At 35.7% G+C, this 72,089-nt stretch overlaps 1 protein-coding gene across 2 annotated transcripts; it reads left to right on the top strand.

Annotated features, from left to right (window-relative positions):
- Nucleotides 1–19,408: 19,408 nt before the first annotated feature.
- Nucleotides 19,409–60,693, top strand: kcnk2a (potassium channel, subfamily K, member 2a). Of its 2 annotated transcripts, none has more exons than XM_068214612.2 (7): nt 19,409–19,761; nt 24,386–24,696; nt 34,669–34,786; nt 46,483–46,643; nt 51,445–51,631; nt 51,734–51,873; nt 55,569–60,693. In XM_068214612.2, coding segments are annotated over exons 1-7 (1,242 nt in total). In that variant the 5' UTR covers nt 19,409–19,760; the 3' UTR covers nt 55,893–60,693. The 2 variants fall into 2 exon arrangements, with proteins under 2 accessions (XP_068070713.1, XP_021323122.1); XM_021467447.3 differs by having other exon boundaries at nt 19,409–19,765.
- Nucleotides 60,694–72,089: the final 11,396 nt, after the last annotated feature.

Below are 72,089 nucleotides of genomic sequence, written 5' to 3'. Positions count from 1 at the left end.
GGTGGAAGCTAGATGGGCATCGGCTGCGTGAAACGTGCTGTAATAGTTGGTAATTCATTCTGTTGTGGTGACCTCTGATAAATCAGAGACTAAGCAGAAGGAAAATGAATAAAATAATGTTTCAATGTTATTCAGCATGACACATACTTATTTAAATTTAAATGCTTATTCAATATATTTAAAAAAGTGATCATACAAAGTTGTATTATATTTAAAATGATGAATAAATTCTAGTAGTTTGGAGGATGGTGTAATCATACAGTCAGTCAGAGCATTTAGGCTGCATTTACACTGCAGATCTTGATGGTCAATTCCGATTTTGTGCTTAATTCATCTTTTGAAAAAGGCGAAATGACCAGGAAAAAAAGAGCAGGCGCTGACTGACAGCTGATTAAGAAAGAGCGCTCTTTTCTCCATTCCTGTATTTCATCTCTTCGCAGGGTTTAATTTTTAAATTCATTTGGACAAGTTGTTCCTATAGTTTAAGACAGAAAAGTTCTGAATTTGGCCTTCTTTTAAACCAGTAGACATGTTAATGTAATGTCCATGATGTGAATTATGCACGTGATGTTTGCAACAGTTTTATATTAGTTTATAGTGTTTAGGTGGCAAATGTTGTGCAATCTTTCTCTCTCTCGTTAACATTGACAATGCAAAAGCTTTTTGTGTTAGTATATGAGATTTAAGGTTTGATACTACTGAAGTGTGTTCTGAAATGAAAGCAGAATGTGGGTCACTTGTAGCATGCAGTGTAAATGTAGACTCGAAAACAGTGAATAGTTGGAGAAGTGCTTACAGCTGAGCGTTTTTAGAGGAGCACTGGCATTTTCAGCTGCATAAAAAATGTTTCGGTGAACACGCGACCTTACAATTGAATCACTAATTTCAGATGGAATGGATTGACAGAGTTTTTGGTTTGAACAACTCAAGATCATTTCTGTCTATGAAAAATCAGAGAGCTCTGGGATTTCATCTAGACTATCTTCTTTTGTGTTCTGAAGATTGAAACAACACTAGGTGAGCAATTAATAACAGAATTTAACTTTTGGCTTGAGCTAAAACTTTAAACTATCTTTACAACAATTATGTCTTTTGTAAAATATGGTAAAAAAAAAATGTATATTAGTCATTATGTTTTGCCCGGAAAAAAAAAAATTTAACTTTTAAACTGAAAGCGCATGAAAATATTTATTTTTTTAAATCTAATGATAAAACAACAGGCTATTCTACTTATGAAAATCATTGTGCTATAAACCTGAAGAAAATTCCATTATATGACTGACTGCTGACTCTGCTGAGAGGACTTAAAAAACACTTTGAGTTAATCCGCTTACAATCTGTGATAACTATACATGTGCAGTCTATTAGGGAAAGAAAATGCAGTGAAAACACTGATGTGACGTCAATAAGGTCCCTAAACTTTAAGCTATTCAAAGACTTAGATCAGATGACTGCTGAGCTGCCAGTATATAAAATGGCTAGGTGACAAATCAATACAGTTTTCCAGGCTAATGAAAACGCACTACTTGATCTGACTGTACTATATTGATATTACCTGCATAAAACAGCAGTGTTTTGTGGAAAGCATCTTTAACCCTTTCTGACCCTGAGAGCATAAATTGTTTGTTTGTTTTTACTAAATTGAAAGCCTGCTGTTCGTTATATTGGACTTCTATCATCCATTTAAAACTCCATATTTAATGGTTTAAACGTAAATATATATCTGTCAATTAGTTTGGGGTCAGAAGGATTTTTAAATGTTTTAAAACAAGCTTCCCTTGCGTAACTAGGCTTTTTAAAATCAAAAATACAGTACAAATTGTAAAATTGTAAAATGTTATTGCAGTATAAATAACTTTACGAATGTAGTTCATAATTTAATTGACTCATTTATTTCAGTAATTTTAAGGATGGATTTTTAGGTTCTTTAATCCAGTCCTCAGAGTCACATGATTCTTCACAAATCACTTTAATATTAATTTTTATTATTATTATTATTATTATTAATAGTAATAATAATAATATTAATAAAAAGCAATAATGACTGGTGTAATAATTTTATTTGAAACTACATACAATAACAAAGCAGTTATTTAAATTTTGAATAAATATTTTACTTTTTTTACATTTAATAAATCCTGCCTTGATGAACAGAATAATTTTCTTTTACAAAGGAAATGAAAAAAAAACTGATCCTAAACTTTTGAGCGGTAGTGTATGTCTGACTGTTATAATAAACAGTGAGTTCTAATAATACATCTAACTATCTGTATTATTTTATTTTCAATTTCGCATTGTTATATTGTTTATGCAGTACAACTGTTCTGACCTGATTGAAAAGGACAAAAGAATCATATTATAAAATATTGACATGTGTAAAAAAAAAAATAATAATAATAAATAATTATTTGGCCTAATTTATGAAGGCCTTAAGAGCATAGAAAATGCACTTCTACATGTTTCTAATAGTTCAACAATAATTCAAGTCTAAGGAGAATAATTGCAATTTTAAATCTTTATGCACTCCGCTACTAACAAGAGAAAGCACTAAAGAAGCTCATTTTAATTGATAGCACATGAACGTGAAAGTTCCCTGATGTGTTCTTGATATTGAGAATACGTTGATGCAGACCAAAATTGCTCTAGAAGTCCCAGAAGTCATTGCAACTGGAGGTGGGAAGCACATCATTTTATATAGATTTATTATTAAAGTTCAAAGAGAGATAACTTATTGATCTCAGGAGTTTCCCTAAATGAGACAGTGATCGTAAACATCACCATGAAAGTCTTTGTGAAGGCATAAACACATTGAGGGTGTTTATTTACTGAAATATGCATCAAAATGAGTTTTATTTGTATTGTGCAATGTATATTTGTAAGGTCTTTAAGCATAGTGTATATATTAAAAAGGGGAAAACAATAACCCGTTGTATAAATGCTGTAATGTTTAAATAACTTTCGGTTAAACACGGGTGAAGGTCATGTGACCATCAGAAAGAACGCATCATCTAATTTTTCACAGGACGTGTTCTGTGTTCTCGCAGTCTCCCGAGTTCGTTTTTCCGAGGTGACCTGGCAATACCGGTCTTCACAAGAACAAAAGACCCTTCTCAGCGTTCTTGAAATTGAGAAACAGCCTTTGTGTCCTATGCATATTAGCTTGATTAAGTTAGTTGCGCACATTTGTGATATGTCAAGTGTCTTACATTGTTTTAATGTTCACATCATAATAGAAAGCATTATAATTGAATCATTGAATCATTCACTGCACTGCTTCATTAAAAACACTGATTCTTGCTGTTCACCTTGTAGATGTGGTTCTACTTTGTCTTTATTTGGAACAATTTCAATTGCTGGATCAAATGTAGACTGTTTTATACTGACTCCTGGATCTGCCAGGATACAATATTGTGAAATTTGCCAGACTAATGAAATCAAATGGTAGTTAGGCCAAAATGTTTGTTCACTGAATCAGATATTGTAAATATACTTTTTTTTTTTTTTTACAATAAGGGAAATTTATGGTAAATTGGCAGAGAAAATGATGAGAATGTGGATGTAATTCAAGAACACAGGTGTGTTTTTGTAATACTAAATAACTGCAACATAAATTAAAGTACAATGTAAAAAAAAAATCAGGTAATTAACTAATTAATTTTTGTTTATTTACAGTTATGAATTGCATTATGGGACCTTGATCACTGCTGAAATGTTTATTGACGTTTTACTAGTTTAAAACAATATATTCTATTGTAAGAAATAACATACATAGATTTACGTCAGTAAAATAGTACTATTCATATTATATTATAAGTTTATAACCAATTTGTAAAGTAATTTAAAACCGCAATACAGAAAATGTAATGGATTATATCAAACCATTAAAAATGTCAATAAAAGTCATCGTTTCAACATCAAAAGTTGCTGGAGGAAAGATCAAAGTTCCATAACGCAAAAATCATAAATAAACAACAACAAACAAACAAACAAAGCATGAATCACAAACTTATTTACAGATTTTTACAGATATTTATTAGTGATCTTTCATCCCTGACAATGAAACAGTATGGTAAGTAATGTAAGAGCCACAAAAAAAAACCAATAATAATAATAAAAATGTGTCCTTTCCTTTTCAGTGCTAATGGTTCACCTTGTGTGTCTTTAGTAATACCAGTCAGTTTCTAACAACAAAAGAGGGTTTTCTGTCATTATAATGATTTATTTTCAGGCAAACTGATAAGAAACGCTGCATGCGCATTTCCCCCAAATCCTGCAGAACTGGACCAATAAGATGGTGAACTTTAAAGCTGAAGTCTTTACAATTGTATCACATCCATCAAAACCACCAGCTTTCTTTCGGCTTAGTCCTTTTTTTCATCAGGGGTCACCTCAGCAAAATAAACTGCCAACTTATCCAGCATATATTTTACACAGCGGATGCCCTTCCAGGTGCAACCCAGTGCTGGGAAATACCTATACACTTTCACATGCACACTCATACATTATGGCCAATTTAATTTATCCAATTCACCTATACTGCATGTCTTTGGACTGTGGCGGAAGCCGGAACACCCGGGGGAAATTTACGCCAACACAGGGAGAACATGCAAACTCCACACAGAAACGCTAACTGATCCAGCTGGGACTCAAAACAATATCCTAAATCTCGGGACTCAAATATCTGAGGCTAAAACGCCTTTCTAAGACTTTACGTCTGTATGAATGAAATTATTCAAGTTACCCACAACCCAACCACTAATTCGCCAAAACTAAAATGTGAGATCTGGTTGCAACACCATGCTGTGTTATTCTCCAAACACACTCAGTATAAAATGTTATTTAAAAAAGTGCTAAAAGTTTTCATTTTTGAGGCAGAAATAAACTTTGATTTCTTGGAATAGATGCACAGTTTGAGCAGAAGCCCAGTAGATTTACTTGTTTGCATTCAGTTCACAGAAAGAGAGAAAATAAGCTCTTTTTTTCCCTGGCTGCAGCCTCTGTTTTGAGTTCTCATTGATATTTTATTTCTGCCTCTCATTATAATGCTCCCCTTCACCTCACTCTCAGTCAGCAAGAACTGGAGGAGAAAACCGATTGATGCTGAGCCAACACATCCATCCAAGCTAAAAATAGACCACATCTCACCCTGGTAATGGGTCAGTGAAATATTCAATTAATCTAAACACTTGCTTCCACCTGGGATTCCTGCCAGTCGTCTGAATGTGTTTTTTTTTTTTTTTTTTTTTTTTTTTTTATGTACATCTAATCAGAAAAAAATGTGAAAGAAATCTGTAAAAACTAAATAAAAGATTAAATTTGAATGTCCGGGAGAAAGTTGGTAAACAAAACGAAGTGAACCTGCTGTTCATTTGAGTTCCAAAATAAAGCAGAGAAGAGATGTTTTTTCAGCAATATCCTTAACTGTACTTGGGATTTACTGTAAAACAGCGCGTGCTGACTCCTCATTCCATCCAATCCCAGAGGAGACATCATGTCCATCCTCATCTTCACCATCCTTCTCTCAGTTTTCCCCAGTGGAGCTGTAGATAAGCAGAAAGTGACATGTAACTGGAGGTTCCTGAAAGGTTGCACCTCTCCAGGCTTGGACAGAAGCAGGTAAAGCTGACAGCAAATCAACATTTGTATCAACAGCAGTTTTTCATCACATCTGCTTATTTGCTAATAAATAAGAACCTTTTAGAGTTAAACCACTTGAAAAAAATACTATAGTCATTTTTAGTAAATACTATAGTGTTTGAACCACAGTTAAATATGCTATACTGAATACAGTTGAAGTCAAAATTATTATGAAATTTTATTTCTTTAAAAAAAACATATATATATTAGTATATTTCAGTGCTGTTTAATATTTAAATATAATAGCTTTAACTGATTTATTTAATGCTTTTCTAGTTATTTTGTTAGATATTAGTATTCAGCTTACACTGTAATTGAAAGGCTTAACTGTTATAATGTAAACAATAGGAAAGTTAAGTTCATTTGGCAAGTTACTGATTAATAATAATATTAATAATTACTAAATATTGTGCGTTCTCCCTAACCCGATTTCACCAAGTAGGACCAATGTTTCACCAATGTTTCTGGATAAACATGTGTGTTGATCCTGGAACAACATTCCAATTAGCCAATCAGAATTAAGAGAAATATTTACAGTTTAACGCTTAGGCTAACAGTTAGGTTAATGCACTTCTATATGATTGTTTTCCAACTACTATTCCCCTTTAATTTGGGCAGTAATTTACAGTTACGGTTCGGATTATGGCATGGATTACATTTTTCAACAAAAATTATGCTCCAGGCTTAACATAGATGTTAATCTAGGATCGCATCGCACTTGGCAAAATCATGACGTGCGGGTTGTTCTGAAGCCAATCAAGAGGAAAAAAAGGGTAAGACTTTATTTTGATGTTCCATTTGAGTATTAGACTGTCTGCTTAATGTCTGTTGATACTGCTCCTTCAACAGACATTTAACTGACTACAAGAAACTTTGCAAGTATGTCAACTTACACTAACCCTAATCCTAACCCCAACCTAACAGTCTGTTTATAATGTAATGAGAATTAGTAGACATGTGCATTTGAAACCAGAAGTTTATATACACTCTAAAAAAGGAACATAACCTTTTTTTTATGTCTGATGTTAAATCATACTAAAACGTACTATTTTAGGTCTGTTAGGATTACCCAAATTATTTACATTTGCTAAATGCCAGAATAATGAGAGAGAATTCTTTTTTGATCATTTTTTCATTAATTTCTAGACAGTCAAAAGTTTCCTTGGTATTTTTTTTTTTTAGCTTTGCTTTTAAACTGTTTAACTTTGGTCAAATGTTTAGGGTATCCTTCCACAAGCTTCTCACAATAGTTTGCTGGAATTTTGGCCCATTCCTCCTGACAGAACTGGTGTAACAGAGTCAGATTTGTAGACTGTCTTGCTTGCACAAGCTTTTTTAACTCTGCCCACAAATTTTCTATAGGATTGAGATCAGGGCTTTGTGATGGCCACTTCAAAACGTTCACTCTGTTGTCCTTAAAGCACTTTTCAACTAATTTGGCAATATGCTTGGGGTCATGGTCTGTTTGGAAGACTTATTTGTGGCCAAGTTTTAGTTTCCTGGCTGATGTCTTTTGATGTTGCTTTAGTATTTCTACATAATGTTCTTTCTTCATGATGCTTTCTATGCTGTGAAGTGGACCAGTCCCTCCTGCAGCAAAACAGCTCCACAACATGATAAACTGCCATAATTTACAGTTGGGATAGTGTTCATAAGCTTGTAAGCTTTTCCCTTTGCCCTCCAAATGTAACACTGGTCATTATGGCCAAACAGTTCAATCTTAGCTCCATCAGACCACAGGACATGTCTATAAAAAATTGTCTATTTCCCAGTGTAATTTAGCAAATTATAATCTGGCTTTTTTGTTGATTCTGGCTTGTTGATTTTCCCATGTTGTCACACAAGGAAGCAGTGTGGTTGAGGTTTTCCTTAAATACTATTCTACAGTTGTGCCTCCAATTTACTCAAATGTTGTTAATTTGCCAATCAGAAACTTCCAAAACCTTGACATCATCACCTGAGCTTTTTCAGACTAATCTTATTGAATGTAAACTTTTGACTTTTAAGAAAAGTTATAACAGTTTCTCAAAAAATATCTCTCTCATCATTCTGCTTTTAAGCAAAACAGAAACAAATTAGATAATCCTAACTTACCTAAAAGAGAAAAGTTTTAGTCACATTAACATCTGACTTTTTTAATGGTTATATGCCTTTTTACACAGTGTATGTAAACTTCTGGTTTCAACTGTAGATGCAATGTAGCTTAAATTCAACAAACCGACCATTAAAATAAAGTGTGCCTGTAAACGGATGCTGTAAATACTGCAATATAATTTTATATTACTACAGTGTATTATGCATAATAAATACAATTGTAAAAAGTTTAGTACAGCATTTTAGTAATTTGTTTACACTGCTGTAGCCATTGTATTACTATATCAACCACACAATGACCACAGCAGTTTAATTCAAGTACTACAGTATGGTTAAAAATACTAGTATTTTACTGTAAATTACTATAGTATATTGTAAGGCTATTATTGGTCAGAAAGCTTGTATTTACTAGAGGGCTCCTAATATTGGCCCCTTTACAGCCATTTTAATTTGTATTGGCAAAGTGAATGAGGCTCTTGCCTCTTAAAAACATCTCATCATTTACTGATCTTTTACCTCTCACAAACTTGTTTGAGGGGAGGCACGGTGGCTCAGTGGTTAGCACTGTAGCCTCACAGCAAGAAGGTGACTGGTTCGAGTCCTGGCTGGCTCAGTTGGCATTTCTGTGTGGAGTTTGCATGCTCTCCCCCAGTTGGCATGGGTTTCTTACGGGTTTCCCCCACAGTCTAAAGACATGCGCTATAGGTGAATTGGGTACTAAATTGGCTGTATTGTATAAGTGCATATGAATGTGAGATTGTATGGGTGTTTCCCAGCACTGGGTTGCAATTAGACAGGCATTCACTGCATATAACATATGCTGGAATAGTTGAGGGCCATCCGCGGTGGCGATCCCTGAAAAGTATAGGACTAGGCTGAAGGAAAATTATTTAATTAAACTTGTTTGAGTTTTTTTTTTTCTGTTGAACATAAAAGTAATTATATTGAAAAATGTGGGAAATTTATAAGCTCTAAAAAAAGAAACTCAGTGAGTACATGAAAAATGCAACTGTCCCTTTAACATTGGAAACGGTTTCTGTGAGTTTCATCTTATTTGATTTTTGACATTTAAAGGATACATTAGATGTTTTCATTAAAAAAATTGTATAAAGAAATCAGATCTGCGAGAGAACGTGAGACAATTTGTTTTTTCAGCCTTTGAAGCTTTTTCATTTCTCAAATTAAAATGTTACTTTTTATTATGCCTTCATTAAATATACCATCTGTTCGGATGCCTTTAGTAGAGATTTACTCTTGTAAATACTTTCTAAAAATAAATTCAAACCATGTTTGAATTATTACTCAATTATATTCAGTCAAGTTCAAATTTATTCATACCCTGGCAATTTCTTGCTTAGTTTTTGTTCAAATGTATATTGTATTGTATATACATATGTGTATATATATATATATATATATATATATATATATATATATATATATATATATATATATATATATATATATATATATATATATATATATATCACAAACAAAAAACTTGCTGGTTGAATAAAAGTACATTTAGTCAAAATATGCTAGGGGTATGAATAATTTCGCTCTTGACTGTATGTGAAATAAACTTCTTGAATATTTTAAGCCTCTTTAATCTGTGATTACATCAAACAATTTTGGTCCTAACAATCGTAATATATTTTCTCAGTGTTTACATCTTGCATTTGACAATTTCTCAGAATTCAATCGCTGATACAGAATCTCAATTTTGAGAAAAAAAGGGGTTTATATTTATTTAATTATTTATTTTCACCTGTGTCCCTTACGGCAGAAACCAACAAAATAATAGGTCTCATTCACAAAATATTAGCAAAAAATGTAATAAATAAACGTGAACTAGGTAAATCTGCACTTAAATATCCACCACAACAAAAAGTTAGTGTTCTTTGTTTGTGAGAAAGACAAACCATTGAGAACATTCTAGATATTACATTTGAGTCATTACATATGAATAATTAAATAGATTTATGAGCAGAAAAATGCTCAAAAGGCTTGAACAAACACTCAACAAAAACAAAAACATTGCTGTACGTTCAAACTACTCAACTAAAGTGAGCTGAATCAACACAACTGTTAAGTTTTTTTTGGGGGGGGTGGACAGGCGTAATTTAAGTGAATTAAACATTATTGTATGTTTAATTCACTTAAATTTGTATAATATTTACTTAAACTTAATGTTGACTTCATTAATTTGTGTTGGGACAACATTGAGGAATTGTGTGGAACCCAGGATTTTTTTACAGTAAACTATAACCTTTTCAAATTTAACATTAAATTTGAAAAAAGTATTCCATTGCAAGTAATTATTATGTCTATTAATTTTCCATATGCATAAAATTCTACAATATTAGCTATTGCAATAAAACGGGTCAACCATTCCATCACAGAATCTCAAATGATCTTGTGTTGGGAGTGACAAGATTCTTCTGTGATCTGTGATGTTTATGAACTGCTGCACTTTGTAAAAAAGGAGTTTTAATAGAGAGTAAGTCCTCAAGGCCAAGAGTGATGAAGAAACTTTAAATCAGTTACTAAATTAAAAAGTCTAACTTTGTCTGTAACATATGTTTGCATGGAAACAGGCCGAAAGTCAATGGTCAGTGTTTTTGCCCATGAGAACGTTCCCACTGAACACACTGTATGCTGACCCTTCATGCAGTGCCAGTGTTTTTCTATGGCATAGCGTAAGCTCATTCACGTGCACTGCAAACACAAACAAAATATTTTCACACTGGGTCAAGGGGTGGCTGCTCCAAATGTTATGTAACGCGGATTAGAGCGCTATCTTGCTCAGATCAGAAAACAGCCCTCTATTTATATACCGTGAGCCCCTAAAAAAGAATAGACGTGTTTAACTTTCAAATGCCGGAGGATGTTCTCTGTCAGTCAGGGAGGTACACGCACTGAATCAGCAGTTTGACATTTGACCCTTGTGTTTTTTCTCGTAAATCAAGCTAAAAGTGAAGCCAATAAATGGACAGATGCTAGTCATGAGCTTAAGCCTAATGTGCAGAGCAAAACATTGATTTTTTTTTTTTCTTCTGCATGGTGAGGCAGCAGGAAGTAAATGTGTCTCAGTTCTGATAGCTCAGACTCATTTAACATCCTGTAATTTTCACACAGATAAAAATATCACAAATAATTTATAGAGAGATGTTTGAGATAAATGAAAGTTCATTTGTCATAGAAGGAAATGGAAATGAATAGAGAGTGATCTAATTGCAGCCATGATTGAAACAAAAGAAGAAACAAAATAAAGACAAACTGAGGGAAATACACTCACCGGCCACTTTATTAGGTACACCCTACTAGAACCAGGTTGGACTCCCTTTTGTCTTCAGAACTGCCTTAATCCTTCATGACATAGATTCAACAGGGTACTGTAAATATTTTTCAGAGATTTTGGTTCATATTGACATATTAGCATTACGTAGTCGTGGCTGCAGATTTGTCGGCTGCACATCCATGATGTGAATCTCCCGTTCCACCACATCCCAAAGGTGCTCTATTGGTTTGAAACCTGGTGACTGTGGAAGCCATTTGAGTACCATAATTTTCATGGTCAAGAAACCAGTTTGAGATGATTCGCGCTTTATGACATGTTATTCTGCTGAGTGGCATGGGTACGCTATGGTCATAAAGGGATGGACGACGTCAGCAACAATACTCAGGTAGGCTGTGTTGTTGACACGATGCTCAATTGGTACTAATGGGCCAATAGTAAGAAAATATCCCCCACACCATTACACCACCATCACCAGCCTGAACGGTTGATACAAGGCAGGATGGATTCATGCTTTCATGATGTTGACGACAACTTCTGTCCCTACCATTCGAATGTCACAGCAGAAATCGAGACTCCTCAGACCGGGCAACGTTTTTCTAATCTTCTATTGTCCAATATTGGTGAGCCTGTGTGAACTGTAGCCTCGGCATCCTGTTCTTAGTTGACAGGAGTGGCACCTGGTGTGGTCTTCTGCTGCTGTAGCTCATCCACCTCAAGGTTGGATATGTTGTGTGTTCAGAGATGCTCTTCTGCATACCTTGGTTGTAACGAGTGGTTATTTGAGTTACTGTTGCCTTTTTATCAGCTTAAACCAGTCTGCTCTTCTCCTCTGACTTCTGGTATCAGCAAGGCATTTGCGCCAACATAATAGCCGCACACTGGATGTTTTCTCCGTCTCTGGATTTAAACCCTAGAGATGATTGAGCGTGAAAATCCCAGTAGATCGGCAGTTTCTGAAATACTCAGACCAGTCCGTCTGGCACCAACATTCATGCCATGTTCAAACGCAACTAAATCACCTTTCTTCCCCATTCTGATGCTCGACTTGAACTGCAGCAGATCGCCTTGACCATGTCTACATGCCTAAATCCATGCAGTTGCTGTCATATAATTGGCTGATTAGAAATTTGCTTTAACGAGCAGTTGGACAGGTGTATCTAATAAAGTGGCCGGTGAGTGTTCTTGTAGGTTTATTACTTACTTTCTAGTGTTTTTGCTTTTATAATAACAGTAGGGGAGAGTGGGGTAAGATGAGCCAGCAGGTAAACTGACTGACCCCCTGTATCTAGGCAACCGCTTGCTTTCTATTGTCATGTCACCATACATTTTGTGCCCACTCATCATTTCTGCCTGACCATGAAAAGAAGATGCACAGAGACGGGCTCACTAAAGTTTACTGAAAAAATGTTTTAGTTTTTTTCAAAGTATTATTGTTCTTTGCATATGAGAAGTATGGGTGTAAGAGTACTCATCTGTTGTTTATCCCAAACTGTCATGGTACAGGTGTCACGATTTGGTTTTAAGATGAATACACTCAGTTCAGATGTGCCAGTAACTGAAAAAAATGGATTACAGCAGTGTAACAACTTAGAAGTGATTTACACAGAACACACTAAAATGGCATGCAGTGCTCAGAAGTGAAGTTTCACAAACTATTTTCGAGGGGAGCACGTGATCTGATTGATCGCGGCTGGTCTCTAATCTGTAATCATTAGTAAACCAATCGGATTATTCCAAACACACTAGAACAGGGGTGCTCAATCCTGTTCCTGGAGATCTACCTTCCTGCAGATTTCAGTTTCTACCCATATCAAACATCAAACACACCTGAACCAATTAATTAGGACCTGAACATCACTTGATAATTACAGGCAGGTGTGTTTGATATGGGTAGCAACTGAAATCTGCAGGAAGGTAGATCTCCAGGAACAGGACTGAGCACCCCTGCGCTAGAAAGCTGCGGTCACACTCGAGATTTTGAGCTTGCGAAATTTTGTCGTAAGGCTCTGCGAAAAGGGGGTAGATTAAACAAGATGATTAGAAATTCAAAAAGCGAGCGATTGCTCAATATTTAAATTTTCTGTCCAGAGAGGTCATGTTTTGAACCTCGATTGGTCGCAAGCAGTCAAGTGATTCGATTTCGCAGGTCAGAGTTCACCAAGCTTGAACTTTGCACCACAGCAACCTCCGAAACTTGACGCATGACCCTGCGTTTTCCGGTCTGACGCATTCGCGTGCATATGAATGGAAGTCTATGGGAGGAAAAGCCCAGTGTGACCGCAACGTAAGTAGCCTGACATCAACATGCCATAAAAGCAATTCACAGCTGTTAATAAATAAAAAACAACAAACATGAAAACTGTAAATTAACTGATATTTGTTACATTGTAGTAAACAAGTTCTAAAAATTGGACAAGTAAATATATTGATTTTGCATTTGACGTCTTATTCCATTGTTTACGATTGAGTTTGTAGGTCAGTAATTGCTATTAGGGCAGTTGTTCTTTATTTAGTTTCAGACTTTGTTTATTTGTTCTGTTATACTTAATGTGAGCTTTCACAGAGTTTTACAGGAATCTCATTTTCAGCTGAAAGGAAGGATGTGCTATAAATAGAAACTACGCCCCTGTACACCTTCTGACCTGAAATATAGCTTAGTGAAATGTTTGAAGTTCTGGAGCAAAGGACAGTTCAGTTCCACTTATGTTTTTAAACAGCTAGCCTATACCACAAACACAGGCCCTTTTTTCTATCATAATCATACTCACAATAAAGCTTTGGGACTAAATATCTGGCAGAATCATGACATGCGTGGATGTGACCTACCACTAAATCACAGGCACATAAGACCTTACTTTTGAGGAAAATAATTGACCTGTACTACTGTAAATGCTACATAACATCTATGAATATACAATGGGTGTGTTAATTATTGTTTTCTGCCTATTATTCTTGTTAGTCTCGTTTAATCACATTTTTACTCTGTTTACAATCCATATAAAATGGTTTTATGTGTAAGGTCACAGGTCATATTCTTGTTGAGAAATGATGTCTAATTAAAAAACTGGTTCAGTGTAAACACAGTGTTTCTCTGCATGAGACTCTGCACTTACTTTAGTTTAATTAGAGACTGTGTGTGTGATGCACGATAAACTAACGTGACAGGAGTCAAATGTCACTGTTTTTACACTTCCTACAAAATATCACTACATTGTTATAACTTATAGGCACTTAAAGATGGTGACAAGCATTGCAGATTTGAGTAATAGCAGGAGACAGCGGTTTTAATCCCTCAGAATTTAGCAAATGTAATCCATGTTGTAGCAAGCTAAATTTGGTCATATTATGACCAAGAGAGATTAAATGTAAGCTACCTTTAATGGTTGTTAATTAAATGGATTTGACAAAATAAATGTAATACTAATTTAAATTGAAATGACAAATGTTTGCAGATTAAAAGCAACAAGATAAATATGCAAAAGTATTCAGTATTTTAAAACTGAAGTGCAATGATTTTCCCAACAATTGAGATGCAGAATGGCTTCAGAAGCATCTATATAAAACAAGAGAGTGTAAGTCTGGTGTGATATGAGAGCTACTATCCATAACAGTGCACATTATGAAGAATGAATTGACACTGAATTATGTGATTGCCCAATCAGAATCAAGTGTTCTAGAAAGCAACATCAGTCTAAAAAAATGTGGGTTATTTCTAAAGCTGTTGCAATAAAAACATTTAAGAAATCAATCCTGAGATGGAATCAACTAAATCCATAAATCAATTCTGAGCTTTTTATTACCAGCAGCTAACACTATATGCTTTACAAACAGCTATTTTACAATTCCTTACAAATACTTTGTTAAAATAATCACTAATAAAATTTTAAGGAAACGTTTAAGCCAATTATAACAGTTTTCATTTTGAGCTGTGTTTACATTAATCTCATGATATAAAAAGCCAAATTACGGCTCATTTCAACTGAGTGGTAAGATTCAGTATAATATAGCGTATTTCAGATTCCACTGTTAAAAGTACAAAGAAATAACGAACCGTACCATACCACTTTTTTGTGACCTTTTCATAAAGGTACCCAACGCAACAGTATCATACCAAAATTGTCACCAACATGTGCAACAAGATAAAGGAACAACAACACAGGAAGCGCCAATCTTAAATACAACGTCGAAACACAACATCATACTAATACAATGGCGGTAGGCAGCAACAAACCATCCTCAACCAAAGTGTGTCTTCTTATGGCAAACAACCACATGCTGAGAAGCAAGAGCAGAATCTGCTTTATGTCCTCTATTGTTGTTTATGGGGCCATTACAGCTTTCTTATTTGAGCGAGAATAACTTTGTTTTGATCTTTTTGGCGTACGCACCACTTACCAGGTAAGAGTACTGTAAGCAGTGGAAACACAAGCCTAATCTGGGTGACTTGTTCTGAACTGTACTGTACTGAACCACACCACTCAGTGGAAACAAGACATTACATAACTCAGCCTGATGTATGTTGATGTATACTTTTGCATCAAGCACATGCGTATGGTCCGAAACAGCCTTCGTGTGGTTGCATAGCCCTCACCGAGGCCGTCACTGACACTGACTCGCACCTCTCAAAAAATTTAACTACACGTCGCACATAGTGCAAGCTCTGTGATTGGTCGGCTTGGTAGCACTCACTAATGATGGCGGGGGATAGAGCCATGTGAGCCTGATGGAACAAGTGTTTACAAGCGTCGAATTCTGTGAAGTAGCTATAGATGGAAACTGCTGTTTTGTGTTTTATTTTCTGCCTCAGAATGACCAGGTTTTAGCTACTTGTACATTAAGGTAGCATTTAGAAAAAATAAAATACCAGCAAAGAAACTCGACAGAGGAACCTTAAAAACATACTGCCAGCTATTGTTTCAGAAGTGTTATTGCAGAGCAACACAAACAGCTCGCAGAAGTGTAAATGCACAGCAACGCACAAGGCATGCACCGTGGGTCACGGCGATCACTCAATACAGAAGTATAAACCAGCCTTCACACAGACCGCAGGTTGAGCACCCTCCTGCTGGTCTCACTAACACCACTTCCAACAGCAACCTAGTTTTCCCATGTGGTCTCCAATCCAGTTACTGTCCAGGCTCAGCCCTACTTGGCTTCAGTGAGTAACCAGTCTTGGGCTGCAGGGTGATACAGCTGTGGCATAAATGTCCTCCATGATTAAAAAAATCATGTCAGTATTCAGTGTAAATGAGGTATGGGTATTCCAGAATCAATAGCAGTCTGTAACGGCTACCAATGGAGGAAACTGATGAAGACTTTGAGCATGAAATGTACAGTAAGTGCACATGTGCCTTTGATGCCGCTCCGTCTTTGCCCAAAGGACCCACAATTTTAGCCACCTCGGTGAGAGAAAGTGTGATTGCCAAGGTGAAAAAAACAATGAAAGGGGAAAAGGAAGGGGAAACAGAAGTTAGTGTCTGTGGGAAATGAAATGAGCAGCTGTATTTTAAAAGCGTGATGCATCAATAGATTCTACGGAAACTCTGATAATTGTCAGTTTGTGAGTTTAACATGAGGTCATGCCAAGTCACGTCAACATTACACGCAATATAACTCACTGTGTGCAGTTTTTGTCATTCGCTATTGACAATCACTCTCTGTGCATGCTCTAACAAATATTCGAGGAACAATTTATCTTCACTTATGCAATGTATGTTCAGCCATTTTCATTTTCATCTCAATGGGAGCTGTATTAGGAATGCATGACTTTAATGCAGTCACAGCTGGAACACAGAACACACCAAAGCCATTATAGGAATTTTCTTGTACTGATGGATGATTTGAGCAAGAATGACACATCAGAAGAATATGGTTTAGTTGACGCATGCTGTAATAATATTTGAATAGTGCTCAACAGCAACCTTGAACAGTCTTTTTTATTTCTACTGGGGAAATGTAGCTAGTTACAAGCTGTACTTTAACAGAAAAACATTTCTCCACTGCTCATAAGAGAACAGAATGAAACTGAGCACAACCTTTGCATCATATTAGCATGCAACTATTCCTGTTTGTAGTCGATTTTGAATTGTGCAATTTTAGGGTGCCACTTTATGATTTATGAGTGAAAAAAGCTTTTGTTGTTTATTATTTTGAAATATGTAAAACTTTTCTCTGGCAATATAGCTATATATTGCAAGCATACCTGAAACTTTCAAGCAGAAATCTGTTTTTTAAAACGTAGCCTGTAAACAACTGGTAAACTACCAGAAAGATGAGACTTTTCTGCTGTATTTATGATGTCCATAAATATGTGTTCACTTATTTACAACAGCATTCCCTTTGTAGAAGAAGAAAGACAAAGCCGTGTTATGATCAGTGCAGTCTGATGATCCATGAACAAATGGTTGTTATTAATGAATCAACAAATGCAGTGAAACAAATCTGATGATTGAACAAGTGATTCTTTTGAGCTGGATCTGAATGACCAAATATAGAGTGACAAATGCTGTTTGATTCTTGAACAAATGATGGCTATGTTCATAATTAATCAAAAATTACATTTACAGTGTGATGATGGGAGTCGATTCTTGAACAGTTTTTTAATTAATTAAATATCTAAACCAATGCAGTCTGATTTTTTTTAATAATTGACTTTTATGAGATGGTTGTTTTTAATTAATCAAACATATGGAGTACAACCAGTGCAGAACAATTGAGTCTTATCCCATCAAACCATTTTTGGTTACTCAGAATGTTGTATTTTGGTTAGCAATGAAAATTTCCATTATGTAAACATAATGTTCTCTTTTGGTGAAAAGTTTAGTTTTGTGTGTTTTCTTTAGAGTTGTTACAGGAAAACTTCCCTGCAATTGCTCTGGAAAGGTACATTTTTGGTTACCAAAACAAATAGTCCCCTACAGCGGCCGAGAGAACTTAGCGTGCTGCAATTTAGGAATACACCTGCAATTACAAAAAATGCCAGCAAACTTTAAAAAGAACTTCATTAGTTTGACAGCACACATGCTGCAAATCGTCACAATGCAAACACATTTAATAAAAAAAAAACGCACTCTATTTTCTCACAACACAAACAATGTACGAAAACACTCTGCATTTTCTTACAATACACCGGGAAAACGGCACAGGACATCAACATGATGCCAGATTGAAGTTGTACTCCAACATCGTGGGACTTTGCATTTTGTTTGGAAATGAAAATCAGTTTAATGTCAGAACCCAATGTCAGTCCGACGTCAATGTCCATCATTGGACAGACATTGCAGTTTGGTCACTTTCCAACGCAACTTAAAAACAACAAAATATCAGCATCTAATGTTACAGCTTGACATTGTGTGGACGTTATTAATATGATGTCGATCAGAAGTTGGATTTTGTTTGCCATACCTGATGAATATCAATATGAACGTGATCAATATGACGTTGGTTTAAGATGTTGGCTCGACATTGGATTTTGGTCAGTTTCTAACACAACCTAAAATCAACAAAATAACAATGTTACTTTATGCCGTTATTAAATGTCAAAATAACACCGTCTTTAGGTGCTGGCGGCCTAAATTTAACCTAATATTAATGTCTTATCACATTATGTGTCAGCTGGGACGTTAAGCTCTCTCTGCCACCATAGACTCCAGAGCATTTTCTTATAACTAAATGGGTAATGGGAACCAAACAAGAACCATCCCAGCGGGCACCTTGACGCCAAAAAGACATTAAAAACACATCTAAAAATGCAAATCAATATGATGTCAATTGATAACATTAATGTCAATTAACACATCAAAAATAGCTTACAGGACTGTAATTCATTTTTGATATATGTTTTAATGCCAATTTTAACTTGATGGCGTAGGGATAAAACTAAATAAAACTTTTTTATTGTAATACTTTTTGTATCAATGTGTGGATATCAAATAAACGTCAAGGTTTTTACATCAAATCAATGACTTTTTTTTTTACATCAATGTTACTTTGATGTCGTTTTGACGTCAAGGTCCCCGCTGGGACACAGGAACATTAGAGGAACATTCTGTTTTCGTCAGTTGTTCGAAACACTTCTATTAGGAACCAAATTTCCCCATTAATCCCACTCAGTGGCTAGTTAAGTCATTTCCATCTCAAAAAGGATCCAACAACTTTTTCATGTGCCATGTCAGGATCTTGAGACTTCATTTGTTTTCGTTGAAACTAACATTTTACTCTTCTCTCATTTTCGATATTTATTTAACTCTTAGCCTTTCGAAGATTTACTCCAAAGCAGCTACTAAACTGAACTCATGTTTCTCTTCACTGTTTTATTGACCGACATGAGACGTGACCCTCAGCTCTGGAGTGACGCTCGCGCGCGTGGAGTCTGAAAGGAAAGCAGCTCACAGACCGTGAAGTGAACACACGGAGACGGACGCGCTCATGATGAGAACAGCCCGTCCAATTATCCGTGTGCCCCCTTTGGACACTCCCTTCTCACTTCACTGCTTACTCAACCACGAAATCCAGCGCTGGATTCCAAGATACTGTTCGCATGGAGCTTTAAAACTGGACAGAGGCATGAAAGCCCAGAAGAGGAGTCGGAGAGAGGCGAGCTCGTTCGTTTGGTGTCATGATTAACGTCCCGTTTTCGCTCGTTTGCTCCTGAGATCATCTAGAAAACAAGTCAAGTGGTCCTGACCTACCTGATGAGGAGCAGCGAGAACAGCAGATCCCACAAAGTAGTAAGTGCGTAGCCTAATGTACAATTAATTCGATTGTTTATCATGTGTTGCACAGTAAATTTGGCACGATATTTAACCCATTGAAAGCCAAAGTAAGGTTCAGGGGGGACACCACATATGATTGTTTATAAATCCAGTCAAAAGAATAAGTAAATTTTCAATAGTACTTTCCTCATTATTATGGTTTGTCAATGTTTTACAGTGCTGAAAAGAATTGGTGATCTTGTGACATGGTGATCAATTCAAAACAATCAATCAATAAATAAACTAATTGCTTAACTAGCTGGATGTGGTTAAAATGAATTACACATGTAGATTTCTTCAATACAAACTTGAGACAATTTTCAGTTTTAAATCAAGACATTTTCTAAAATCAGTCAAATTTTGGCATGACTGGTTACCTTAAAATTATTTATTGTTGAAGCATTCTCCAAATAAAAATGATTTGAAAAAATATGTAAAGAAATCATCTGGTGACAATAAATAATAATTAAAAATAATCTGTAAATTTTTAATAGCTAATTTTTGTGGTTTAGTTAGAGTAAACTCCACATAATTAAATTTGTTCAAGACAAATCTACAATAAATAATTAATTTGTAAAGAATAATATTTTCTAAAAGTTTATTTTTAAATGTTTAGAAAGTAAAATCTAGAATTCAGTGTTGTTTAAAAAGAAAAAGGTAAGTAACAGGTAAAATAGTGCAAGATCACACTTGTTACGATGGTGATGACTCTTAGATTGGCTTCTGCAGGCTCTGAACTGTAACCTTTCAATGACCAGTGCAGTTTCTGTTTCACAGCACTACACCACCCACAGCTTTGACAAGTTTCCAGATTTGTAGGAGGATTATAACTGAAGTCACATCTATCAGTAGTGCAATATATCATGCCTTACGTGCCTACTACAACATCAAAAATAATAAATAAACCCTTTAACAGGCCCTCTAAGAAGCAATAAAAACAATTTATTTGATTCAGTAGTGTTTCTGACAGTATTTTATGTCAGTATATATATATTTTTTTAGTTCTAATGATATGCACAAAATGTCAACCGGGTGATTACAATGCCTGTTAATGTTACAATCACTTGTCTCACTGATATAGTTTCAAGATATTTCTTTTGAAATCCAATTTTATGGCATCAAAAGAACATTAAAAAATTATTAAGAAGATTTATTCGATGGGGTCTGCATGGGTTAAAGCTTCTGATGTTCCCTGGAAACGAATGAAAAAAGTGCACCTGGAAGCCTCTGGGGATTCAGTAACTAACAGATCATTAATAAGCATTGAGGCCTGAATTATGCACAGAGGGAAAATCTGCAGCTCTAATTTAGTGCTGAAAGTTGCGTTGCCTTGCATAACGTAGGCTGGTCCACACGCTGCATACTGGACACTAGTGAGGAGAACATTACGTTCACTAGCACTAGTTTGTTAGAGAGGTTTTCACACTTGGCTTTAACACTGCAGAAGTCGGTGGAGAAGGACTCAAAATAATACACTCGCTGATAAAGCATCGGGTTTCACTGCTCTGCGGACAAAAAAAGAGCATTCCTAAAATAAATAGGCTTTGGAACAAATCATAAAAATGTTTCTTTATTAAATGTGAAAAATGTTTTAATAACCTAAAGAACCAGTTTCCACTACAAATTCACTATTTAATATTTCTAAGCAATGTTTAAGGTTCTAATGAAGCCATTAATGCTGATAAAGAACATTTATTTTAGGAGTGTATTTAAAAAAAAAGGTTTAATTTTGGATTGTTGAAGTAAGTTTTAAATAAACATACTTTTTTCCTTGCAAAAATTGCATTTTATTTACTATTACATTCCATTTAGGGCTGCACAATGTATCGTTTCAGCATCGATATCACAATGTGTGCATCCGCAATATAGTCACATCGCAGGATCTTCAATGTTGAGTTGGGATTATAGCTGATTATAATCAATGCAGAGTTGAATTATAGTGGAGTAAAAGTTTATCATCTGCATGCATTTTTAAAGAGATAGTTCACCCAAAAAGTAAACTTTACTCACTGTTTTCAGACATTTCTGAGTTTCTTTTTTATGTTAAAGAGAAAAAGAAGACATTTTAATAACTAATAAAGACTTGAGACAAGTGAAGGGTGAGTAAATAGTGTCAATTTTCATTTTTGGGTGAACTTTCACTTTAGAGCCTGTGACTGTATGAACATTTCAACATTTCAGAGTTTAAAGCAGAGATGCCAAAGTTGGCCAATGGTAACCTTTGATTTGGCCCACTATCTAATCTGAGAATAAAGGGAGAATGATGGGTTTGCTTTAGAGATCAGCATTGTTTATGTTTTTCATTTATTCATTTATTTTCTTGTCGGCTTAGTCCCTTTATTAATCCGGGGTCGCCACAGCGGAATGAACCGCCAATTTATCCAGCACATTTTTACGCAGCGGATGCCCTTCCAGCCGCAACCCATCTCTGGGAAACATCCACACACACATTTACACACACACTTATACACTACGGACAATTTAGCTTACCCAATTCACCTGTACCGCATGTCTTTGGACTGTGGGGGAAACCGGAGCACCCGGAGGAAACCCACGCAAACACAGGGAGAACATGCAAACTCCACACAGACACGCCAACTGAGCAGAGGATTGAACCAGCAACCTTCTTGCTGTGAGGCAACAGCACTACTTACTGCGCCACTGCGTTGCCTGTTTATGTTTTTATTGCAATAAATTATAATTTAAAAAGTTAGTTTAAATATTATATCATAAGTTAGTAATTTACACATGGCAACTTTGATGTAATTTATTTTGGCATATTTATTTTTGGCCCACAGCTCGCAAAGATATTTGGTTTTTGTCCCATCATGTGAAAAAGTTTGGGCACCCTAGGTTTAAAGCAATAGATTTTAGTGTTTGTAACTTTATTAAAGTTTGCATTATATACAATAAAGGCTATGCAGTGTTGATTGTTTAATATTTATATCTAAATACTGTTAGACTCTCCAGAAAACTTTCATTCACTTTTATTTTTGCTATATTTCATTTATCTACGCTTGTAAGTTATTTGTTGCATATTATTCGAGATCCAATCCCCTACAATATCACCCCAACCAATCTAAAATGAAGAATTCTTTACAAATAAAGCTATATTCACATTGCAATATATATCGCAGAAATACAAAATTTCACAATGTCAGATATTTCTAATGTGGGTCATTCCCACAATTCGTTGTCATTTGTGTCCCCTTGACATTATATGGTACAGAATATTTAAAAATGATACAGGGCACATCATGGTGCAAACCATAATAAAAATTCTAATTTAAAATAATTGTTTTATTTGCAATTTTCAGTATTTCACTATTTTATCTGTATAAAATATGTAATATTCCTTGTATTTCACTTGGGTATTTTGACGATTGAGACATATGACATTTTAATGTGACATTGAAAATGTTGCTGTTTTTTCATGATAAATCAAAAACTATAATTTTGTTATTAATAATCTAATGAGGGTGTGACAAACAAGTTGCCTTCATTCCTATTGTAAAGTCCATCCTGTTACTCCACTCTTCAACCTGTCAACTATGTAGTTTTTTCATATTAATTAAATATTACACACGCTTTTCTGGTTACTTGCATCCAAAGAACTGACAAAACTAAGTCACTTAAAAACGGGATTTAGTTGCATTGCAGTGTCTTTTTTATACTAAATGAAATACATTCAATTTAGAATAAATTATAACAAGTCTTTGTTATATAAATCTTGTTTAGTAATACCTTTTAAAAATTACTATTGCAGAGTAAAGTGATGGAAATTTTAGCTCTTAGAAAATATAAATATTACAGTAACTAATTATTTTAAACACCTTTATGAAAATGTTCTGTAAAAGGGGGAACATTTGGCCTGAGGTACATGTGAAAATTCTATAAATTTTATTAAAAAATGCTAAACTTTAATATCCTAAGCTGGACCATTATATTTTACTTATAGTTACTTATAGAATCAGTTGAAGTGATAAAATCTTGGAAAATGTAAAAAATTTTCAGGGAAAGTTACTACCCTGTAATGGCACCGAATAGTAGAAATGACCTATATCGTGCAGCCCTAATTTCATTTATTTGTATTCAATGTTAACATTTGCAAGTCATTTTTCAGTGTGAAATGATGAATCTTTAATAAGATTCCTCTCAAATAGCCTAAAACAATGCCTAAAAGAAATCCTATGAAAATATGATACACAATATTTCCTTTGAGCAAACTCTAAATGCTCAGTGACTTTGATTCCAGAAAACAAGAAATATTTTTGAACCATGAATCTATATCCAAGAACTAAACCAAATTCATCACTGTTTTAAAACCCAGCAGCTGTCAGTGCCTTTCACCACTGCTATTATTTATTAATGCTTCCATGTAAACACATGAATGTGTTTTAGGCCATGCACAAAGACATAGCAAAACACAACTATAAACATCTAGAAATAAAGCCAGTCTCTTTAAACGCCAATACTAGCATGTTTATAGAACTACTAAAGCCCCATTAACAATAATTTCTTTTAAATTTATTAACCACTATGTTTTACAGCCCGTATCTTTCTCTCTCTCTCTCTCCCTCTCCCCCTTTGTTCCCCCCAGTGGCTGCACCTGATCTTTTAGATCCTAAATCAGCCACGCACAACACCAAACCACGGCTGTCATTCTCCTCCAAGCCCATCGTGTACAACTCTGGAGATGATTGTGAGAGCATAACCACCGTAATGAAGTGGAAAACAGTGCTGGCCATCTTCCTGCTGGTGGTCCTGTACCTGATCATCGGTGCCACTGTGTTCAAAGCACTGGAACAGCCTGAGGAGGGCTTGCAGAAGTATCGCATCATCCAGGAGAAGATCGACTTTCTCTCAATGCACACCTGTGTCAACACCTCGGAGCTGGAGGATCTGGTCAAGGTACAGACAGACTCCAATCGCTTCAAATTTGTTTGTATGGTTAAAAATAGCCTGGATATTGATTTGAAGGGTATAGACTGCAGGACGTTGGATGAATAGAGTAATCTTTGGCGAAATCAATATAGGCTCTGAAGTTGGCAGAAACGGGGTGAATTCTGATTTATTGGAGACTGAAAAAATTACTGATTGGCTGAGGGAGATGTTGGTCTGTTTTTGAAATATGAGGCAATTCTTGAAATAAGAGGGAAATCATAAACATACTCAACAATCTGGTCTGTTTGGAATATACAGCAATGGAAACATGAAAAAATCACTTGAAAATGATCAGATTGTCTGGGTTTATATGGGTTTATTAAGTTGAGCAATGCGGTTATATTTGTTTTATTCTACGTGGTCTGGTAACAATTCTGAAGTTTAAAAAAAATTGATTATGTCTAAAATTAATTTAGTATGTCTGAAAACATGGCACTTTTGTGTTATATTAATTTTTACATTTGAAGAATGCCATCAAGTAACTGTTAATTGTAAATTTTCAAGTAACTGTGTTTCTCAGTGGGGTCTTGATGCAGACTAGGTGTAGTTGCAAGGCGAGCTGCATGCAGTGCTTTTAATGCGCACCCTTAACCCTACCCCTCACACTGATGCCACTAGCTCCATTAAGTGCATTGTGTCTGACATTGGAAGTGTGAGATTTTCAGTTTCATCTTGCAAATCCAAGTCTGCATCCAGATACTGTTGGTATTTCTAGCTAATTTAACAAAGGTGTGAATTCCGGGGGGATTCTTCTTTCTAATTATTGTTTTGAATCCCCCTAAAGCACATCATAAAAGCCAGATGTTTTGAAGGCTCAGCCATTTAAATAGAGAGTTTGCCCTGTTTTGTATATTTAATAACAATTTTAATAATTAAAGTATTATATAATATAAATACACATTTGTTCCATTGTGTGTGCATAATCATGCCCATCAGTCTATTAACTCAACAGTCTGTAATTGGCAGATCTAGAGCACCAATAAACCATTTCAGTGTGGTCATGTCATTGGCCCATAAACGTTTCCTACTTGTTATCAAGCTATTTTGTAACTGTATCAAGTAGCAACTCTCAGTAATGATTAAATCACACTGAACTGAGCTAAACTGAACTGAACTGAACTTAAACACTAAAAACTGAACTACACTGTTCCAGTTACTATGACCATTTATGTGAAGCTGCTTTGACACAATCTACATTGTAAAAGCGCTATACAAATGAAGCTGAATTGAATTGAATTGAATTGAATTGAATTGGCAAGTCAATCATAACTTAATGTTAAAACAGCTATCATAACATTATGCATCAATATGTAACTCCTTTTGGATTCTCTAAAGCTATAGAAATAAAAAATGTAAAACAGGAAATACGTTGGGATTTTGAGTTGGGATACGATGGGTTTTGTACCAACATATAGTTGTAAAAGTAGGTGCATATTCTATTTTAATAGACTGCTGCTTGCCCATGAAAGTTAAACAGTAAAATAATAAACGCAATCTTTCATGGTCGTCCATTTGTTGGTGCAGGAATGCAAGTGTGTCACCGTTTGTTTTAAAATTAAAGTCATCTTTGAGAATTTGAGATCTGCTGAAATAGCCAATCAAAGGTTACTGTTGGTCAGAATACACTCAATATCTCTCAAAACACTAAAGAATAAGTACGTTTGATTAATACAGTAAATGTAATTGAATTAAATACAGTTAGGTCCATAAATATTTGGACATCGACACAATCTACTTTTTTTGTTCTATACACCAACACGATTTGAAAATAAAGCGAACAAGATGCCTGAACTGAAGGTGCCTGAACTGCAGATTGTCATCTTTAATTAGAGGGTATTTCCAGGACACAAATGCAAACTGTTGTAATTTCTACAGCGTTCACCTGATTAGGATGTAAATACCCTTGAATGAAAGCTGACAGTCTGCAGTTAAACACATCTTGTTCATTTCATTCAAATCAATTATGTTGGTGTATAAGCCAAAAATGTTAGAATTGTGTAGATGTCTAAATATTAATGGACCTAACTGTATATAAATTTCATACCGCTGTTGGGACCCCTGATAAATAAGGGACTAAGGCAAAGGAAAATGAATGAATGAATGAATGAATGAATATAAATTTGGTTCACTGAAGCATGTTTTACACAAACTAACATTACTGAAAAAGTCGTCCCCCCGATTGTCAATGTAAATTTTGCACATTGAATCTAACCATATAAACTTAATCTGCTCTGCTAAACGTTGGGGTGCTGCCAGTCAGGTCTGTATTGATTTTCTTTTAAATGAGCTTTAGTGAGTCCATTTGACACTATTTCACCTTTGCGGAAATGAAAATGCCTCTTAACATTACATCAGTAATTAGCTGTGCCTTCTGAAGCCAGTGGTATTTACCTTTGTACAAAAGCAGACTAAATATGAAGTGACATTTTATAAGTACATACTTTAGCGTTCGCCACACACATCGTTCTTAATTGTTCTCACTGCCGTTTAAATGTCTTTGTGTTTGTGTGTGTGTGTGACATTAACTTGTTTTTTTATGTAAATTGGGGTAGAAAAATGCTGGACAAAAACACTAAAACATAAAAATGTGGGTTATGCAATATTTAAATAATTTATTGGAATAATAAGTTATAAATGCAAATTTATTTTCCAACTTTGAAAGGAAAATGGGATTTTTTAATTAGATTTGTACACAGTATTTTCTGGAAATCATGACAATATCTGTACCTGACTATAAGTTGCCCAAGATTATAGCTGTATTTAGAAGGGAAAAAAACAGATAAGTTGGGATATTTTGTTTAGTTTTAGTAATTTTCCTTCAGCTTAGTCCCTTATTTATCAGGGGTTGCCACAGCAGAATGAACCGCCAACTATTACGGCATATGTTTTACTCAAAGGATTCCCTTCCAACTGCAATCCAGTACTGAACACCTGAACACACTCTCACATTTACACTCATACACTGAAAATTGAGCCCCAGGAGGAAACCCACACAAACACGGGGAGAACTTGCAAACTCTGGGACTGGAACCAGTAACCTTCCTGCTGTGAAGCGACAGTGCTAACCACTGAGCCACTGTGATGCCCCTTCTTTAGTATGTTTTGGTCAATATAGTTGGTCAAAATATTTGTTTGTGTTCAACAGAATAAAAAAATTTTGTTTGATTTCTACCCCATCTTACTTGTACATTTTGGGTGTACTGCCTCTTTAAGTTGTATTCCAGTAAATATAGTGTGTCAAACAGGCGTTAGAGTGCTTTAAAGTGTATCATCCTTCCAATAAATATGCCCGTAGTTCTCTGACAGCCCATAATTCTACTTTTTCTTATGCCTTGCAAGTAGCAACACCTCATTCCCCTCCTCCTAAACCTTCAAGATATATAGCGTCCCAGCATACTGCATTCGCGTACTTCTCGTCTCTTGATTATTGCTGTTAGGACATTCACATTCACACACCTCTGAACAAATGCTCAATCCTGCCAAGCTGCTTTGCCACTGCCACTGGTGATTGAGGCAGTATATGTTTGCAAACAGGAAAAGCTCCCTGGGGAGAGAATGACCTCTGTTTGCCTCTTACCTTTGGCTGAGCTCTGCTGGAGGACGCGGAGGAGAAGGAATCACTTGGAGAACCTTTGGCTGCAGATGTACAGATGTTTTTAAACAGTGTCGACATTACTCATTCAGTGCTGGGTGAAAATGTGCCCAGTTTTTTCTAGCATTTTCTTTTAAAGCTCAAGGCTGGCATATGAACCAGGTGAACACTGCCAGTGCTTTTATTCCAGAGGCGATGGTGGTAAAACACCTGATAAAGGACAAATGCAGAATAACCCCCCACCCCTGGTCTACTACCAATGTTGCTACCGCTGCAGTTTAAATCCTGCATCTACCACCTACGCAGAAATCATCAGCTGGGTTGTAGTGTATGTTGCCAGATTGCGGTGAAAAATGCTTTGAGATTTGAATATTTCATCAGTTGTGTGAGGCTGGGGAAAAAGCAAACTGGGGTGACAGGGGGAATATGTCCCCTTAACTTTTAGAGACAGACCATTTAAAAACAGATGATTAATAATTATATGAACACAAACTTTTGGATCTTATTCACCTGTTCCAAGTCATTTCACTCGGCAGCCAGTATGCCCTCTCGGGCATCTCGGGTGTTCTGTCTGAATGGGGAAACATCAGATTCTCCAAAACTGTTTGCTTAGCTTACAATTACAATACATATTTGGAATCACCAATAAAATTAAACAACAACCATCTCATAAGCATCAACAGCATTTTTCAGGTTGTCCTAGCTGATGTGCACGTGCACTCGAAAGCAATGAGATCACAGTACCAACCTCATGGATGTTCTACACATTATCATCCTCTGGATAATGATCGTCTGATTGCTCTGCTCTTCTAAAGTAATTTACAACTTGGTCTCGATGATGAGTCATCTCCAGAAATGACAGCGACTCTTTGTTTGCAAGTTTGTTGGGCGTTTGAGTAGTTGTTTTCATGTAATGTGCATTTGAGAGGACGGACTGTGCCTTGATTGATGCTAGATGGGATATGGTTGCAGCCGTATAAATTAACGAGAATTACTTATATTATTATAAAAAAATTTGCTGTATTTTATTAACGTCTAACTCCACTCCAACCCTAAACCCAACCGTCACAGTAACGTAAAAACAGTTGTTGTTCGGAGAATTGTTTATGCTATCTATTAAATTACCCAATAAATTGTATTTTTTAATGCCTACCCCAACCCCAACCCCAGCAATCACAGTACTGTAAAAATATGAATTATTTTTATACAGTGTCATAAAAAATGCTGCTATATTGATGTGAATATCGCACCGCCGGTCGGCCGCGTATCCGATCTAGACTTTACCCTGTTCCTCGCGTTTATTTCATACACATTACAAAACTCTTGTTGTCAAATCTAGTTGGTTCATTTAAAATCGCAGATTTCAAGCTTTATTTGTACATATTTATTATGTCTGTCAAGCAAGTATCCGCTGAGATTCCAGTGCATTTGTTGATCACAAAAAAACTGTTATAAAAGCACATGTCTGGTCCTAGCTTCTCCCCGGAGAATCATTAGTCTACAGTAGGCAGGGCTTCATTTGCCTTATTGACACTTTTTTCCATTCAAAACTATACCAGTGACATGTCTTGTGTATTCTATAGTCTTTTCTTGAACCAGCCACCTTCTTGCTGTGAAGCAGCAATGCTAATCACTGAGCCACAGTTCAACCAAAATGATATAAACCAAAAATTCTGTATTAGTTTACTCAACCTTCACTTGTTCCAAACCTGTTTGAATCTCTGTCTTCTGTTGAACACATAAGAATATATTTTGAAGAGAGCTGAATAACCTTTTTCCAATAACTTTGATAGTATTTGTTTTTGTGGATGCATATGGCAACATTATTTCTTGAAGAGTTTATTTACAAAAATAGTTAACTCAATTTCTTTTGTTGTTTTCAGATATCATGTTTTATGTGGTGTATTGAAGAGTACAATCGCAAAAATATATGTTAATGGAAATGACTAAAACTGGAGTTTCTCAGTAATTTTCAGATTTTTTTTTGAGTATTGAAGAAAAAAAAAAAAGTATTTTCTAAAAATTCCAAAAACAATGGTTATATTAAATCAGTGGTGCCCAAACTCAGCCCTGCCGGTGTACTGCATAGTTTGGATCCAACTTCCTTCAGCAATCTTGGAAGTTTCTAGTATACCTAAAAAGAGTTTGATTAGCTGGTTCAGGTGTGTCAAATTGGGGTTGGAACTATAATATGCAGGACACCGGCCCTCCAGGACCATGTTTGGACACCCCTTTATTCAATAAACTTCAGAGAATCAAATGAATAGTTCAATTTTCTGATATTTGGACATTAATTGCAGCTTTACTTTTATAATTTTACAATTCAATATTTTATTTGGACATCATACATAAATGCAACTGTTTACGAAGGCAATTCTCCATACAGTTCCCTTATAACTAAAACTTTTCAATTATTTAGACACTACAACAGCATGTAAGTGGCACTTTTTACAATTTTCATTAATTCATCAATTTTCTTGTCGGCTTAGTACATTTATTAATTCGGGGTCGCCACAGCGGAATTAACCGGCAACTTATCCAGCAGGTTGTTAAGCAGCAGATGCCCTTCCAGCCGCAACCCATCTCTGGGAAACATCAATAAACACTCATTCACACTCATTCACTATGGACAATTTTAGCGGAAACCAGAGCACCCGGAAGACATCCACACGAGTGCAGGGAGAACATGCAAACTCCACACAGAAACGCAGCCGACCCAGTTGAGGCTCGAACCAGTGACCTTCTTGCTATGAGGCAACAGCACTACCTACTGTGCCACTGCATCGCCTTTTTGCAATTTTAGCAACGGCAATTTCTGTTTTTGCACATTGTATCTTGCATGTTCTCATGTCATGCACAACCCCGTGTCAAGTGTAATTTCTGGAAAGAAAGAATGAGCGAGTTATGAGTTAAGGACCCTGGACAGCTCCACCATTTGCCCTTCACTTAGTTCAGTCTCTGCATACTTGTGAAATAAGAACAGAACAAATCCAGCAAAGCTTTGACCTTCCACTCAGTGTAAAATTGATGAAAAATCTCTTTAAAAAGCTACACATTCCTTGATTTTAGTCAGTTCCATCTTAGCTAGCATTAAGTTACTTTAGGTCTTAAGCAAAAATATTGATCTCAAATGCACCTCTTTCTTATTCTTCAGAATAAAACGAATGAGATTATCTCTCTGCACAAACACAGGCGCACACATCTGATCAGGCAGCCCTTTACTATAACGGATTCGACGGTAAATTAAATTACAGACCAAATTCTGTCCTAACCTCCAGCTGAGACAGTAATGTGTGACGTAAAATCCAGAGATGCTGTAGAGCACTGATAAAGAACAGATCTGTGTGTTTGTTCAAGGCCCTGAAAGAGGGCATTTGGAGCCCGCCATACAGTCTGCTTCGCATGTAAACCTGTTACATCCCTCTGTGCACAATAGCAGCTGGAAATAGCATTGTTAAAATGACGAATACAGTGAAAGGGTGAATGTGAAATGCAGGTGTCAGTTTTTAAATAAACGTGCCCTATATTCATGCAATGCTTCTACTACTGAAAATGTGTTATTTGCTCACCTCTATGTCATTCTGACCCTGTAATGTTTTCTTGCTTTTGTTAAAGGCAGAATGCATCTAAAAATTACAGTCGACATGACATGAGAAGGTAGTAAATGATGACTTGTCATTTTTGGGTGAACAATGAAGCCAAAGTTTTCTATTGTCACCGTTAAATGTTGCCAAAGAAGGTTATGAAAAAATGTGTTTATTGTTAGAAAATTTTAACTTTGCTTAAAATGTTTACAGAATTACAATTCTGTTATGAATGACTCGCCCTCATGTAGTTCCTATGCTATTAAACCTTCATTCATTTTTAAAACACAAATTAAGATATTTTAGAAGAAATCAGAGAGCTCTCTCATCCTTAATAGACAGAAATTGTCCCAAGACAAGACAACCAAAAACAGGTCATGCACGTGTACTTTGCAGTATGACATATTTGATATGTTTATATACTATTATAATATACTACTATTTTTATAATTTATACTATTATATCCATCTTTTGGTTGAGACATTAAACCGAGATTCTGACTTTTTGTGGTCTTTAAAAATCCCATGGCACTTCTCATAAAAGAGTAGGGGTGTAACCCTGGTGTCCTGACCAAACCCTCATCTGTCCTTACCCAACTTGGCATCCCAATCATCCCCATCTCCCCAATTGGCTCTGCACTCCACCATTACCTGATGTGTGATGAGCGCACTGGCGCTGTTGTCCGGTGGCTGCCGTTGCATCATCCAAGTGGATGCTGCACACTGATGGTGGTGTGGAGAGACCCCACCCCTCATGATTGCAAAGCGCTTGGGTTTTTGGCCATACATAGTAAATGCGCTATATAAATACACACATTACATTGCATGATATATTGCTATTGTGAGCAGCGCAACACACAAGTATCATACTGCCTATACTGTAGTAAATGCACACTTTGTTCTCATGCACAGAACAAAGGCAAACAAAGCCTTGAGGGTGAACAAATGTGTTCTTGGATCTTCATATGATTACAGTTGAATCCAGTGTAATAACTATACTGTGTACCTTGGGGGGAGCTCCTTTTTTAAAGCGGGGGGAAAGGAGGATTGTGGTAATCTTGTGTGAGTGCCTTGCAACAGTGACACAGATGTATGACACCTATAGGATCCCTGTCCCTAAACAGAAAATACTCCTTATACAAATACTTCAAACACATATCAGAAATAAGCTAGGAGCAGGCCTGGATTAGCTCATCGGGAGGACCGGGAGAATTCCCAGTGGGCTGGTCTGTTTTGTGGCCGCAAGGGCCGGTGTTCCTAGCTGCTTGCACTCTCAGCAGTCTCAATTTTTTTTTTTTTTTTTGACTATAGCCTCACTCTTTTTATTCATTATTTTGCCGCAGGTCCGCTCTTCTTATTTTTTTTCTCGCAGCTCAGTGAGCAAAATGCAGCCTGCAGGTTACACCAACAGCTACAGTTACCCAAACAGCGGCACCTTTGTGAATATAAGAATTTGAATAATTAATATTAATGAATATTAATATTAATGAATATTACACCTGCTCAATGAAAATCAGATGATTCACTTAATTTAAAAAATTGACATAACTTGATCAGAAATTAAAAAAGGGGATAAAAAGATTAAGCTGTCAATAGAAAGTAATACTGTGGTGGAAAGAGTCTCGCACCAGCTTAATAGCGCCATTGTAGTCCAATGGTCAGCACATTGTGTTAAGATGCTGCCGACCTGACTTCAAACTTCACCTGAGTAATTTATTTATTTATTTATTGTCATTTTTAGTGTTAAGACTTATAATGATGTTAGGGTTAGTTATGTAGGTGTACATGTTTTATTTTTACTGTGACCATCATTACAAAGGACTGGATATCTAAAAAGAATTTAGCACAGAATATATATTCAGATATTGCAGCAAAGAACATTGTGAGGTTTTAAAGAATAGTGTTGGAGATTTAGCGACCCTTTAATGTTCTCATACTTATGAAAAACATTTGAAGTTCTAAAGCAGCTGTTTCCTTAAAAAAAACATGATAGTGTCATTAGAAACTGAATTAGAAATTGCCTTATTTTAATATAGTCAGTTGTGAACTGAGGTGGGCCGGTCTAAGGCTTGAAACTTCAGGGCTGAAAAGGAATCCCTCTCCGGCCCTGGCTAGGAGCTAGAAGTTTTGAATGGTGGAGGAAGTGTAGAATTGGTGAAGAGAGACCAGATATATAATTTAAATACACACCACTGGGATAGATATCAGAATCAGAAACGAGTCATGAACTTACAAGTCCTGCTGGAACTAACCATAAGCTCAATTCGATTCAATTCAGCCTATTTGTATAGGATTTTCATAATAATTATCATTTCAAAGCAGGTTTACAGAAGGTGCACATTTACATCATAGTATTAATATAGTGCATTTATCATGTATGCCCATTCACCCAAAGTGCTATAGTGTCCCCTTCACTTTACTGGGGCATTAGGACCCACACAGACTGCAGGTTGAGCGCCTCCTGCTGGCCTCACTAACACTACTTCCAACAACAACCTAGTTTTTTCATGTGGTCTCCCATCCAGGTACTGACCAGGCTCAGCCCAGCTTAGCTTCAGTGAGTAACCACTCTTGGGTTGCAGGGTGATATGTCTGTGACCATATATGCATATTACATTATTGTCAAAATCAGAAAGAGAATATTAAACATGATTAGTGAAGGACAATGAATATTGTTTTTTCACTCTTGTCATTGGTTTAAGCTTATAGAGGCTTGTAGCACTTTTTGATGTTTATTTCTGAAATCTGTTCTCTCATCCACAGCAAGTGGTGTTAGCCATCCGGGCCGGGGTCAATCCATCCGGTCACCCCTCCAATGAGAGCAGCATGTGGGACCTCAGCAGCTCCTTCTTCTTTGCTGGGACCGTCATCACTACTATAGGTAACTGCTGTACTCTATTCACCTTATTCTGCAGTGAAGAAGTAACCTCTTTTCTGCAGTTGTTTTAGGATTTCTGATTTATGTGCTAATGAGGAAATGACTAGGAATAACAAATGGATGAAAATGGTCAAACTACTTGCTCTACATACAAGTTTGTTTATGACTGTACATGAAAATCGAAATAAAATTATAGGAAAATACTACTTTGCAACATCATTCAGTATAAGGAGCTGCTTTTTATGGCAAAATATGAGAGAAAGAGACCAAAAGTGTTAAGCTAATAAGGTTCCAATGGCTGCGGCCGCTCTTGCATGAAAGAATAAGGTCAATGTGAAGACTGATTCTTTAATTGATTTGTGACTTCTTGAACTTCATCATTAATTTATTATCATTTCATTAATATGACAGAAGCTGCTTGGTGAAACAGGGATATCTCTGCTGATGTGACAGTCAAACGAATTGGCCCAAGGAAAAAAGTCTTATTCAGATATTTAAGTTATTGCTGTCATGGTCAGAACATGTGTTGATTACAGCATTCTTTTAGCTGTTTTTGGATGTGCGCCTAGAATATCACTCAAAGCTTGGAGTTGGTGAAATGTTTTTAACAGCTTACATTTTAAAAGAAAAGACATTATTTAAATAAATGATCACTGAATGGTTCTTTGGGAAACTGCAGATATTTCTACTATATCTATTACTATGAATGCCTGCTTTATGTTTAGTGTATTGAGATTCTTGTCATTATAGTGTTGCACCTAACAACAGAGTTATTTAAACAATATCAAAGGTCTCCACATATTATGGATTGAAATCTTAGTAAATGATCAGAAGCTGCATTTCTCTTTTTAATTAGGCATGTGTTGGAAATTGTGTTAACATTATTTAATATGCTTGATTAATGAAGTTTGATTGCTTCTGTGAATTCTGAGCATTCATGAATACATGTGCATGACACATTTTAAACATGCTGTAGTCGAGCCATGTACAGGATTGAAAAGCAAACTGTCCTTCATCAGTCCCCAGAGTGCCGCTGCTTAGGTTATCAAGTATGAAGAGCAATTAATGAACCCAACACGTCTGATAGATTGACCTTTCGTGCAGATTTGTAGAGGACGATGTTTTAGTTCTGCTTCCCATCACATCATTGATTGCTAATGATTGCTTTTATTCAGCCAAGCATTACATTGATCAAAAGTGACATTTATGAAGTGACATCTACACTACCTGACAAAAGACTTGTTGCTTATCCAAATTTTAGGAACAACAAATAATACCTTGACTTCTAGTTGATCATTTGGGATCAGAAGTGGCTTATATGAAAGGCAAAGGCCTCTAGATTTTACTAATATACCAAAATAAAATATGATCATGCCTTGATATAATTAGGACAGTAAGGTCTGACTCTGTTTAGACAAAAGCCTTGTCACTTAACAGAAATAATGTACAGTATAGAATATAAAGCCATGGTGCAGTGGAAAAAGAATTCATATTGTTTACGACTCCCATGACTTTGGAGGACTGCATCCATACATCTCTGCAATGACTCAAACAACTTAATAATAAAGTCATGTGGCAATGAAAGCATTCTTGCAGGACTCCCAGAGTTCATCAAGACTCTTTGGATTGATCTTCAATGCATCCACTTTCACCTTATCCCAGACATGCTTAATAATATTCATGTCCGATGACTGGGCTGGCCAATCCTGAAGCACCTTGACCTTCTTTGCTTTTAGGAACTTTGATGTGGAGGCTGAAGTATGAGAAGGAGCGCTATCCTGCTGAAGAATTTGCCCTCTCCTGTGGTTTGTAATGGGCAGGACAAAGGTGTTGATACCTCAGGCTGTTACTGTGCAGATCTCTCGCACACCCCCATACTGAATGTAATCTCAAACCAACAAATTTTCTTCACCAAACTTGTCTGATTTCTGTGAGAATCTTGGGTCCATGCGGGTTCCAATAGGTCCAATAGGTCTGGAATGGACAACAAGATTTTAGTCAGATTGTGAATAATGTTAAGAAATCTGTAATATGTAGTTTCTAAGTATTTCAATTTAATTATGTTCTGTTACATTTATTTACACTTTATATTTATTAAACACTTCTCTGATGCATCAAAAATGTTCAGCAGCTTAATAAGAAGATTTTCTTTTTTAGAAAATCAAATTTTCAGCATGATTTTTGAAGAATTGTGTGACACTGAAGACTGGACAACTGTAAATGCATCTTTACACCATATTTAAATATAGCGTAGATTGATCAAAATAACAAAAATGGTTTATATTATATTTTAGACAGCAAACATCCAGTGTTTTAAATTAAAGGGTTAGAAAATTAAATTAAGTGGATTAATAATTTTAATCACAATTTTAAATAGTTTGAAGAAATAAATTACTTATATATGTAATATATAAAAGTGATCCACATGGCAATATTATTATTTTTTATTAATATTTGGAAGAAATTTAATCAGATCTTTATAAACTAAAACAAATATTAATGTTTTACTCAATCCCAGCTATTAAAAAATATTAAGTTGCTCACATGTTTTTTTTTTCCATACATAGATATTCTTAACACTTAAATAGTTTTTTTAAGTGTTTGTTAAGCCTCTGAGAAGTCGGCACGACCAGCATCTTTTTTTTTTCTTATCAGTGCAAAAGACACTAAGAATACTCTGTTGATCTTGGTTACACAAATTACACCATATGAATCTGTTAGGTGTCTACTTTTTTGTGTACACTCACAATAACAACAAAGTGTGAGCTTTTGCAAAATAAGGAAAATAAACAGTGCCTGTTTTGCCTCTCTGCAAACTGTTTTTAGAAATGCATCACTAAAATAAACTAAAACTCTACAAAAACAACATACACAGACATGAGACATACTGTTATTGTAGTGTCTACTTTTAAAGTCATGTTGAACTTTAAAATGCAGTAAGTCTTGTTGAAAACAAATAGATTTTTTTTTATAAAGTAATCAGTATGAAGCCAACACTATGTCTAGTTTCTCAGTCTGATCTAGTTATTTTTAATGCAATCACACTCACCAGCTACTTTGGCTTAGTTGTTACAATTGTCCTTGATTTCTTTAGGCTGCCCTTGATGGGTGAACATTAGACAGTGGGGGGTGTCTTTTGTCTCTCCAGCTGTGAATTATTCATGGCTATTGTCACTTCCACCCATACAGCAGGTTTGACCCAAAAACTGACTTGTTACAAAATGTAAATCATTGTAATGTTTTTTTTTTTTTTTTTTTTGAATGAGAGAACAGAATAATTTTCACATAATTATGAAGTAAATATTCTAGTCTAGAGCTGTAATCAGACCATAAAAGTTGGGCCTGATAAGGCCTGAGCCTAACAGAATTCGGCCCAAGCCTACAAGTACATTTTAAATGACAGCTTTTTAAAAGCCAGAACCCATTATTTCATGAATATATTGTTTATACATGTTTTAACATAACATAATCTGGCATTAAGGTGACGGTGAAGCTGAATACTAAAAGAATAATGCCAACATTAGCTGTATACTCTGATTACATTAGGATTTTATGGTTTAAATAACATTTAGTTATAATTAGAAAATTCTTAACTCACCAAGATTAGGCTGTGTTTTTGTGGAGGAACATTATTGAATCCACTGTAAATGGCTTTAGCGCAGTTCTGCGCTGACTGAGCAGCACTGAACACCCTTTCACTGCTGCTGCTACTGGCCAGGATGCATACAGTTCTGGCTAATCTAGCATCAGTTTTCCATGGCAGCAGTTTCAATGTAGCGAGTGACCTTGTCGTCTTCCCTGTCAGCTTGCTGTACATTGCTGTTTAGCGCTCTACCATAATACGCAGTGTATGAGCGACCGCCGAAGTACCTTGGAGGCTAGAATTACCTTTTTTTAAACTGGCGACTGGCCTCAACGCAGTCAAAATTCACACTTTTTGACTTCTCCGTTATCATTTGTTTTACCTTTGCAGTGATGGATTTTAATGTTATAACAAATGATTTGATTACTTTCGCGCACTAATCGATATGCATTACATGACGGTTCATTTACCGCACAGGCCAAGCTCGGCTCGACCTCGTCTAAAATGGTAGAAATTAAGCTCGAACCCACCCGAACCTGTTGGGTACCATCAGGTTCGGGCAAAGATATTTAACTCTATTCTAGCCTACAGGACTGGTTACTCAAAAGTCAGGCCCATCCAGTATGTTTTTATGAACCTTATTTTAGCTACATTTTTCCCTTTAAACCAACTAACTATGCATAATATTATTAGAAAAAAACACTAGCATCTACATCCATATTATGCACATATTATTGTAGCACGGTTTATGCAAAAATACATGTAGGCTAATATATGAGTAGCTTAAATAAGCACACATTTCAAGGCAGGTCAAAACAGGGGCCCCAAAAAACAGGGTCTTAAGGGCCCCAAAATCACCTCAGAACGCAGAAGTAGACGTATCATAAACACAACTATTAATATTTTAGTATTTTAGTATCACAAAACTACATTCACCTATAATCTTTTCTTTATGTTTGTGTCTCCCAGAGAAGTCATTGCAAGAATTGACCTTCACATCTCCAACTGCTAATTTGTTTATCAATAGCCAACTCCAGTAAATCACCTAGATAGACAAAACAGCATTTATTGTGATGTGAATGGAAACCTGTCAGCTCCCAGTGTCCACACTGATTAACAAACACACACAGTCGTTTTAGGAAGACTTCCCATAGACGGTATCATTTTTATAATGTACAGGCTGTAGATTCTGTTTATATTCTGTCCACTACCCCTAAACCTAGTCCGCTCTGTATGCTTTATGAACCGTTTTCCTCATGGGGACCAAACAATGTCAAAAACAAGGTTAAAAAGGGCTGGCATTATTATACTTGTGGGGGCATTTGGTCACGATGACATGATGAAAACCAGGTGCGCGCACACACACACACACACACACACTCTGAAGGGCCCTTTTGCGGTCATCTGTAGCTGAGGGCATGGCATTCAGTCTCAAACATCAGCACATGAGTGTCGCCTGTTTGCTCGCGTTTAAGACACACTTGTGTGCCAATTAAGCTCATTCAGACACTGTTGTTGCATCAGTTTTGCGTCAGTCATGCAGTAAGTACTGCTACTTCTCTAATGAGGGTGGCATGACATTTTATTCTCCTTGTGTCAAACTGACTGGTGCTGAGTGCGCTCAAAGGCAGCATGTGACGCTTATTTGATTTCTGACCAGATTGGACTGAGATATAGGTGGTAGTTCATCGCTTCACTTAGAAAAGTTATTCACACATAATAGTTATGTCTCAAGGATGTGTTCATGAGTGTTCATACTGTCGAAAACTGAGTTGCTTTTGTCTTTGTTGTTACCTTTACTAATTAAAACATCATTTTACTTAGTAAACCTATTTTAAAATCCAATACAACCAAAATTATTAACACAGTCTAAAAAAGCTGAAAAATAATTGTGTGGGTCATAAATTATTTTGAAAAGATTCTACATCTCTAATACCTATTAAACATATCTGCTGCAACTAGTCTATTGAGGCAAAAGTCATTAATAGTGAATACAGTTGAAGTCAGTTGAAGCCATTAATAGCCTCTCTGAATTATCAGCCTCCCTGTTTATTTTTTTCCCCAATTTCTGTTTAACGGAGAGAAGATTTTCTCAACAAATTTCTAAACATAATAGGTTTATTTTATATATATTTTTACATATATTTTAATTTAAATTGACCGTAAATGCTGATTTAACTTTCCTTTCTTCATTTTTATCAATCATCAATTTTGTTTACTCTTGTAACCCTTTTCAATATGCAGTACAGACAATAGCAATAATGAAATAAAGTCAATAGTAATAATGATGATGGTAATAATAATAATTTCACATAACTTGCCTCCCTCACTCGCTCATTCACTTTCCTTTCTTTTATTTACTGTTTATCAGTGGTTGCCACAGGAGAAGGAACCACCAGTTACTCTGGAATAATTAAATTAAATGCTTTATTTGAACTGTACACTCTGGTTCTATAAGGTGGTTTTCATAGTGATACAATAGAACCATTCTAGGTTCCACAAAGAAATATTTAGTAAACAGTTCTTAAAACAGCAGTTTGTTTCTTAGTGTCCAAAACATTTGAATAATCTAAAGAGAGATTTTCTATTTATTTTTGTACACTTTGTATTAGGGCTGCACAATGTATTGTTTTAGCATCGATATGGGAATGTATGCATCCGCAGTAGTCAGATCGCTTGGATATCCAATGTTGATTATATTTGAGCAAATGTCACAGTTCAGAACAAAAGATTTGTGGAGTCACTGCAGAGTTTAACCACAGCAAAGTGACATTTTATAGTTTGCATGTTTATAAAATCTGAGAGAGATTAAAGTATTCAGGCACAAGACCCCAATAAAGAATACATTTATTGCATAATATTTACAATTACAAAACTATAAAGGATGTCTTGCTTATTTCATTATCATCTTGTAATGTGAAGTGACGCTGGACAAAGAAGTGGTGCGGATCCAAACGCAGAGTTTAATGAACAGAGAATGGTCAGTCAAGTAACGGTCAACACGGGGGCAAAGAAATGCATACATGCAAATACAGAATCATAGACAAATACACAGGCAAGGAGTGAAAAGGCAGGAAGCAGACAGGGTAAAACAAGCAAAACAAAGCAAGGATCAAAAACAAGGAAGGCACTTTATAGTCCATGTAATCAGTTCATGAGTGGCTTCAGCTGTGGGTGTTTGCAATCAGACAGGATCTAGGACAGGTGTGTGAGTGGTGCATGACTGGATCTTGTAGTTCTTTTGCAGGCAGACTCTGTTTACAAGTTTGTGAGCGTTTGAGTAGTTGCTGCTGTCATGTGATATGCCTTTAACGTGAAGGACTGTACCTCGCGTTGGTTTTATACAGATTATAAGCGTTTATTTTCATGTGTAGTAGGTTCATTTAAAAGTAGGGATTTCAAGCTTTATGTGAATATGTTTCTTATGTCTGTGAAGCAAGTATTTGCAGAGATTCCAGTGTGTTTGTCGACCACCAAACTGTCGTAAAAGCACACGTCTGATCCAAGTTTTTCCCCTCAAAAAACATCAGTCTTTAGCGATCGATGATTGGCTCCTTATTGGCGGGCCTCATTCGCCATATTAACAGTTACACTTTTCCCTATTCTAAACTATACGAGTGACATGTCTTGTGTATTCTATAGTTTTAGGTACTACATCTGCCATTTCACCATTATCACATGACCCACCTGTATTTGCACACTTGAAGAAACTCACTAGAAGTAGCAGGTCATCCATCATTCTCACCTTCTGTTTTCAAAAACAATGAATTCGGCTGTACTACCCAGACGGCTCACATGCTGTTTTTCTGCATGCTAAATAGTCGGGAAACATGCGATTTTTATTGCATCATAAGAGTTCATGACAACAGACCTGCAGTCAGTTCAGAATGAAATTGAATTGAGGAAGTTCAGGAGCATGATCAAGCTCAAACCGGTGCGCAATTGTGTCCAATTAAACTCTGTCTTCTTATATTGTGAACGGCAAGGGCAGTCTCTGAATCGTCAAGTGTATTATTGCAGTAAACACATATTACCCCTGTTTCATCAGACAAAGAAATTCTTCAAAAAGAACACAAAGAATGGCCTTCTCAGCTCCTCAATTCCTGCATAATCAGAGCGCCACATTTTACATTTGAAACACATCTTGCAACGTTTTGCTAGGATCAGGAGTGTTGAGTCACAGTAGAAACAGTCACGCTGTTTGCATGTTACACCTTCAGTTTTTACGGAGAGATCAGATGAGACACATCTGTTATGCAGGAAGAATAAAACACTCAATTTCTTGTTAATTGCGTAAGACACATATGCTGACATACAATTGCATCAACTCCTGCGGCTAATGTCTTTTTACATTTATAAATGTGTCTCCATCAAAGTCATTTGCATTTAAAATGACATGCAAATAAGTTCTGCTGGTATGTTTTTTACATGTGTGTTTTTATCTTCTTATATCTGCATAATCAAACAGACTGCAGACATGATTAGCAGGCTGTATTTGGTGCACCGGTTGCCAGTTTGGTTTCTTATCTAGGTCTCTGCCAAATGATTTATTCATTATTACATGTTGTTTGTTTCCATTTAATGTCAGGAAATGAGATGTTATCTGAACAATGACGAGTCTGCCGACAGTAGTTTTCGTCGGGGGAAAACAGAAATGCTCAAGCCATTAACACACGTCATCAATTTTTAATGCTTAGAAACTTGACTCATTTTAGTTAATCTTCTGGAACAAGTATGATGCTTGAAACCAACCATGAACATATGGGCATCATTTTTTTTCTCAAAAAGACTACGGTTAGAGACTTTTTGTTTGTGTCCATTGTGCTTATGTTTAATTAACGTTGTCTCACAGGGAACTGATTTTTATGGCTCTTTCAAGGTTTTTTGATTTAATTAGAAGACAGATTGCATGATGAGTGATTGAGGCCGGTTAATGAGTTTCAAGGAAGATGGAGGAGTAATTGGATGGAGGCTCTTGCAGAAACGTCTCCTACTGCTGTGGTTCACCCGGGATGACTTTTTCTTCTCTTAATTGCTTAAATTCCTGCTGTGCCAGCACTACCACAATCACTGGTATTCTTGCTATCTTGTAGTCTTGCATTTGAACATGCTGAATTAAATTTTTTGCTAAACTAGTATTTAAAGGGTCTAAATTGGTTTGTTGAATGTAGAAACCCTAGTTTCAGTGACCGGTGGTCATTTAGTGAACTGCAACCATTACATTTTTTGTTGATGAGACAGAATGTCATTTACTACCCTCATATGCTCAGGACAAAGATTCAGTTTTTAAAGTTACAGTTTTGATTATGGATGCGCGACATATCGGCGGCCATATCATTATCGGCCAATAAATTTTTAATGTTATCGTTGTCGATCTGATATCAAAATGAGGCCGATATCTTTATAAGCCGATAGATTACGTAATTGTACTGAACATGCTTTGGTCGAACCAGCTATTTTGGTTTTAATCGCCTCAGGAAAAATATTACATGTGCAAACATGATAGCAGTGATGCACACATGCTAAACAACTCGTTGGGTTGTTTGTAATCTAATATGATTATTTGTTCTTATCAACGCATGTGTTGTTGATGTAAGATTGTATTCAGCTTGATCGGCATATTTATAATTATTATAAATACACACATGATGGTTATTACCACGCACACACGCACTGACTAGTGAGCACTGTGTTTGTCATAAAGTCATCAGTGCTCAATGCTCAGGTGTTGTATCAAAATCTGACTCTGAGGACAACTCTGACTTTATTCCGCATTTTCCAAAGTAAAATATATTACCTGTATTTAGCTTTTCGCTTGTACAGTGTCTCTGAACTGTCAAAACACTTCTCAAAGTGCCTTTTCGGACATTATATATTTGAAGAACATTTAAACTGGTTTCATTTGTTTCATTTTACCTAAATCTATTTATTTTACTTGTTTTGTAATTAAATCTCATTTTGTTATTTAACCTATTATTACTAGTAACAGTCAAGTTGCATGTTAATTTGCTATGCAAAGAATAGGAACTCGTTTATTTTTGGCATGCTGATTTATGTAAAATCATAAATAGATTTTCATTTCATGAATTCTTTTGCTTTGAGTAGGCTCTTTTGTTCATAAGGTTAGTTCAAACGTTTATGTTGTTTTTAAAATAAAGTCAGTTGTTTACTGTATAAAAATATAAGATTTTGACACATATCCAATTACCAACAATACATGTCAATAAAACTTTTAGCAAAACTCTATTCATAATTAATATTAAACAGTTTGTTGTGCAGACATTTAGTTTATTAAAGTTTTTATTTTTAAAGAGTTTTTTTTAGTAGTATGTATACAATAGGGTCTGCTTGTTTTAACACGTTATTTAAATATGTGGCAAAGAAATAACTGATTAGAATTAGTTTTTTGACTGAGAAAGTAAAAAGAATTATTCTATTGGGCCATTTTTTTTAATCCGTAGCATTTATTTAAGCCCTATGTAAGTCTAAAATTTTATTAAACAAAAAATTACAATTTTTAAACTTAAAGTCTTAAATATGACTTGTTGAAACCTGCAGAAACCCTGAGAAATACACATAACATGATTGCTGAGAACTCATCACATGTATTTCGGAGCAGTCGCTGTCCAATTCCAAAGTGCTGAAATATTAGCTTAAATGAAATCAAATGCTAAATGTTTAACTCAATAATCTCAAGTCATCTCATGTAGATTAACAAAACAAGACAAGTCTACAGTATATAAAGTATCAATTGAGACACTGACAAAATGGCTTTTTACATTTAAGCTAAAGAACATAAGGTTTTGTGTAAGAAATGCCAAACACATGGATAGTTTTGAAAGTCATTGATTTTTTTTTTCATTTTATTGAGTTCATTGCCTTTTTACATGTATTTTTTACAGCATTTTATGCATGTATTTCTATTCCATTATATTTCTATTTTTCTGATTATTTTAATTATTTAATTTGTAAATGTAAAAAAAGTATAAAGTACAATGGAAATCTTTTATTTATAACCACACTGTACTTGAGTAAATTTACAAGTGCAATCTGTCTGTGACGTCAGAACTTTTTCTTCTTATGACGCACATAGCACTCTTACACTTATTCCAGTCATAGATCTGCAATGATTTTTCAGTTACGATGCTTTTGGGAAACCGATTGTAACGTTAAGATCAGTTGCATAATCATTTTTTACGATGTACACAGCTTTACAATGCCTCTGAGAAATGCAGCCCAGGTTGTGTGAGAGACTATAGTTTGAGATTAAAACCTTTTCTTTGCATTCACACTGACAAAAAGGATTCAAAGTTGATTTTTTGGATTTACAATTTTTTCAAAGATAAGTGCTTGTAAACTATTTATTTGGGCTGAATTTAAACAAACAAATTAAGTTGAACATTACTAAATTTAATTAGTTTAAATTCAAACCATATTCTGTAAATTGTTTGCAACCATTTTGCCTGTTACAGTACACGATAGCTCAGTTGCTCAAATTCTGAAAATTGTGCTGTACCCAAAAAAGTGCATTAATTAAGAACAAAAATAAAAACATACAAATGGTTTGAATCCTTGCCATTAATCTGATTATTGTAAAACTTCTTGACTCTCTTTTGTTTTTATTCAAGAGACCTAAAAAAGGTCATTTGCTGTTGAATTTGTTAACATGTAATTTACCTCACATTATTGTGACCCAGTCTGGTTGCACTGATTCTTTGTGTGAAACCTGAATACATTTTAAAATCAATAGATTTACACAGCTGAAATTCAACCTAATTGCCTCCCATTTATCACATTTACATCGATGTAATGATTTGATCTGCATTGCTCTTGTACTGCAGCTAAATATAGGCACTGAAGCAGACTTCGCTGGTAGGCTGCGTGCAGGATAATTCAGCTCTAACGTTTCCTGACAGAAAAACAAAACGTCTCAACCTAAAATCTCTGTACACCAGATCAAATGAAGATCTTTCAAGTGCACATGGGGAATGTGATTTAAACCATTGAGCTGAAAATGATCATTTTGACTCAACACAATGGTCAACAATAATGCCTCACTAACTTTTGAAGCACTAAAATAAGTTTTTCTCTGATAGAATGATTTCTCTTTTTGCAGGGTTTGGAAATGTTTCTCCACACACAGAAGGAGGCAGGATCTTCTGCATTATCTACGCCCTGTTGGGGATCCCACTCTTTGGCTTTCTCTTGGCTGGAGTGGGCGATCAGCTGGGAACCATATTTGGCAAAGGAATCGCCAAAGTGGAAAAGATGTTTGTGGTGAGTGTTTCATTTAATCTGGCTACAGTCATTACAGGGTTTTTGCAGGTTTTATGAAGGTACATTGTAGGAAATGATTCCTCATTTTATTTTTTTTAACATGTTTTGTAAGTTTCTGAATTTGTTCATTCAACTTAACATGGTAAGTATTCACTGTACTAACTAGTCTATAAGTTGACCTAAATAGAATGTTTGTTGTCTCAACTTAAAAACCTGTGCTGAGTTGATTTAGTCATAATAATTACATTGTAAGAAACATAATTTTGTAAAGACAATTATGTTGTAAGTAGATTGTGTGTAATTGTAACATTGAAAGTGAATCCAATGTGTAATATATTTGGTTGTCTGTGCTGTGGCTAATATGGAGATAATCTGCTAGATTAAGTTCAGTCAATTTGAATGTTTTTACTGATAACTTAGAAATGTAAGTTAATGTATTTAAACTAAACTTGGCAAGTTCTGCTTACTTGAATATGTAAGTTAACCTATTAAAACTAAACTTTGCAAGTCAAGTTTACTTGAAATTTGTAGTTGGATCAATTATTTAACTTTGTCAAGTAAACATTTTAAATTGAAAATACTAAAGTAAGAGAATGAAGTAAACAAAACTTACTGTAACTGAGTCAAAGCAAAATATAACTAATTATATGAGGAAAATATAATGAATAACATGTCCTTTAAGTTATTGTTTTAAATCACTCAAATTTATTTACTTTAAGGTTTGAAATTACCTTCATACTTTACCTTAAGATAACACTGTGAAAAAGTTTTTTCTCAGGATTTATTGTCTTGTCCTCTACTGCAAAAATCTAAGTGAAGTTTATAAACTAATTTTGAAAGGACCGCATGCTTAAGATTGTCCACGGCTGGTATCACATTAGCTAACACATGATTTACAAATCAGATGATTCATAACTCACTGTAAATAACCAGAGTTTCTGACCTCAGTATCATTGTCTTGAAGAATCCCCCCTCCTACCCAAACTCCTTTTCCTAGATTGGGCGACACAGTGGTCTAGTGATTAGCACTGTTGCCTCACTGCAAGAATGTCACTGGTTAAAAGTCCTTACTTGACCAGTCGACATTTCTGTGCGGAGTTTGCATGTTCTCCCCTTTGCTTGCGTGGGTTTTTTCCTGAGTATCCCAGTTTCCTCCCACAGTCCAAAAACATACAATATAAGTAATTTGACCACATCAAATCGGCACTAGGTGACGCAGTGGCGCAGTAGGTAGTGCTGTCGCCTCACAGCAAGAAGGTCGTTGGTTCGAGCCTCGGCTGGGTCAGTTGGCATTTCTGTGTGGAGTTTGAGTTCTCCCTGCGTTCGCGTGGGTTTGCTCCGGGGTGCTTCGGTTTACCCCATAGTCCAAAGACATGCGGTACAGGTGTATTGGGTAGGCTAAATTGTCCGTAGTGTATGAATGTGAATGAGTGTCTGTGAATGTTTCCCAGAGATGGGTTGCGGCTGGAAGGACATACGCTGCTTGAAAACGTGCTGGATAAGTTGGTGGTTCATTCCGCTGTTGCGACCCCGGATTAATAAAGGGACTAAGCCGAGAAGAAAATGAATCAAAATGGCACTATAAACGAGCCCCCCTTCCTCAGTTTGATATGGAAAACAGACTATACCGAGGACACGGGTAAATCTTCTAAAGGAACAGTGTACTTTATAACTTCATTCACATCATCCTGGCTACGTTGTTTCACTTTCTCAACAATAAAATGTAAAATTGATTAAAGCAACTGCCTATTTTTATTTTGATATTAGCAACTTAACAGACAGCAGAAATTTTGAGGCGTTGTGCTGCATATATGAGCGTCATCTTCACTGTATTGATATTTATAACAACTATAACAATCTATTAACAATCTATAACAACTGCCTTCTTTCAATTTCAGTGAAAATACGAAACATACCCTCTCTTTTGCTGAATATCAGTTTTAATAATCGATAATGGCCATTATAAAAGTATAACATACAATAAGCTTATGTATAGGAAATAAAAGCAAGCGATCAGTCGATATACAGAATGTAGGCTACGTGATTACATTAATCATTAACTTAATACTAAATACTAAATATTTTTAAGACGTTCAATGGTGAAATGGCTTTTGTAAGAACTACAGAAACCTTAAATTAGCAAAACAAGCCAAATTACTTTCACTCAATATAATACACTTACTGTGAGAATAATCTAAATGATAATCATTTTACTTGTGCAGCATTTTCATGCATTCATAATAAGTGTCACTGACATTTTACACAGTGACCTGAATGTCAAAACCTTTTCAAGTTAAAACAAAAGATACATTCTTTCACACATAAAAACTTAATGTGAAATGTCCACCATTTCAAGCCAAAAGCTTACAGCTAAGCAATTTATTTAGATTTAGAAAAACAGTCTGTACACCTTTAATCAGAAATGCAGTATTTGTCTTCTCTCTCTAGATTCCCTGAGGATCTGAAATAATGATTGTTTTGCAGAAATGCTTGCTGACTACTATTAGCCGTATTCTGTGCTGCAGAGCATTCAGTCACTTTTGATGATTCGCTGTAATCACTTAAGTGCTTCTGGTGGCCATCTTGTCTACACTCGTTGCACATACACACTCACGGTTTCTGCTGAGCTGCTGTGTTTTTTGCGCAGAAACAATCTGGGGCGTTGATGTGTGTACAATGAACAGCAATGCTACATTTTGTTTCTCAGAAGTCAATGCGGCACAGTCAATTATTTATTGCTGGTGCACTCATTTTTGTGTGTGCTGCATAGTGAACACAATTTCTTAAAGGTTGCATGAAAAAATCTTTTATTTTTTTTATGTCGACCATTTATTTTTCAAACTCTACGACAGCTCTGTGTTTTTATGTTTTTATTAACTGTTGAATCGTGCTGGTTGGTTGTAGTATTTAATTATACAAAAGTCTGTGTTGTGCAAAAAAATCTGTTTTCACTTTTTTGTTGTTGTTGTTGTTGTTGTTCTTGTTGTTTATCATCTCGAGATCAGTTCTAATCCTGTTTTTAATTGTTGTATATTCTAATTGTAATTGTGTATCTGCTAAAAAATCGTCAATCTAGTGCAAATCAACTAAAGTCTGTATGATTTATGATCTTTTGATGAATGACCATTATGTTTAGTCCAAAGCAGACTTATCAAATCTGCTAGTTTGATAAGTTTTTGCTCACACACAATTTTCAAGTATTTATCAAGTGTATACACAGTTGAAGTCAGAATTATTAGCCCCCCTGAATTTATAGCCCCCCTGTTATTTTTTCCCCCAATTTCTGCTTAACAGAGAGAAGATTTTTTTAAACACATTTATAATTATAATAGTTTTAATTACTCATTTCCAATAACTGATTGATTTTATCTTTGCCATGATGACAGTAAATAATATTTGACTAGATATTTTTCAAGACATTTCTATATATATTATGATGATAGTGATTCAAAAAGAATACCACAGCTTTCGGGTTGATGTGACTCACGGGTCTGGAGGGGGTCATATTGAACATCTATGAACTTATTTTCTACTGAAAAAAACTTGAAGTACTCTTCACATTGATTACTTCCCCAAAGTTCTATCATATTTCTTTGATTGAATACAGATTTTTCTTTTTTTTAATTACTATATATATATATATATATATATATATATATATATATATATATATATACAATTAAACTCTATTTCTAAGCATAATAGTTATAATAATTCATTTCTAATAACTGATTTATTTTGTCTTTGCCATGATGACAGAAAATAATATTTGACTAGATATTTTTCAAGACACTTCTATACAGCTTAAAGTGTTTTTTAAAGGCTTAACTAGGGAAACTAGGCAGGTTAGGGTAATTAGGCAAGTGGTTGTATAACTATGGTTTGTTCTGTAGACTATTGAAAAAAATTAGCTTAAAGGGGCTAATAATTTTGAACTTAAAATGGTGTATAAAAAATTACAAACAGCTTTTATTCTAGCCAAAATAAAACAAATAAGACTTTCTCCTTTTTTTTGGTGGTTTTGTTTATTTTTTTTTTCATCTTTTCATCTGTTCTTTGTTTTCAGTTTTTTTCTTTTATATATATATATAAAATATATATAGAAAAAGGGGGGGGGGGATGGGTAGTTGATAAATAAATAAATAAATTTCAATATCAAGGCAATAACTACAACAAAGCCCCTGGCAGCATTTCAAAGATCAAGTAAGTATGTTTCGATTAATGCCCAGGTCTATTATTTTTTATATATAAATTTTTTACCTTGTAGAATGTTTTTTGTATGTCTCATCATGTCATGTTTGGCAGTGTACACTAGGTATCAGGCATTGCATAAGAATGAATGTTTCTGGTTAATTATTGTGGATTATTGTATAATGAGCTTAAACCTTATGTTCTGTTCATGATGATTTTTTCTCTACTCTAGAGTGGTTTTGAAACTTAATTTGGCCGCAACATTCTTTGTGTTTTAGCAAATGGAATGATTTTTGATCAAATATTATTTTGAAACATATTTTGGAAAAATCTTGGCAGGATTTGGCAAATTTACTACCCTTCGTTATGTTCGTGGTTGTTTTTTCCCAATGACTTCAATTATAATCATATTTTTTGACTGCTATATATATATATATATATATATATATCATGCATTCTTGATTGTTGCTGGTTTTCCCTGTTGGGAAGAGGTAAAATTTGTCATTTTTACTGTTGATCATAATGTAAGAATGTAAATTTAAACAGTACACAAGGGTTAAATGTCTATTTCTACATTCTCACCTTACGTCTGCTCTCTTTTTACCTTCAGAAATGGAACGTGAGCCAGACTAAAATCCGTGTGACGTCCACAGTCCTCTTCATCCTGTTCGGGTGTCTTCTGTTTGTGGCTCTTCCTGCCCTTATCTTCCAGCACATTGAAGGCTGGAGCGCTCTCGAGTCCATCTACTTTGTTGTCATCACTTTGACCACAATTGGATTCGGAGACTTTGTGGCAGGTAAATAAAGTTGGATTCTTCATAGTTTCCAAAATAAGCTGGCATTATTAAAGTTTAGTCCTGAGTTCAGTGAGTTGATGTGGATTTATTTATCTCATTCAGGGGGCTCGGAGATTGAATATCTGGACTATTATAAGCCCATCGTATGGTTCTGGATCCTGGTGGGTCTTGCGTACTTTGCTGCTGTTCTCAGTATGATTGGAGACTGGCTTCGGGTCATCTCCAAAAAGACCAAAGAGGAGGTTTGTGCTTACAGATAGGCTTCCAGGCAATGACACTTCTGTTCTACACCATGGAGAGAAACATGAATTTTTATAAAAGGCTTTATCTCAGTGTGCGTGCTCGTGTGAATTGAAATAGCCACAAACCACAGGATCTTGAAGTGGAAAATAGATTGGACACAATCACACAACAGGCTTTTGTTTGTCCAACATAACAAAATGGAAATATGTTAGATCAGTGTAGATCTGTGTAACTAACTAACATACAAACATATGAACGCACAAACAAACAAATTGATAAATAAATGTCATAGTTTGCATTTTTGCCTATTAAATGCTGAAACTGATGGATTTTAAATATAGAGTACATATGGTGTTTACACGGTTTATGATCATCTCTATTTATTGCTTTTTTTTTTACATTGCTAGGAAATAAAAACCAAATAAAAATAGAGCTAAATTCATTAATGATTACTACAGTGTATATGACAAATGATTGTGATAAAAAAATTATATATATATATATATATATATATATATATATATATATATATATATATATATATATATATATATATATTACAATTTTGTATTTGTAATAAGCATGTTAAATTTTTGTTGGTTTAATTTTATTATTAAACTCTTTTTAAAAGAAATATACTAATTTTTATTAATTTTCTACATCAAATATATGCAGTTCTTTTGAAATGCTGTTCCTTTGAATTTGGAAAATGTATCCTCAAAAATTTCAATCAAATAAATGTGTCTTTTAAAAAATATTTTTTGACTTTAAAAAACATTTTTAAAATATGTTATATTTGTGTTTTACATTGAAAAAAACTAGGTCGTTGATAAAATTCCTGAATTTCATTATATTTTTAAGAAATTCTGAAATCAGTATGAGACCTACACTCACCGGCCACATTATTAGGTACACCTTACTAGTACCAGATTGGACCAACCTTTGCCTTCAAAACCACCTTAATCATTCGGGGCATAGATTCATCAAGGCACTGGAAATATTTCTCAGAGATTTTGGTCCATTTTGACTTGATAGCATCACACAGTTGCTGCAAATTTGTCGGCTGCATATCCATGATGCGAATCTCTACCATCTGAATTCCGTAGCAGAAATCGAGACTCATCAGACCAGGCAACGCTTTTCCAATCTTCTATTGTCCAATTTTGGTGAGCCTGTGTGAATTGTAGCCTCAATTTCCTTTGCTTTGCTGACAGAAGTGGCATCTGGTGTGGTCTTCTGCAGCTGTAGCCCATCCACCTCAAGGCTCGACATGTTGTGCGTTCAGAGATGCTCTTCTGCATACCTCAGTTGTAATGAATACTTATTGAGTTACTGTTGCCTGTCTATCAGCTCAAACCAGTCTGGCCATTCTCCTCTGACCTATGGCATCAACAAGGCATTTGCGCCTACAGAACTGCCACTCACTGGATATATTCTCATTTTCGGACTATTCTCTGTAAACCCTGGAGATAGTTGTGAGTTAACAATCCCAGTTGATTAGCAGTTTCTGAAATACCAAGACTAACCCATCTGACACCAACAACAGCTCGGTTTGAACTGCCGCAGTTCATCTTGATCATGTATACATGCCTAAATGTATGGAGTTTCTGCCATTTGATTGGCTGAATAAATATTTGCATTAACCAGCAGTTGGACAGGTGTACCTAATAAAGTGGCCGGTGAGTGTATTTAAAAAAAATCCAGGAATTATATTTGTAATTTAAGAGTATTTAAATTCAAACATAAACACTATTTTCTGTACATACAAACGTTTGCCAGGAAGTTACATCACTACACTTTCCACCATAGCTACACCTCACAAAAGGTTACACACACTTAATTTACTGCATACTGAACAAAGTTACTTAACTTTATTGCTTATTTTGCATTTTCATAAAGATCAGGCTCACACTAGTATACTTTATTAGTCCAGAATGAACTGTTCCAGATCATGTGTAGGAGTTCATTATGCGCTATTGTGGCTATGTTTGCTAGCACACAGATTAGCGCTGTGTTATTAACTTTCATTTACTCTAGTGTAAGAAGGGAAATGAATGGGAATGATGTGCGTGGATTCGCTGGTACTGAAGGTTTGTTCTGGCTGAGATACACTATGATGTATTTTCTTGTGCTTATTGATGAGATGAGTGCAATTTGCTGACATCATATTGTAGGAGCACAAGAGACGCGATTAGTTTTATGTTCAGAGCTGAAGTAGATTTGTCAAGTAGCACCAGTGTAATTGGGCAGTTTGCTGAAAATCTAAACTTGGAAATGTGTCACACTGAAGTCCATCAACACTTCACATGGGAAATAGAAGTGAACAAATGTGTAGTGTAGTATTAATATGAATGAAAGGTCTGAATGACCCAGATCTGCCACCTGATTCTCACCCTTAATGCATCACCTTAAATGCTGTTAACACACTGTGTAATGCAGCACATGCTATTATTTTTCTGCATCAGGAATAAACTTTTCACGGCTCCTTTAGGAACAAAATCAAACTACCCTGTACCTCATTAGAGATTGAAGCAAAGTTTCTGTTTTTTTTTTTGTTTTTTTGTACATTTTCTCTATTTTTTATCCTTCTACAACTGCTGAAGAAAATTGTTTCACAGGTCATCAATGCTTGTTGTTGTGACATGGTTGTTACACTTCTGCATTATTTTTCTAGTAATACATTGGCCCAGAATCTCAGTATGAGTCTTGACCAGTGGTAGGGAACCTGTGGCTCTTTGACCAAAATATGTGGCTCTCCAGCTGTCTCCCTTCACAAATATTTTACAGTTTAAAACAATTATAACTGTCACTAGAAATCAGTTTCCTTTTGAAAATACAATTACAATTGTCTTTTTTCATTTTTTTGTTTTTGTACATAAAATGAATAAAAACTACCATAAAAAGAAGATTTAACCATTGGACGTGTGTAGTGCTGTGAATAAACCTGGCAACACCAATAAAGAGCAAATAACTATGTGTGCACGTAATTACCAACATAAGATGTTTGCTCTTTATTTTCTAAATATTGTGGTGGTGGTTTTAGTGATTGATTGGTCGACTGGTTGGTTGATTAGTTGTTTGATTAATTGGCTGATTGATTAGTTGGTCGATTAGTTAATTGGTTGGTAGTTGGTTGGCTGATTGATTGTTTGGTTTGTTGTTGGTTGGCTGATTGATTAGTTGGTTAAATAGTTTGTGATTGCTTGATTGATCGCTTGCTTGATTGCTTGATTGCTTGATTGATTGATTGATTGATTGATTGATTGGTGATGGATTGGTGATGGATTAGTTTATTGATTATTTAAAGCCTTATATTGTAATTGTTGTTGTATAGAGGCAACACTATCAAGCATGCCACCCACTATGCAAAAAAACGAACAAACAAAAAAACAAAAAAAGAGTTCAAAATTTGGAAAGCAAAGACACAAAATTAGACGAGATAATTTAACAGTGGACTGCTTTACCTCTGCACATGATGGATGACTTGTATGGTTTTACACAGCAGAACATGCAGTCTTTAATACTCCCAGTTGCACTGAGGCTGAATCAGCCCACATGCTTCACATTCCCTCGAGCTGAAGCATTTTCACAGAAAACAGGTTTTTCAGAATTGTGATTTGCACCTCCTAAATGTTTCTGAACACATGTGACACTTGAGTGCATCTGGTCCCACTGAACATTCCCTCTGTTGCAGGTGGGAGAGTTTCGTGCTCACGCTGCAGAATGGACGGCTAACGTGTCCGCTGAGTTCAAAGAGACGCGCCGACGCCTGAGCGTGGAAATCTATGACAAGTTTCAGCGGGCCGCGTACATCAAACGCAAGCTGTCATCAGAGCTGGGCCAAAACCCAGGCCAGGACATGATGCCATGCAAGCGAACCCTGTCTGTAAACTTCACAGATGAACTGGAGAAGGAAGGTCTCCCTACTTTGACCAAAAACGGCAGTCTCTATCTGAATGGGCTTACTCCAGACTGTCCCGATTGCAGTGAGATTTCCATCATTGAACATCTCAAATAAGCCTCCCGAGCACATACTAAAATGTAAGCAGAGGAAGATGCGTTTGAGTCTACAGCGGTGTTTTCTCACAGAGCTATCGGAAACTTTCATGTCTTTCCTGGATGTACACAGATACAGTTTTCAACGTACTGAACTCAGAAAGAGCGTGACTTTATGTGCCAGTCAAACGAATCATTTTTTTATAAGAGATGTTTAAAAGAAGTCTGTGTTACTGAAAAGGAAATCATATTTGTGCCTTAAAACCCACCAGGAAAAGACTTCCCAGAAGCTGCTACACTGGATCCTGTGGATAAATGAAATGTATTGTGTTTTTAAGAGATTGAAACAGCAGTCTTGTCTAAACATCAACCAACTTAGGAAGCGTTTACACATCTAAACAACTTTTTTTTGTAACTCATATTGCTTAGTTTACATGACAACAATAAAAGCAAGCTGATAATGGTTTTCATAGTTCATTTTTAAAAAGCACATTGTTATTATCTGCGTAACTAGTCTTGATATTGATCATCGCTATAAAGGGCCGTGCACACCGAGACGATTTTTGCTTGTGTTTTCCGTCGATGTTTAACGCCTCATGACTAAATAAAGGGGGTTGATGTGATCGTGCACACCAAAGCGCAAAACGACAGGCGTAAAAGCATAATTGAAAAAAAAGCCCTCATGCTCGTTTTTTTTTTTTTTTTTGGTTTAACACAACCTTCTCTACCAATTAGGTTGACACTTTTGTCATCTAACCATCTAACGTCAAGGAGTGATTTTGCATACTCTTCTGCTCGACGCCAATCGAAAATCGAAAAGCGCCCCACAGTGCCTTTACACTGTAAAAAATTGCTTAGGATTGTTGTCCTAACACACACTCAATATTTATTTATTTTTTTGCTGCTTGTTTAAACTACTTATTTAAAATGAGCTGAAACAACACAATTCTTAAGATTTCATTTGGACAACTTAATTTTTACATTTATTTTCATGTTCAATCTACGTAAATTTGTTAAAAGTGTTAAGTTAACTTAATCAGTTTGTGTTGGGACAACATGAATGAATTGTGTGGAACCCTGCATTTTTTTACAGTGCAAATAGATTAAGTTAACTATAAAAATATAAGTGGATTGAACATAAATCAAGGAAGTTGTCTAAAAAAATCTCAAGAATTATGTTGTTTCGGCTCATTTTAAATAGGTAGTTTGAATAAACAACATAATATTTTATTTGAATGTGGATAGCTCTTGATTTCATTTATTACTCAAATAGATTTTTGCTAGTCGCACGTTTCTATTGACATTTATTTGAATTACAAAGCTCTACAAATTCAATTCATTTCCCAGAGATGGGTTGCGGCAGGAAGGGCATCCTCTGCGTAAAAATGTGCTAGATAAGTTGGCGGTTCATTCCGCTGTGGCGACCAAGGATTAATAAAGGGACTAAGCCGAAAAGAAAATGAATGAATGAATGAAATTCACTTCAAGAGCTCTCTAAATTAATTGGTACTAGTAACACATTTAAAATACAGATCTCTACAATTGAATTAGGTGTAAATTAAATGTTTTACTAGTAAAAGTGAATAATAGAGCTATGTAAATACATTTTTACTATTAAATGACTACTGTCTAATTGTATGTAATGCAAGATGAATTAAAGAGATCTATGATTGGAGCCAAAATCATTTAGAAAGCTGTCAAACTCCCTCCAATTGTAATTCTACTAGTAAAATTCAATTGCAGAGCTCTAATTGAAAACAGACTGGAAGTCAATGGAGATGCACGACTAGTACAAGTTATTTCATAGATTGAACAAAGGAACAAAAGAGCTATCTGCTTGTGATTGTCGCTAGCAAGAAGTGATTTATAGAGCTCTCTGTATAACATTGTTACTAGTAAGGATTTAACAAGTAACACTGAGAACAGTAACACTGAGACAACAGTGGAAACATCAAATCTATCACAGACACATAGTGTTTCTTTACATACTGACATCACTAATTACTGGCCTGTACGCATAATATGGGAAACATTGACTTTTTAGCACATTGTTGTCATGTAAACTCTTAATTGTTTTTTGGACTGTATCCCAAAGTCAGCATATGTTTCTGTTTATAAACTATAACAGGGTATCTGAGTTTATGATATTGCCACAGCTGTAATTGGTGGAAGATGAGTTTCATTTATATCTTGCATTAGCACTTGTTGATAAAATGAAAGAATCCGTTTGAGAGCAGTTGCGACTGAAATGGCTTTGAAAAGCTTTCAGTTGTTTTATTTTTTTATTGCTATATGAAACAGAAGCATGATGCTGTAAGAAAATGCTTATTTTTGACACAATTGATTCAAATTGTTCATATGATCATTACACAATGATTAATTAGTAGTTCTATGATAATTAAGAATATGTTGTGTGTTAATGCAATGTATAAATGTATTTCTATTGCATACTTTTTAACATTGTGTAACAGTTCTATTGGCCTTCAGCCTGCATGAGGTTTAAAATGAGATTTTTCTAGAAAAGGTATACACTACCTGACAAAAAGTCTTGTCACCTATCCAAGTTTTAGGAACAACAAACAATAACTTGACGTCTAGTTGATTATTTGGTATCAGAAGTGGCTTATATGAAGGGCAAAGCCTCTAGATTACACTTATTTTACCAAAGTAAAATATGCCTTGATTTTTGATTATTTATTAGGACAGTAAGGTTTAACTTTGCTTAGACAAAAGTCTTGTCACTTCATAGAAATAATGTACAGTATAGAATATAAAGTCATGGTTAAGTGGGAAAAGAATAAATATTGTGCATGACTGCCATGAGCTTGGACGACTGCATCCACACATCTCTACAGCAAAGAAAGCATTCTTGCAGGACTCCCACAGTTCATCAAGACTTTTTGAATTCATCTTCAATGCCTCCTCATTCATCTTACCCCAGACATGCTCAATAATGTTCATATCTGATGACTGGGCTGGCCAATCCTGGAGCACCTTGACCTCCTTTGCCTTTAGGAACTTTGATGTGGAGGCTGACGTATGAGAAAGAGCGCTATCCTGCTGAAGAATTTGCCCTCTCCTGTGGTTTGTAATGGGCAGCACAAATGTGGTGATACCTCAGGCTGTTACTCTGCAGATCTCTCGCACACCCCCATACTGAATGTAACCCCAAACCATGATTTTTCCTTCACCAAACTTGACTGATATCTGTGAGAATCTTGGGTCCATGCGGGTTCCAGTAGGTCTTCTGCAGTATTTGTGATGATTGGGATGCAGTTCAACAGATGATTCATTAGAAAATCTAGCTTCTGCCACTTTTCCAAATGATCAACTAGAAGTCAAGTTATTATTTGTTGCTCTTACAACTGAGATCAATGACAAGACTTTTGTCAGGTAGTGTATTCGGTCATCATTTATTCACCATCAGAGAATGTTATTAAAATAATAAAACTAAAACAATTGTATTCATTGGAATGCAATAAACTATATATTTTTTTATTTGAATCTTAAGTGAATCCGTTAAAAACTCTATTGAACATGTAATTTTGCCTGAAATTACAGGATTAAATGATGACAAAATGATGATACTTTTTTTCTCCTTAAATTCGCATCATTTAATGCCAAATGTAACTTGATGACTAAAGAGAAAAATGGCCAAAGAGAATGTGTTTTATTTCTGCTTATGAAAAAAAGCTATGACTTTTCAGACTGTTTAGTTACGATTTGTTTCATAGTTTAAATAATAATAGCATACATTTGCCAAAACGTGCTGCTTATAGGACTAAATGTACATGAGGGATGTCCTTGAATGTTCTGTCAAATACATGTAGGTCAAAAATGTATCATAACAAAGTAACCTGCATACAATCCGCTTGTTAAGTGTGACGTCACGTGGAGCGACTTCTGGGTCCAAGCGCTCTATTCAACTGAATGGGGAGATTCATGAAATGGTAATAATAAACGTTTACAAAGCGATTTAATACTTTCGAAAGTCACGATCGCAATATGTCCATGCCTAATATCCGATGGCCAGAAAGTGATTCATTGTTTTATAAATTGTTAAAATTTTGGTATTTGTTATGCAGCAAGCCCAGAGATTGTTGTGAACACTATGACTTCATGTAAAATTAACTTTAATGTGTGATAGGAATAAAAAGTGATAATAAACGAATGATTTCTCCACTCAAGTGAATGGCGGCTTGGACCCGGAAACAGTATTACATACGTCACAAACACGTCACCACTTAACAAGCAGATTACATGCAGTGGACTGAGAAATCAAGTGGACAAAACCTATTTTTATTTGACATTTTGTTTGTTTGTTTGTTTATTATAGCATAAATTGAAACCGAAAGACAGTATGTAGCATCTCCTTGTAGTGTAATATAAGATTTGCATTGATAGATTTCTACGGAAAGATTTCAAACACCAGCTAAACGTTGAACTCATGACACTTTTTCAATGTAAAAATGCCATTTATTCGAGTAAGGAATATGCATATCTGTGTGGTGATGTTTTCTGCTTTAAAAACGATCTATTTTTCACAATGTTCTTGCCTTCAAGCGTTTGATTTCTCTGTTGATTGTCAGAAGAGCAGCGCCATACTAACTGTAATGACAGTGTTCATCTTGCCTTTGCTCTGTCTTCACCGCTAAACTGCTCAAATTCTTGCTTGTCAAGCTTGAATCTATCTTGTTATGCTAATATCTTTGTATTTTTTTAACTGCATTTTACAAGCACTTCCTGAGCGTTGTTTGTGATGTTTATACACTGTTTTACATCTCGGTGCTTTGCCTTTAAATAAAGCAAAACCAAAATTCTTATTCTTCAGTAGACTGAGTTTTTTTTTATGTCTAGTAATAATTTTATGTCTACTTTTTGTGTGTAGTATTGTTTATGAATACTTAAATTTTTTATTCAGGCTGTAAAAGCCATTCTGTCAGCATTTACTCATCATCATCATTCCAATACAGAGATAGATAATAACAATTCACTTTTTCACTTTTTTTTCGTTTTTTTTTTGCCTCTTTGCAAAACAAATTTTCCACATGTACCTCTATATACAATTCTGGAGAACACCAAATACGTGCCAGGAGCTATGTTTTGTTGCTCTTTTTGTTTTTGCGAATCCACCGGAGGCCGATGTGTGTGTTTTTTGAGATCTCAAATTTCTTCTTGTCAAATTTTTTTTGAGAATGCGGAAAAATCAAAATATTTACACGTGCGTGAAATTATAACGCACAAAACTGTGAATGTAATGAAGTATACGGCCTCCTGGCCAGCAGGAAGAAGGAGGCGGAAAACCCCACCACCCGCAAGACCAATATGAGACAGGCCAAGAGAAAAGGAGATGGAAAAAAAGCAAGAGGAAAGACTCTAAAAAAAATTCTTGGGTTTCGGTTTTTCCGACACATTGTCTTCTGGTCCTCCACCAGCTGAGAGATTGGTTATATGCTGGGTCCCTGTGAAGGAATTTTTCCACCTGCAAATCTTTTTGGCTTCAGGCGGCAGCTCTGCGCGTGGCGGCATTCCCGGGCTCCTGCTCAACTCCCTCTTCAGTGGCCGGTAGTAGGCTTCGGCATCTTGGCAGATCACGGCGACTCCCCGGTCTTCCTGCTCCTTTCAGCTCTTTCCCACACGGTGGTGAGCCCCGCGTCCCCTGCTCCTCCCCATGTTGGAAGTCAGCACCAGGCAGACTCTTTGCTCACCAACCCCTGGCCGCCCCGCTGCTCTCAGCAGACGGGTTCATTTCCCACTCGGGTTCACTCCCGAACACTCACCCCTCTCAGTGGCGAGGGTGTCTGGACAACGTGTCCCTCCTTTACCTGGGTTTTTGCACCACATGAAGTTCACGGCCACCTGACAAGGAGGCAGAGAACCGACAAACTTTTAATAAGTTTTAACGAAAAAAAACAAACAGACGGAAGCTCCTCACAGAGACTGCCGTCTAAACCAAAACAAACACAACATAATCTCTCTCTCAGCTTCTTCTGCCATCATACCTCCTCATAGTCCAGAGCTTCTTCCGTGGGATTCGAGGCGGGTGTACGCTAAAGGTGTTTTTCATTACTCTCTTACATGCCAGCTTTGTTTCGTTCCCACAGCTCTCGGCTCTGGCCCCTCGCAACAGTGAACTAAATGCAGAATAAGACACAACAAGGTTGTGTACCAAAAGATTATGAGCGTAAATCAAATATGTAAATGTGTTTAGACAAAATCAGTTTTTCTGTTCATATTTGTATGTTTTGTGTGCCTATGGTCTTTTCCCCTTTGCTTTTGCTCCCACATTCTGAGCTTGCGTTTCCAAAACACGCAATGCAAGTTTCATTTAAATCCCCGGTGGGCTTCAGCTTCATCATTGGTCCGCTAGTCAAGATTGAAAGTTGCTCCTCTCAGCTAATCAGATGAAAGGGGAGTTGACATCACTCTAATGCTGCTTGTGGCTCCTCAGTGTGACACGGCGGGATGTGTTTGTTTCCAGGTGTCTCAGATAATATAGACAATTGTAGTGATCGCAGGAGATTCATGTTATATTTACTGTAACTTCATACACCTGTCCGAAATTCTGGGGAATTCATTATTTTTCTATCCTCGACCGCAATACTTTAGCAGGGAAATTGATCCCATAACAGTGCCATTTGAGCCTTATGGTCTCGTATAAATGTACCAGAGGCTGCTGTCAGCTGACTGACTGAATGACTGACTGACCGATCGACTGACCCACCCTCCTTCTCCTCCAATCCCAACCATTAGTGTTTTCAAAAGCACTGATTAACCCGTGCACCCACTTCCCTAAACCCAATTACAGTTTTGTAAAGCAATCAAGAAAAAGAAAAGCCCTCGTCTGATTTTTACCACGTTTTCAGATTTTACCCCATCCTCACCCTGTTATTTACTTTTCGATTTAAATTTTTGGCTTCTGTTTTTGTCTTACCCACTTTCAGGAACTATTCTTTGCCAGACTCGAAACCCGTCGTACTGGTCAAATAGTCACAATCACAGACAGAGAGAATCCAGTAGCGAGTGAAGGTATTTTTATAGTATATAGCTGGAAGATGCTGATTAAGTGCTGATTCGAGAGCATGCTACCAGCGCAAAAGGTAAAAAAAAACAATTAAACTCGCACACGACAACACATATGACATAACATATACAGAAAGAACACACGGACCCAACCGTGACACAACTCCTCTCTTAGTCTTAAGTCCTCCGACGTACATGGTGAGCTACTGAACAAACTGGTAACAGCGGGAAAGCTGTCCATATGGAGGTGATCTGTCAGCAGGAAAGCGCGAAAAAGAATGGAGTGATAACGCATTGTAGCTTTCGTTTTAAAGATAAAATGCAGCCATACTGTACGTACCTCTGGTTACAGAATTCACGATCTCCATAAATGTATATTATGCTACGTTTTCAGAATGAGTATATGTTGCAACATTTTTCCTCCCACAATTTTCCAGCCGTTTTAAATGTTATCACTTGATTACATGGGTGTTATCAGTGGTTAACAGCTGACAGATGTGGGCCATTAGAGCTGAGCCTACTAGTAGGCGCAGAAGGCTGTAATCATCCATCCAGGTGGTTAATCAACTATTGATCATATGCAGCTGTGGCCAGAAGTTAACGAGAATTATTTATTTAATTTTACATTAATTGTATTTTATTAATGTCTACCCCTACCCAAAACCTTAAACCCAACCATCACAGTAATGAAAAACATATCTAGATCTGAAGTCTTCTCTATTAGTATAGCTGATAAACCATGTGGATAAATGATAAGAAGGTGCAGTAGGTCCCTACTGGCTCATATCTGTCAGCTGATAACCACTGATAATGCCCATTCAATAGAGTGATAACATTCGAAGCGGGTGATATTTGTCAGCTCATTGTCAGAAGAGTATTGACATGTTAATTGTAATAGCAAAGTGTTCATCTTGCCTTTTACCATCAAATGACTAAAAGCTAAATGTTAATATGTTTAATTGTTTATAACAGCATCCTCTGTTCACAGTTTTACATCTTGACATGTTCCCATTAAATATAACAAAACCAATATTCAAATTCTTCTTGAGTGTTTCATATCCAAAACGTTCAGCTTTTTTCTGAATTGAAGACCTTTATATCAGGCCTCTGTGGGAAACCGGGCCTTTGGATCAACAACATCAACACACATGCACACTCGCAGATCCTGCTTTCGGTCTTCTCCCATAACCCCCACGGCTCATACAGTCGGAAGCTGACGGCAAATCTTGCCGTCATCAGGAGCCAATCAGGACCGTGCACTTCAAGCATGAGCAGATGTTATGTAAGCATGTCTGAGCGTCCAAAGAAAACAAGAGCCGCAGTGTGAAAGAACATTTCCACTCATTAAATCCTCCTGCTATGCCACTGGACTCATCAGGGTCAATCAGCAGAGACATCCTGACCAAAAACAACACCAGACTTTATATCTGTAAACACAACCTGTGTGAACTTTGACTACAACAATAGACCGCACACTGTGTAATCTGAAGATAGTAATGCTGTAATTAATTTACATTTCCTTTTATTTGTTTATTCAGGCATTCATTTTGTTTTGCCTGTACTGTATGTATTTTTTTTAATGGCCAAGGAGCACAATTTCAGCTAAAAATCGTCTTAAGTGTTCAACTGAAGAAAAAAAGTCATCTATTTTTGGATGAAGTGATAAAAACAATTTTCCCTTTAATATTTTTATCCCTGAAAAGATCCAATAGTATTTCAAAGTTGAGGTTAACTATAATGTAAATATATTTTTCAACTATTGACTCTGTTTGTTTGTTGTTTAACTTCTCTATCTATCCACAGTACCAATTCTGATTTATTAAAGTTCCTCTAAGGATATTCCAGATGTGAACATGGAGTGGGGTTGAATAGGTTCATCTCCTATTTATAAAACTATATATTAGTTTAGTTTAACTTGTGTGCTCTGCTAATTATTGCACTAGGTGTCCCTCAGGGTTCTGTTTTAGACCCTACCCTATTTTTATTACATATGTTCCAATCAGGATATGTTTTTAGGAAACAGTATACTTTATAGTGTCCTTTCATTGTTAAGCAATGACACCAACATTTAATTACTCTGGTAAGGATTCCTTTGTTTCTGTGTTGGCTTGTTTGGACTGTATTAAAACAACAAAGATTTTCTTTTTTTTCAGTCCTTTTGTAATGTAATGTGTTTATCCATACACCCAAAGTTCTTCACAATCATGAGGGGGGTCTCTCCACACCACCACCACCAGTGTGCAGCATCCACTGATCCAATGACAGCCACAGGACAACGACACCAGTGCACTCAACACACCAACTATTGGTGGAGTGGAGAGACAGTGATGCAGCTAATGTAATAGGTTTTACCCCCTCTCTTTACCAGAAGTGCCATGGAATTTTTAATGACCACAGAGAGTCAGGACCTCGGTTTAACATCCTAATCGAAAGACACTGCTCACTGACAGTATAGTATCCCCTTGACTTTACTGGGGCATTAGGACTCACACAGACCGCAGGTTGCCAGCCCCATGCTGGCCTCACTGACACCACTTCCAACAGCAACCTAGTTTTCAGAGCTGAACCTAGTGGTCTTACATTCATGTACTGACCAGGCTCTCCCTGCTTAGCTTTAATAGGTAACTAGTCTTGGGCTGCTGGGTGACATGGCTGTGACATGAAGACTAACTGGATATGGCTTTGGCCTTGTGATTGAAGATTGATAAACTATCATTAGCAACATCAAGAATCTGTTTGTATTGTTCTAGAACAATGGTCTCAAACTCAATTTCTGGAGGGCCACAGCTCTGCACAGTTTAGCTCCAACCACCTCCAACTCAGGCCCCAGGGGGAGTGATACATCTGGTAAATCTTCAAAGGGATCAGTGCACTTTATAACCTCATTCACATCACCCCAGATATGTTGTTTGACTTTTTTAACAATAAAATATAAACATGACATAAGGAACTGCTATTTTCATTTTGATATTAACTTAACAGACACCAAAAATATTGAGGCGTTGTGTAGCTACATATTTATATGATCGTCATCTTCACTGTGTGCAAATATACGGACGTGGATCATTTTCATTCTAAAACACCGTTTTAAAACTAAAACATATTAGTGTAAACTGGGTCTTAGTCTCTAGTAGTTTTGAACACCTTGATGTTGGATCAGATGTATTTGATTTGGCTTAGAGTAAAACTGTGCAGAGCTGCAGCCCTTCAGGAACAGAGTTTGAGACCTGTGCTCTGGAAAATTGTTTGAAAGGATAGATTGAAAGGATAGATTGCTTTGCCTTGTCTGTTGAACAAATTTGACGCTTTTTGTTGCCCTTAAAATGTTGAATGGCTGCTTCATGACTTTGTGCCGTCTTGTTTGGAATACTGCAGTTTTGTTTTTGTACTCTGTTACCTTGGCATAACTGCACTCCAAAATGCTGCAGTGAGATTTCCAAAAGATCTTGGCAAACATGACCACATTAGATAATTTTAGCATCACTGGCCACTGCCAACTTGTTTTAGGGTCAAATGTTTTATATAATTTACCTAGATTTCGAATGATTTTGTGCCCTCCTGTCTCCTTAGTTCATTAGTTTTGCGTAACTAATTTTAATATTTTGTTCAATACTATTGATCAGTCAATAAAATCAATAAATTTGACGGTCTGCCTGTCTGACCAGCAGACAGAAAAATCATAGTCCCTACTCTGAATGCTGAGATATCAACCTGAACATTTGTTTGTTCTCATATATAGTTCAGATGCATGGGAAGTAAATGTCATAATTGATTATTTAATAAACTCTGTCTGGATTACTTTTCCAACATGCACACTTACATATAGCTAAGAAAATAACTATGATGTGTCATATTTATATATTTTCAGTTGAGTACAAAAAATTGCTAAACTTTTTATAGCCTAGTTTATATCCGTGTTTGGCAAAGAAAAAGGTTTCAGAAGATATCATATTAAAGAAAGAGAAATAAGTTCTGTCTTTCTACACCGCCTAGTTTTCTCTACCTTCTGCTGCACCTTTTGTTAACTACTCTGCTCTGCTTCTGTTCTATTTTTAACTGTTACCATGGTGCATTTGCCAACAAAAGGAGCAGTCTTGGGCCGTGAGGGTAGGAAGAACTTTCAGTTTTGTATTTGTAAGACTTGTCCTTGATTAAACCTAAGATACCTTCACCACCAAAATAATAATAACTATTATTATTATTATTTAGAGCTTAATTATTTGTTTGCTTTTTAACAAGTCAAAGAAATGATACAGTTGAGTTGTGATTTCCCTGCTCTGCACTGTGTTAAAAGCCTCTTGAGTTTGAAGTGCGGATATTTCCATCAGCAGCAGTGGGACGCCTCCGAGGGGCTCTCTGGAGTCCACATCTTTGATGCTACAACTGAACATTAAATGCTTCCATTCACATCTATTGCTTTTAGTTTGTCATTTTCCTGACTTCATCTGCGCTTACAGCAACACACTGCAGACAAAAACACTCTATTTTGAGATTTGAGTGGAGTTTTTGGCATTTCATAAAATGTTGTTTATTTCAGTCAACACTGAAAATACACTCCTAAGTGTTTCTTGTATTGCACTTTTTAAATGTGTGCCCTGCTGAGCCACAAACCTCCACTTCCACAACATTTAACAGTTTTTTTTACACTGTTAACGATTTTTGTAAATAACAGTATTTAGCTGTAATATGAACTGAAATTTACTGTAAGACAATTAAGCAGTATGTTACTTTATTTTAAAGTTGCATTGTGAAAATTACAGTTAATTTTACTGCAAAGATATACTATAGTGTAAATAAATACACAGCCAAATAAATGGTTTACAGGAAGTTACTGTACATTCTACAAGAAATTGTTAAGAGGTTTTATTGATGTGTTTATACATATATTTGCCTGATTAAATACAAGGTTTTATTCTCCAAAACAATATTTATTTTCCTCACTGTTCACAGTATTTTTAGAAATATATAGAGATAAAAAGAGATTCCAAAAATCCCCTCTGTAAAAACCATTGAATCTAATATGTTAACAAATAGACAAAAAAAAAAGATTTTTTTTTTTACCTCACTTCATAGTGTTTAGACTTTTATGCTAGAATCGTATGCAAATTTGCACATATTTAATGAAATAATTTAACATTAACATTAACATTTTAACATTAAAAAAAATTAAGGTCACATTTTTAAGTGTAAAAATTTCCCTATTAACAACTAAAACTTTTTAGCTTTACTAAGACTTTTAGATCAATTAACTACTAATTTGCTGCTTATTAATAGTTAGTAAGGTATTAGCAGTGGTGGAAAGAGTACTGTAAAATCATGCACCATTACTTGCATAAAAATGTAGTGCAAATAGAGTATAAGTACCTGTTGTGAATATAACGCCAAGTATAAGTAAAAAGTAGACTTTTCAAAAGTACTCAAGTGTAGAGAGTAGTGAATATTACACTGGGAAAAGCTGACACATTTACATGTAATATGTGGGTAAACGTAACATTCTGTAGTGCATTTAGTTATTGCCAAACAGGCACACAATGTGATAAGATGTTAGTATTAGGTTAGATTTAGCTTGTGACGTCAGGTGACCCAAATTCAATGTCTTGCCAACGTCTAATGAAAACGTTATTTCGATGTTTAATAATGACGTCAAATGTTATTGATATTTGGTTGATTTTAGGTTGTGTTAGAAAGGGGCCAAAATCCAATGTTGAGCCAACATCTTAAACCAACATCATATTGATGTCAAATACTTATTTATTCGTCAGGTATGGCAAGCAAAATCCAGCATGACATCATAATGACAACGTCAACACAATGTCAGGCTGTAACATCATTAGACATTGATTTCTGGTTGATTTTAGGTTGGACGTTGGACATTGACATCGGCCTGACATTGAGTTCTAATGTTAACCCGATTTTCATTTCCGAACAAAATGCAATGTCCCAACAACATTGGGGTACAATGTTAATCTGGCGTCATGTTGATGTCTTGCGCCTGTTGGGTAATTAAGGCCGTTTCGGTCATCATACTGCAAACATCTGCCATCTTCTCATCGGTGACATGCATCTAAACAGTCTCTTGGTCAATGTGTATAAGGATTTTGGATATCTTCTTGGACACTTTTAATGCCTCCAAACAGTTTGCTGCAATTATAAATTGCCCATGACTTGAGGTCCTTCATTATGAGGCGATTTACCTTCTATGTGTGATTTAATTGGACAAATTAAATCGACTGATTTTTCTAATCCCCATAGACAAGAACAGTGACTGCAGGCTGAAGGAAAATAGTGGAGTAAAAGTACCAATACTGCACTAAAAATGTACTCGAGGGAAAGTAAAAGTACACAATTTTAAAACTACTTATTAAATCACAACTTCTAAAAAAAACTAATCAATTAGAGTAATTTAAGTATTTGTAATATGCTACTTTACACCACTGGGTATTCATTTGTTTTAGGCACTATTGGCTAGGATTATGTATTTAAAAAAAGGACTGTACTGATAAAAGTTCATATCTGTTTATAATATTGGCAGGTAAATAGCCAGTGGGTAATAGTGAGGATTGCTACTTAAACTACCTCAAGTGTTATGGAATTTTTCAATACTTAATGTAATCAGTCAGCTGAACGTAAGGTTATAATCACTTCGCTTTTTTACACTGTTCATCTGCAATGTCTTGCATTTAACTCTTACTTTAGCAATATTATAAGCTGATGAGATTCAGAAACCCACGCACAATTTGGATTGATAAAGCACACACATGCACGCACTGACCAGAAAAATTCAATATTAATTTTTTCTCCCCTCCAGTATTCATTAGCACTTCTTCTAATGAGAGCCCTGAGAATGCTGAAATCCAGCAGCTCCCACTGGAGACGTGTGGATCTGTTCGCTGGTTGTCCATTGAGGCAGACAGTCTGTAGAGTCCCAATCATAATGCAGCTGAGCTCCACTGTCAGTTAATCCAGAGTCTGAGTGACAGCCAAGTGGCACACTTCCTCACGCAAAAACACACACAGCTTTCCCAAAGGTGAGAAAGCAAAACATTCACACACTCCACAGACAAATTCATTGCGATAATAGACGTGATACCTTTTAAACGTTAAATAGGTGTCCTTTTTTCCCCCCTTTATTGTTTATGTATTTTTATTTGTCTTGGTTATGAACTTTGCGTTCTTTAATTCCTTTTAGTTTGACCCAGTTTTCCTTTGTTCTGTTTCCCGCCCTTTTAGTTTCATTAGCCTCACCTGTCTGCTGTTTAGTTCATTATCATCTGTGTATTTAAGCCGTGTTGAGTTAAGTTTTTAGGTGGTCACTACTTGGTGTTTGTTTGAAACTTCCTTGTGGATTTGTGTTTAACTGTTGAAATTCTCATCTTCTTTTGTGCACTTTTTTAACAACAAACACTCGTGATATGCACTCGTGATACGATTATTAAAACGATAGTTTGTATTATTATTATTAAAATTAATAATAAAAAAGTTCTTTCTGGTTCTGGAATTCTAATTGGCTGAGAGCTGTATGATATTTTAATTATAACAAAACTCTAAACACTTGAGTTTTTGCATATTTTTTGGAATTGTCAATTCTCAAAGAAAATATGGTACGAGATCTCCAAATTCATTCATTAATTTTCTTTCGTTTTTCCCGCTCTTCAAATTTTTTTGTTATTTGAACTGTTGCAAAAAATATAGAGAGAAGCTTATGTTATTAATCTTTTGATAACATTTACAAAGTACCATATTCACAGATGCAGATTTAACAACCAAAAACCCCTTTGCCCTATTATACTAAAAGAATTAGAACATTATACGAACAACATAAAGCAAAGTACTAATAAAAAAGCAATTAAAACCATTTTTAACTCGCAATCTTCCATATCCCGTAATCCAACAAGGCCGTACCCTTTATTAGTATGCATATTTACACTTATACTTGTTCGTCTTATTTATATTTTGTGGTGGCGCAGTAGGTAGTGCTCCCTACAGCACTGTGTCACCCCACAGCAAGAAGGTCACTGGTCCGAGCCTCAGCTGGCTCAGTTGGCGTTTCTGTGTGGAATTTGCATGTTCTCCCTGCATTCGTATGGGTTTCCTCCGGGTGCTCCGGTTTCCCCCACAGTCCAAAGACATGCGGTACAGGTGAACTGGGTAGGCTAAATTGTCCGTAATGTATGAGTGTGAATGAGTGTGTGTGGATGTTTCCCAAAGATGGGTTGTGGCTGAAATGGCATCTGCTTTGTAAAAACTTGCTGGGTAAGTTGGCGGTTCATTCCGCTGTGGTGACCCCGAATTAATAAAGGGACCAAAAAGAAAATGAATGAATGAATGAATGAATTTATACAGTATTTTGTGTTTTGTACACACTTGACTCCTTTCTTTCTTTCTTTCTTTTTGCATTTGTATTGTTCTGTACTTTGTTCTTTAAACATTATTAACAAAAAAAAGTTTTGCATCAGACTCATTCCAGGTCATTCCAGGCCATTTTCAAGCATTTACTTTTTATTTTGCTTAAACTGGAAAGATATATTATTTATAGAGTAAATTTTAGGTGTTTTTTATGTGGTTGTTTTAATTTTTTTGTTTACCCATTTGTGCCACTGAACTGTTGTGTAAATACAATATGACATGAGTAGAAGTGCAATATTGCTATATATTAGCACTGCTGTGATTACCTATACGTCTGAATAACATCAATGCTGATTTACAGTATTGCACGCTATCCATGTGATATACAGTAATTTTAATGCTGTTTAATGCAGTATTCAATAATTAGTGTTTAAACAAAAAAAATCAACACATACATTTAAAAGATGAAGAAACATAAGCAGTTGAAGTCAGAATTATTAGCCCCCTTGTTTATTTTTTGTTTTTTTTCAATTTAACGGAGAGAAGATTTGTTCAACATATTTCTTAGCAAGACACTTCTATACTACTTAAAGTGACATTTAAAGGCTTAACTAGGTTAATTAGGTTACCTAGGCAGGTAAGGTAATTAGGCAAGTTATTGTATAATGATGGTTTGTTCTGTAGACTATCAAAAATATAAATAGCTTAAAGAGGCTAAAAATTTTGTCCTTAAAAATGGTGTTTAAGAAAATTAAAACTGCTTTTATTCTAGCCGAAATAAAACAAATAAGACTTTCTCCAGAAGAAAAAATATTATCCGACATACTGTAATAATTTCCTTGCTCTGTTA

This window comes from Danio rerio, chromosome 17 (assembly GCF_049306965.1).
Source record: "Danio rerio strain Tuebingen ecotype United States chromosome 17, GRCz12tu, whole genome shotgun sequence".
Classification (NCBI taxonomy): Eukaryota; Metazoa; Chordata; class Actinopteri; order Cypriniformes; family Danionidae; genus Danio; species Danio rerio.
This window is presented reverse-complemented; position numbering and strand designations above follow the sequence as displayed.

Bases quoted from the DNA above. Each gene is read 5' to 3' on its own strand.
- kcnk2a (XM_021467447.3), top strand. From the start codon at position 19,726: ATGAGGAGCAGCGAGAACAGCAGATCCCACAAAGTAGTAA. The intron at 19,766-24,385 runs GTGCGTAGCCTA...TGTTCCCCCCAG, and splicing joins CAGATCCCACAAAGTAGTAA to TGGCTGCACCTGATCTTTTA. The intron at 51,632-51,733 runs GTAAATAAAGTT...TATCTCATTCAG, and splicing joins ATTCGGAGACTTTGTGGCAG to GGGGCTCGGAGATTGAATAT.